The sequence below is a fragment of the Ascidiella aspersa genome, chromosome 7 (assembly GCF_963924565.1).
Source record: "Ascidiella aspersa chromosome 7, kaAscAspe10.2, whole genome shotgun sequence".
NCBI lineage: Eukaryota > Metazoa > Chordata > Ascidiacea > Phlebobranchia > Ascidiidae > Ascidiella > Ascidiella aspersa.
In genome coordinates, this window is record NC_139453.1 from 27271397 (window position 1) to 27324164 (window position 52768).

General features: G+C 35.5%; 2 protein-coding genes across 4 annotated transcripts; one reads left to right on the top strand and one right to left on the bottom strand.

Annotated features, from left to right (window-relative positions):
• Positions 1-1312: 1312 nt before the first annotated feature.
• Positions 1313-10885, bottom strand: LOC146138759 (protein NLRC3-like). The gene is made up of 10 exons (XM_083394671.1): positions 9466-10885; positions 9287-9346; positions 7983-8009; positions 7543-7602; positions 6733-6798; positions 5855-5911; positions 5458-5581; positions 3370-5114; positions 1890-2048; positions 1313-1468 (listed from the first exon to the last, which is right to left on the bottom strand). The coding sequence occupies exons 1-10, from the start codon at positions 9517-9519 to the stop codon at positions 1439-1441; spliced, it is 2382 nt and encodes a 793-aa protein (XP_083250797.1). The 5' UTR covers positions 9520-10885; the 3' UTR covers positions 1313-1438.
• A 3078-nt stretch (positions 10886-13963) lies between these two features.
• Positions 13964-52160, top strand: LOC146138760 (moesin-like). Of its 3 annotated transcripts, none has more exons than XM_083394823.1 (15): positions 13964-14077; positions 32228-32311; positions 33896-33991; positions 34256-34360; positions 36423-36592; positions 37508-37628; positions 38482-38591; positions 39748-39844; positions 41496-41659; positions 43014-43144; positions 43361-43485; positions 45597-45725; positions 47386-47517; positions 49395-49517; positions 51138-52160. In XM_083394823.1, exons 1-15 carry the CDS (start codon positions 14066-14068, stop codon positions 51303-51305), a joined length of 1767 nt encoding a protein of 588 aa, XP_083250949.1. In that variant the 5' UTR covers positions 13964-14065; the 3' UTR covers positions 51306-52160. The 3 variants fall into 3 exon arrangements, with proteins under 3 accessions (XP_083250949.1, XP_083250950.1, XP_083250948.1); XM_083394824.1 differs by lacking the exon at positions 13964-14077 and adding an exon at positions 31316-31380; XM_083394822.1 differs by lacking the exon at positions 13964-14077 and having other exon boundaries at positions 47386-47499.
• The last annotated feature ends 608 nt before the right edge of the window (positions 52161-52768 follow it).

Genomic DNA, 52768 nt, shown 5'->3' on the forward strand with positions numbered 1-52768 from the left:
TGTATTATTTTTTTAATTGTAAATTGATCTTGCTATGTGAAAAATTGTCTGGAAAAGAACAAGACTACCATTTTTTAACTTTAGATACCAATAACTTCATTCGAATTTATGTGATTTTAAACTGACCTTGGTAATGTTGCGTAGCTCATGTTTACTTACAGTGTAAATATGTATTAGAAACCTTAAAAACTTTATATAGCAATCACCTCATGTTGTTCATTAAGGTCAGCCTTGGCTCTTTCTTGAATTGAGCAAAAATGAAGAATGATCTTTTCAACTTTATGGCCGCATTTCATTAAAGCAGCAACTCCAGCAAGCCCAACAGAATTTTCAGATAAGACAAGACATTCCATCTAAAAACAGATGTTATAGTTTTAAAGGAATACCCATCAAAACAAGGGAGTGTTTAATGTCCCTAAAACTCACAAATGCTTTTGGAACCTTTTTTTATAACAGTCTTGTAAGGCAGTTTCGGCAAATAGCAAATGTTAAAACCTTACCTTGGTATCGATTTGCAGGAGTCCGGATGATATACTTTGTACTCCAATGTCAGTAATGTTACACATCATAACCTTAAGGTCTCTTATTTTGGTCATGCAATTTTCAAGAGTAGAAATTCCTTCATCTTCAATTGGATTACCTGACAAGTCCAAACACTTGATCTAAAAAAAAAAATACAATCAGTAACAACATTGCAACTAAAATAAATCCTGAAAACAACTTTTAATGCCATTATGTGCACAACCTTATCAATATTTGAATACATATATTTTATTTTCCATAAGGCTGTGGAAAAAACATACAATAACAGCAACATTTTAACACCACTGCTCCTGACGGGAATAAATTTACTTTAAACCAGGGGTTCTTAAACTGGGGTCCATGGACCTCTTGGGGGTCCGTAAATTCGTTTTAGGAGGTCCATGAAGGCCTAATTGAAATATTAGTGTAAATTTAAAAAGTAATCATTTTTTCAAAGAAAGCAGTTTAATTAAAAACAAAACGGTTTAGCACTGAATGCATTTAGACTCCATTTCACTTTCACATTTTTTATACCAAAATCAACAGATTTATGAAGTTCATTTGTATTGTTACAGCAATTTATGACGTCATTTTTTGAAAAATTTTGCCTATCGTGGTCTACGCGAAGTTAAAAACAATTTTAGGGGTCCGCGGTGAAAAAAGTTTAAGAACTCCTGCTTTAAACTGTTTTTCCTTTGATGTTTTTTTAACTACACTTTACTTATACCCAAAAACGCCATCTAAAATCAATTCGTTGTTGAAATATGCTTAAAATTAACAATACCGGGTGCAACAAGGTTTGCAATCCTTGGGCAAGTACTTTCATGCCATTCGATGTGATACCACAATCTTCCAGACAAAGCATGTTGACATTTCTTAAACCAGCAACCAGGTGGATTAATCCTGCATCAAAGATTTAGTTTCCACCTAGATGGAGAACTTCCATCTAAATCGCAAAAGTAAAAAATGTTTACCTTGTATTTCAAATAATGTATACTCAACAATGTTTTTAAAATACCCAGCAAATTTTTTCAAACAGAGGCAGTTTTGAATGACTGTTTGTCTTTTTTTACACCAAAAATATCAACTAAGAATTTTTTTAACATTTTTAATGTTAAAAAACAATTTGTGTAACATTCGTTAAAACAATGATCTTTAAAAGTGTCTAATAATGCTAAATCACACTTATATTTTTTTAATATTTAAACGGCACACTTATATACATAATATATTTGCATTTTGAACCGAAAGAGAGGCCTTACTGATTCAGTTGAACTTGGTTAAAGTATAGATAGTGCCCTTATCTAGAATGTAAATATTTTTTATCTAGGATGTAAATATTAAAACCACAGTGCAGGTGTTTTTACTTGAGAGTGAAGTTCATGAAGTTTGCCAGCAAGGTGGTCTAAACCATACGTGATACCGCATCTGTTAACACTCAGCTGCTTTACATTGTGCAACATGTTGGACAGGAACTCAGCAGCTCTTTCTCCAATTCTACAGCCAGACAGATCCAAAGTTTGCACCTTTTAAAGCAAACAAATAAAGTTTTTTTTTTAGGGGTTAGCATAGGTTGGTAAAGTCAAATGTTTTAAAATTTGTACAATTTTACATTTGAAGCGATTGCAATGAATGATTCAAAGTCCTTAAACTGTAGTAAACTTTGATACAATTAGAAGCCAAAATATAGCTTACATGACAGTGACTGGCCCACAGCACCTTTTTGTGGCCACCACAGCCTTCATTAGATCCCTTATTATTTAACCATTATAGGACAAATATTTTGTAGAAAATTTAGACAGATTTATTTTTGACTTGAGAAAAAAGTCAAAATGTTGTTAAATACTGTTGAACAAAGGAAACTAAACTGTTTAAATTGTTTACTTTAAATTTCAACCAAACTGTTACTCAACAGTTTTCAAACTAAACAAAAATATATATATATTACATTTCGATGGTGGTTAAGTGGCTAATGATGCAGTCCTTCAGACAATGCATTGCTTAAATTAATGTATTCCCAATATGTCAAAATATAGGATTTTTATTTTTGTTTATTCTTTAACCTAATTATATTGTACTTTTTTTTTTTAAGAGATCATTGGAATTTTTTACTTTACATTCTGTTACACAAATGATACAAAAATCATTGGTTGTTATTATCATTAAATTTAGTCTACTGCAGCTATGTCTATTATTGCATAATATCTGGCATTTATGTGCTGAAATAAGTTATGATTTTGACTTATAAAAGTGAAGCAAATGTAGCATTTAGCCTACTTTTACGTCACTATAGACGTGACCATTGTCCACTGATGTGTGACCGCCGCGCCTAGCGAATTACCTTTTTCCGCATTTGACAATTCATTCTACTGTATGCATCGTACTGAAAACGTCTTACTGATTAGCGGCTTGAATCACCGCTCTGTTTATCGCTGTATTTCTGAGATTTGTGAATATACTCTAAGAGCAAAGACAATCCACTCATTAGATAGTTGCTCTTAGAGTATATTCACAAATGCTAAATGCTACAGCAAAACAAAATGTAAAAAGCGCTGGAAAAAAAAGCTTGTGATAATTGTATCATTTGTAGTGTGTTTATATTTTGCTTGTTTGTTATGTACCATAAAAAAAACATTACCATTTGCAATTGCTTTAATAAAGCTATATATATTGTTCAGTCCAGGGATTGTCACTAAATTTGTTTCTTACAAAAACAATGTGACTTGTGTCTTTATTTTATATTTTCTAATTTGGCCATATAAACAGTTGCATGAACCATGATTATATTAAAGTTTACCAGTGGTGGTAATCATTAACAAAAAATTGTTTAACATTGGAACTACTCACCTTTATTCCTGATGCAATGTGCTGTGTCAGCCTCCGAAAAGAATCATCATGAAAGGCTGGTTGCATGTAATGGCATACATTCAAGTAAATCCTGATCGGTGGATTTTCTTGCTGACAAAAACCCTTCAGTAGATAACAAAGACCTGATATCATACTGGGTGTAATTAAACCACCAATCTCAACTTTAATCTCAGATGAATTGTTGCTAATTCTAATTTTTGAAACAATGTCAGACAGCATAGATTCATCATTTGTTTCTTTCAGTAAGTTACAGTAATGAAAAAGGTCTTTAGGATGATAAAGAGAATTGTTAATGCGCGCCGCTAGGAACCCTTTAATAAAACTCTTTTTTTTGCCCCACTGACCTGTAGAAGTAGAAGCAAAACTTTGAAGTTGCTGGAAAACATTTCGATTACACAAGCCACACAAAAACTTTAGAAACAGATCAGAATATTGCTGCATCCCATTAAACTGACTCTTAAACGCATCCAATGACATGGATGTCATTACATGAACAGCTGCAAAAAACTCCTGCCAAATAAGATGTGAAAAGAAAATTTTGTTCTTGCCTTCAAGAATGGTTAATCGCAAATCGTTGTTTGTGGTTAGAGAAATAGAAAGCAAGGCATTGATCGTGATTTCACTTACACCAGCATTTGTTATATCCCTTCTTTTAAATATACATTGTGATCGACCTAGGTTTTCATAAGCAAATTCTGTTAGTAAATCCAGCTCAGTTACCTTGTTTCGGAGATGTTCAGTAGAAAAATCAAGAAAGGTGGAAGACAAAATAGCTGTAAAAGGAATACTTACTGACTGCCCTTTTTTCAATTTGCAAAAGTGTGCAAGTGCCATGATGCAATAAATCGGCACATACCAGTAAAGGGAAAGCTCAGGATTATCTTCAAATATTGACTCCAATTCTCTGTACTTTTCTCTGCATATTTCTTTGGCAATATAATCCTGAGAAACTTGGCTTAATCCTTTCATTTTTACCAAAAAGTTGGGTGTGTGTGGTAAATGCTTTTGAAAGCCCAAGTTTGGCCTTGAAGTGATGAGTTTCTTTGCCAATGTTAGTAGATTTCCATTCATAAGGTTACATAGCAAATCCCATGTTGTGGAACTTTCACATAATGAAGCCTTTTGATATTTCATTTGACTTCGCTGATGTAAAGCTTCATCAAATCCGTCAATGACAATCATCACATTGGGGTCATCGTTGATTAATCTGATCAAAGCAGCATCAGATTCCTTTGTGTGGTTCCAGTCCGGGAGAATGCTGTGAAGTAGAAACTGCAAAAGAGTGCAACTTTCAGAGAATGTAAGTTCTCTTACAAAGATAAGAAAGAGAAAAGAAACAGGAAAAGATTTAAAGACATTTTGGACATATGTCTTTATAAACGTGGTTTTTCCAATGCCAGCTTCACCTATAACACCAACAATGCGGCCATGCTTACGTGTGTAACTTTCTTTTGACTCATCTTTTGCATAACTTGCTTCTTGTTCTGCATTTTCTTGTGCTGCTGCAAAAAGACCTTCAGCAAATATGTTATCCTCTTTAGGGCTAGTGTAAATTGATGCCAACTTTTCTTTGCTGTAGAGTTTCCTTTCCCCATCAAAGGTACTTAGATTATTCTCTTCTGCCCTAACTTTTACAAAGCAATTTTCTTCAGTCATGAGGGCTGTTTGATGCATACCTGATTTTTCAATGGCAACTCTGCGTAGCTCAGCTTTCAACTTTTTTCCTAAACAAATTTTAAAAAGCATTAATTTTCCACAAGTTTAAATCTTGGTAAAAAAATATCAAGATAATTAGACATAGCCATAAAATATTTTAGCAAATATACCTCGCGGAAAAAATAGTTATTAGTTTGTGGTGTCTTACCATAAGTAATGGCGGTATATTTATATATTTACATTAAAAAATTAAACAACAAGTTATTTGTACCAATGATGGTTCAACTGAAATAGATCTCTAGTGACATTAACACAAATGCTGACTCAGTGAAAGTGAAAAACAACAAATATCACATTAGATAATTATACAGACAAAACTCAAAAGCCTTATCCTAATCAAATTACATTTACCCAAAGTTTCAAGCTCTATTTCTGTCTGTTGTTCACTTGTATGGTGCACCCGTTCACTGTACACATGAGCAGTCTGAGCATTGATATGGGTAACCATATTGGGGGCATGAGAAGAATTAGCAACCTATGTTGAATGTAAAACACAATTTAACATAATTCATTGGAAACAGTTTAGAAAATTTGTCAGTTATTCTTATAATTTATAAGTATTTATCAAGCTATTATCTGGCAATCAAGAAGCGGTTACATTTACTTGAGTGTTAGTGCAACTTTCAATCAAGCAACAGTTCTTCCATAATTTGGTGTATTGTCTTATAAAATATGCATTGTTTCTGATAGGTAATGAGGAAGCATTAGTATTATTTAAATATAAATGTATTTATTGAAAAAAAATTACCGCATTCTCTTCGTAAGGAGGTGGATTTCCATTTTCAGTGTCCAGAACTTGTTTTGGCTAAAAAACATTAATTTCTATCGGTAAAAAACTTTTTGAATCATGAGCAACATCAAGTTGATCAGATTTTCTCACTTAAGTGTGGTAGTTATTTGTGCAAATAATTAAGCGGGGTAATTATTTGTGGAAAAATTTACAACTAATCTAGGGAGTATTTTAATATTAACCAGGGCTGGGGAGCCACCGTAAAATACCATTAGCTCCGGCTCCAGCTCCGGAGCCATCAGGCAATTATTAAATGGCTCCGGCTCCAGCTCCGGAGTCGTAAAACTCAATCCTTTGGCTCCGGCTCCAGCTCCGGAGCCATCAAAGACACACCCAATGACTCCGGCTTCAGCTCCGGTGCCACCAGCCACATATTCAATGGCAAGTTTTAAAAATTACGTTGGAGATGGTACAAAATATAATTTCTTAGCTTTAGAACCACAAATTGAAAAATGGCCCCAGCTCCACAAAAATAATAAAATTGCTCCGGCTCCGGCTCCACAAAAATAATAAAAATGGCTCCGGCTCCAGCTCCAAAAAAATAATAACAATGGCTCCGGCTCTGGCTCCAGAGAAAATATTTAGCTCCGGGCTCCGGGCTCCAGCTCCGGCTCCCCAGCCCTGATATTAACAGAACAATTTTGACTATTTGTTTGGTTTTGACACTCTTTCAAGCTTGTCCCTAACTGCCAATTTTATTTATTCAAAAATTATTTATGTTTATATCTTAAACAAAATAAAAAAATATGTTGCAGTCATAAGTGGTAGCATCAAAAATAAAAACAATCTATTCACATATCTTAAAATATAAATAACAATGTTGTTTAGGTTCATACAGTAGTTTGATCATCCATTGTTTCATTTTTTGTCTGTTGCTGAGCAGCGCCATGGTGCTCATCCACCTAAAAATGATAAAATAATCATATTATATATACTCTTTACATTTATATATGCTTTACAGAAATTTTTCTAGCTCACACAAGTTTTGTCACAATGAAAATCAATCCTACTCAGTTAAACCTAATACATAAACATTTGTGTACAAACACTGTGATCTAGCCTTTATGAAGTCGTTGTTTAACAACAATAGAAGATTCAAACTCACAGCCTTAGTTATACTGTGACCGATGCTCTAACAACTAATTTACACAGACTTATAACTAGTATAACTATTTTTCATATATTCACACCATTACTGATTTACAAACTTTGTTAATTTATTTAATATATGTCACATTTCACTCCACTGCATTTCTTTATATATAAAATTCTCCCGTCCTTCACAGAGTCTCTTATTGTAAATTTCTCATTACATAATATTTTTTAAAATATTTTATCTGTTAATATATTTTAACAATCTTGGAAAATGGCTGCAACATTATTACTAATAAAAACAACAATTAAAAAAAAAATTAAAAACCCAATTTAAAAACATAGCAATGGTGCATTGTAAAGCAAAGTTCAACATAAGTTACAACTATTTTAAAATATGTAGATCAGTAGCCAGTATAACGCAATTTCATAACTTAAGAATAAAAAAGTGTAGTGAAGCAATAATAAAAGTGTAGTGAAACGATATCCTTAAAAACGAACAGCATTACATACTTATCTAAAATCAGGACAACAAATAGATGAACATTACATACCTGACCAGAACTTAGTGTTACTCTTGGATCTGCCTGATCTGATGATCCCACTTGCTTTGGCTAAAGAAGAAAAATCACCACGTTAGCTAATAATTTATATTTTTTTATCTGTTATTTTTTATCTAATAAATTAATGAGAAAATACAAAAATCAAAGCTGACAAAAATTTTTGAAATTTTTGTAAAAGAATAGTACGTATTTGAAAATCGTTTATCTTATACAAACCCCAGGAATTGCATATGAGGTAATTAACAGTCAATTAGTTTTATAATAAGTTTGTATTTCATTTCAAAAGGATTCGTTAAGAATACTAAAAATTGTTTTCACTTGGTCGGAAAATATGCTAAAACATATACAATGCAGCGAGCAGGGATTGCTAAAATTGATATATAGACATAAAATGAGAAGCCTTTACTAACTCATCACACTAATAAACTTACCGTAGTATTGCTATCGGCTTCCGCATTCTGAAAACAAAAGGATAAAATAAAAAGGCAAGCACTTAAGTCAACTTACCCATATTTCAGTTGGAAAGCTTTAAAATTACCCAAAATCTAAAGAATTAAGCCACAAAAAACTTGTAGCGCAATGTGCCATATTCTGTTATAATATTATTTATTGTAGGATAATAATGTCAGGCAAACATAAAGTTGTTTATTTAAAATAGCAGGTGTTTGTATTGTCTCTTATTGTAAATTTCTCATTACATAATATTTTTTAAGATATTTTATCTGTTTATATATTTTAACAATCTTGGAAAATGGCTGCAACATTATTACTAATAAAAACAACAATTAAAAAAAAAATTAAAAACCCAATTTAAAAACATAGCAATGGTGCATTGTAAAGCAAAGTTCAACATAAGTTACAACTATTTTAAAATATGTAGATCAGTAGCCAGTATAACGCAATTTCATAACTTAAGAATAAAAAAATGTAGTGAAACAATAATAAAAGTGTAGTAAAACGATATCCTTAAAAACGAACAGCATTACATACTTATATAAAATCAGGACAACAAATAGATGAACATTACATACCTGACCAGAACTTTGCGTTACTCTTGGATCTGCCTGATCTGATGATCCCACTTGTTTTGGCTAAAGAAGAAAATCACCACGTTAGCTAATAATTTATATTTTTTTATCTGTTATTTTTTATCTAATAAATTAATGAGAAAATACAAAAATCAAAGCTGACAAAAATTTTGAAATTTTTGTAAAAGAATAGTACGTATTTGTTCACCAAAAATATACAAACCCCAGGAATTGCATATGAGGTAACTAACAGTCAATTAGGTTTATTTTAAGTTTATATTTCATTTCAAAAGTATTCGTTAAGAATACTAAAAATTGTTTTCACTTGGTGAGAAAATATGCTAAAACATATACCATGCAGTAAGCAGGGATTGCTATAATTGATATATAGACATAAAATGAGAAGCCTTTTCTAACTCATCACACTAATAAACTTACCGTAGTATTGCTATCGGCTTCTGCATTCTGAAAACAAAATAAAATAAAAAGGCAAGTATATAAGTCAACTTAATTGGAAAATCTTTAAAATTACCCAAAATCAAAAGAAAGCCACAAAAAACTTGTAGCGCAATGTGCCATATTCTATTATAATATTATTTATTATAGGATAATAATGTCAGGCGAACATAAAGTTGTTTATTTCAAATAACAGGCGTTTGTATTTAAAGCAAAGCAGCCAAAATTTTGATAAATATACAGTTACCTACCTCAATAGGACGGAGTGTTTCATTTGTATTTGCATGAACTCCTGATGTAATTTGCTTTGGCTGGCAACAAAAATATTGAAGACTTTAAACAACATTGACACATAAAATAAATTTGGTACATTGTACAATTTTTCAAATGTTTCAGCTACAGAAGTTATTTAGACAATGTTTATACTTACACTTGTTTCAGATGAATTGAGATATTGTTCATTGAATTTAGCTTTTTCGCTCATGCTGATAACTTTTCATCAATTTTATACTATTTTACTATGTACATAGACTTCCTGGCAAAAACTTGGGTTAAGAAAGCCTCAGTTTGGGAGTAAATTAGGTGTCTGAACAAACCTCCCTTATTGTAATTTAACCTTAATTTTCTAATTTAAAAATTAGTTGGATGAGCAATAATTTATTCTATGTTGGGATATAGAACTATACTTTGACAACTAGATTTATTCAGGCTTTTTTAAATTAGACTGGAATTAGAATGAGAATATTTCAGTTTTTCAAAACTAGATTAGAATTAGAATTAGATCATTTTGAGTTTTCCCAAATTAGTTTAGAATTAGAATTACTGAATTCTTAAATAAACTAAGTTTAACTAGAATTTGAACAAGAATTACATTTAATTATCACGATCAATTTAGTTCAAATGGCAGTTTATTTTAATCAGCAGGTAAATTGCCAATATTTCTGTGGTATAGTTTTATAGGTTTTGGCTTTTAAGCGCCAAAATTCACCAAAACAAGTCCTTTCGACCAAAAGTTTTAATTTGAATTCTTTGGTTTTGACTGAGAGACTAAATATGCCGTTGGACAAAGTAGCACTTTTAGTAAAATCTGAATTAGATTAGAACTAGAATTAGAGCATGCAGGCAATTCACAAATTACATTAGAATTAATCGTATTTAGCTCTAATTGATTGAAGTAGAAAACTTAAATTATCTAGTTGTCCAAGTCTGAATAGAACAAACTGTTCATAGATAACCTTACAAGTTACAACATTCCAATTTAAGGCAGATATTATTCATTCTTTTGCATCCCGTTTTTTTACCCTTTGTGATCTATACTTTGGAAGCAAGTGACATAACCTAATCACAAACATTTCTAATGATAAATCTGCACCCAAAAGTAAAAAACAAAGACATCAAAACAGTCCACAAAACTAGGTCTAGGAGCTGATCAGTCCGCCAATGCTTGAATGGCTTTAACCATGAGTTGTTAAACCAAGTAACGTTAGACTTTACCAAAGCATAAAAGTCTAATATATTTTAAAGTTAGGCCACTTCAGTTCAGATAACCAAAGAAAAACAAATATTTGTTAAATAAAACGTAGTTTTTTCAGATATATTAATAATGGGCTGCTTGTTTTTTAATACGTCACAAAATTTAGATTAAATAATTTAGATTTAAATAGCTGGTATTCAATAATTATGCTCTACATTTATTGACCGACATTTTTCAGGTTTATTGCGACTAATATGGCATGCAAACAGGAACTTTCTAAACCAATTTAAAAATAAATTTAGTCGAAACGGAACAGGAACTTCTAAATTGTTCCGAACCGAAACCGGAACTAAACGGCTGTCGAAAAAATCCTTGATTCTGAACTGAACGTGAAACGGAAAAGTCAAACGGTTAGACTACCTGTTTTCAAATGGTACATTCGCTTGGTATTTGCATGACGTCATCTGTCAAAATAAAACTTTTGTCATTCCCTAGGGAAATCCCCTATTGCGAGACCTACTTTACCCAAAGTCTCTATAGAAATTATTTCTACGGACTTTACTTTTACCCAAACAGATATATAATCGCTTTGTTTTTAGCTAATTATAGGTGAAATGAGATAAAGATTTCAACAACTCTAAAATTAAACAAATCAAATACTAATAAAAAAAAAGATAAAGTCTTAACTTAACCAAGCATTGTTGAAAGTAAACAAGTTTAATTTTTTCCAATAATTTTCTTAAAAAAACAAATCCAAATAATTCGCCCCTATTTGACATATGAAAATGTTAAATAAAAAATCACCACACATAAATAGAAATTACCACACATTGTTATAGTGGCCCAAAGAGTTTTTATTGATTGATTTATTTTTTTTTTATTAAAAACTCTTTGTAGTGGCCCTTTCTTAGCGAATTTGCTAAAATATTACGTCATGATCAATAAATTAATCGGCGGGAGTGCCTCGGCCACGCAGTGTCGCGGCGGAGTCAGCGAGGAGAAATATTCTCCAAGTGGGGAGAGCCGCGGCTGCGGCAAATGATTCTCCACGGGCTTTAGGTCATCGCATTTATAAGGCCGTCTAAATTTAGTCGAGCATTCCGCATCTACAGTGACGTAACCGCCGCGAACGCTCGGGCGGCGCCTGTGGCCTTATTCGTGAACCTAAAGGCCGACGATAGCAAAGCGAAAGAGGGGCGGGTAGTAAAAACGCCTCTATCGTAAATCGTGCGGCGAAAACGGCAGCCAGTCCCGTTCGAGGTTGTGATTTATCGCTCTACTTGTGACGCACTTTTTGTGTTTTAGCACATGTAGCCCAACTATTAGTCGGCGACGAGGATTTGCCTTCATAAGCGTGGTACCCTCACGGCTTAACCAGCTTTACCTTATTGTACTGATTGGTTTTGACGATGAGATAGCGGCTTAGGCTTACCGAAGAGATGCGTGTTTAATAAGTTACTGCAATGGAGCTGGTACATCTGTTCTCTGGCATTAAGTTCATGTTGTTAGTGTCAGCAATGCATGTTTGCTATTTAATTGCTGTTTTCGTTAGCACACATCAAAAACCTGTAACATGTTTTGTTGAAAATGCTTCTGTTATGTGTTATCAAATGTTACAAAGTTTAGACTTACTTCATTTACATAGACTCAACCATTGCAAAGGGGGTTTTGCCTTGGTCTGTTCAATGGTCTATACATGCTTAAAATACCCTAGATTTGTAAAGTAAACTAATTTTTTATCAGTCAATCATATGCCGAAAAGACAATAAATGCAGTTCTCGCAAGTTCTGAAATTCAATTTAGTAAAATAAAGGAATGATTTCTCTATAAATATAGTGCTGCTGGTCCCTAACCCAAATATTGCGAGTTGCTTAATAATTATTTCAAAACGCTAATATAGGGTTCCAGAACAGCGCCGTGTTTAAACTCAATTTAGTAAAAATAAACGTGTGATTTCTGTTCAAATATGTATAAATTTTAAATATGGGTTATTCTTTAGTATTATAATTGAGTAACAAATCCGATAGGTCTGACTGAGTATGCAAGTGTAATCTTTTTTTATTATAATTATATTTTTTTTAAATGGTTGGTCTGCATTAATAGTATGAAAACATATTTATAATACAGAATAATGTTTGCAGTCCCAATTTCATTTCAGTGCCTTCCTGCCAAAGATCTTTGGCGTGGGATTGCTCGATCAAACCATGCCAGTGATATCATGTGGCATAAACTATTGCCTGCCTTTTGAGTTTACAATAAAAAAATTATCGTTTTCGTACATATTGACATATTTGGCCTGGGAAAAAATGTGGTGCAAATCTTTAGTAGCCACAAATTATGGAATGCAGCCGGGCTTGCCTTGGCTGTAAAAAACATTGCGGATTGCAGTTTTATTTATGTGTGATGTTGCTTAACTTGTTTTCTTATTGAATTTACAATGGAAAAGGTCGTTTTTTGTATTTCGCCCTATTTTGCCCTAAATATTTTTGGAACAAATCTTTAGTGGCCACAACTTATGTAATGTAATTGGGCTTGCCTTGGCTGTAGAAAATGTTATACGAATGGCAGTTTTAGTTATTTGTGATGTTGTTGTATAACTTTTTTAATAAGCATGATTGTATTTAGATGAAAGGTAAAACAACATGTTTTCTTTATAAATTGGGAGACAATATGCCATTCTAATTTATTAAACACAAAACAAGAGGTTTGGTTCACCACATAAAAACATTTGGTTTATTAAACAACTTGTTTATTATGAAACCTCTACACTTGGTTAATAGATAACATTATATATCAATTGTTTTGACTCCCTGAAAAGCGACATAATTAAATGGACATGGTTGACTCAATTTTCTTTGTACTATTGTTTATTAAAATCAGGAAACCAATAACTATGTGTTAATTGTTTGTAAGTAGCACAATTCCTTGATAAACAATGGTTTTCATTTTGTTGTAAGGACAATATATATACCAGACTGTTCAATCTCCCGAAGCCGGTTGCTGGTTTTGTTATCACAAGCCGTCATTTGGGACTGTGCAGATAGAATAAACATGCATTCTATGAATCACCACTTCATATGTAGGCGTTGTTTCCTATGCACATACTTCCTTCTAACCTATCTGGGAAATAGAGTTTGCTCAATTAAGGTGTGCCCATTGTGAAGTTTCCATTTGGTTTGGCAATTCCAGTTTCTGACCATTCTATTTGGTTGAGTTGGTGAACAGAACAGTACCTTTTAATAATAGAATTAAAAAGTTCAGTTTGAAATAATTGTAGAAAAGGCTTTAGGTTAAATTTTTTGGGCAGATAGTTCAGGGTTGTCATCATGAAGTTTAGTTTTTACTTTTTGTTTAATTGTTGCAAAGCTTTGTATGTTCAAGTGTGTTTTTAAGTTCGAAAAGCTGTGCATATTTTATTTACGCCCCCAAAAATATTTTGCTTAACAATAATATTTTTTTATCAAACTTATTTTAGCAGGAAGGCAAAGATCTGATTAGATATATAATTGTTTCGCAATCTCACTTCATTTTGATTTGGATCAAAACAGAAAGAAAGATGCCTAAAGCGGTAAGTTATTGTAAATTATAAGAAATAAAGTTAAATTAGTTTGCCAGTAATAATATTTATATTGATTTCGTATCGAGAAACAAACTAAGGCTAGCAGGATGCAAATGTTAAATTAAATATTGAAATCTCAAAGGTTTTAAAATGGTGTTAGACTTAAATTAGGATCCTAACAAATAATTCATTTTTTCGGCTGAGTTTGAGATTATGAGGATAAAAAAATATTATATGGGTTAGCGTGATCCATAAATTTTTTAGGGTTGTTTATATGAATATTCTTTTATCATTCAGGTGTGAAGACATTATATTTATATTGCTTATTTTTTATGCAAAATATGTGGCAAATGTACTCTTTTAGTAAACAAAATGTTTGTCAACCAAAGTCAAAGAGCTAAAGTTATTTGCATGGTTGACTTTGATTGGTTATACAATGACACACCAGAAAACTCGATTTGAGTTATAATGTAACCGGTGACATCATGTTTAATTTTTTATGACCAAACTTGCAACATTGGCTTGTCATTTAACACTAATAACTTCTGATGGCCCACAACAAAATATGGTTGGACCACACTGACATAGTTCATAAAATAGACATTTATACAAAGTCATGGATTACCACTTTTGATAACTGTGCCGGGTGGTAACATATTGTTTGCAATGCCAATTGCCATTTTTACTTTTTGAAAGAACATTGAATGGTATATGGACAGTTATTTTTACAAACCCACTTTATTACAATTCTATTATATTTTAAAGAATTACGCAATGTAGAAAAGTTTAATTTTATATTGCAGGTTGTAAAACTATGTTCGGTAAATTACACAAATAGAAATAATTCAATTTGTATATGGATCAGAATTAAAACATGAAAAAACAGTTAGTATTTCCCACATTATTTTATGATCGGAAATAGAATATAGAATTATCTTGTTCAACTCTTTAAAAATCTGTTCGTTGAACGAACCATTTAGAAAGTGAGTCAATTCAGGAGTTAATAATTAATGATTCAATCTAGAGTGTTTGCAGTTCTAGTGTTCCCACCCTAATGCAAACAACCCGCCTGCATTCCTGTCTCAACTCAAAGGGTGCACTGACTTACGCAAGCCCTTTACAATTATCGAAAACTGCTGTAAAGTCATGTCGGTTCGCTTGCTTTAACTTAACCAAATTACCTTTTAAAAAAATATTTCTCGGAAATTTAGTAATTATTGAAAAACTGTTTGATATAGCTGGTTTGAGAAAAAATGGTAACTACAAACTGACTATTTCATGTTGCTATTTTAATTATGGAATTGTGTCTTTTTACAACTGGCATATTTTGCCTAAGATATGAGTTATTATCCCAGTGTAGCTGAACTTTGTGAATTTCAATCTCTATTTTTACTCTTTTAGTTGTATTGTCAATACAGAGATTCTAAAAGTTCCCCTGATTTTAAAGTATTCATGAATGTGTTTAATTGATATATATACCGCTATCAATGGCTAATGGCTATTCTGACATTACACATATGATATTATGGAAGGGTCACACTCACACCACTCATCAAAGGTTGATACCTTTGCTATAGTGTGTGTAGAACATCGTGTGACTTCAAGCAGGTATTTGGTATAAGTTTGTGACAATTGAGGGATCTTTGCTCAGTTTGAGGCTGTACAACGTGGTTCATGACCAAAACAATGCTGCTATAGCCTCTACAATGTAACTAAGGTATGCGCCGTCGAAAAACGCACATCCCGCCAATGTACCAGTTCACAGAATGATTTCCGCGAAGCGCTTTTCGAGTTTGCCTACGTCACGTCACGGATCGCTGACTGTCACGGTTCAGCGCGCAGACAAGTTGCTTCCGAAAGGTGCCTTGCATTGTGTTGATGATAATGATGAGGATTATACGATTGAATTGGGGCGCTTTTTCTGAATCGGGCGGCGTCTCTTCAGTGGTAGCTTAAGAACCGCCTTTTTGAGAGCTCTCTCGACTGTAATCTGTCAATTGTCGACGGTTACGCGCGCCAACACATCCGGCGTTTGTTTGATGTTTCGAGAACCCAATTTTTCTGCTTTGCCGGAGAAGCATCGTTGCGTATAAACGCGAGAGCTGAAACACTCTTGTGAGAAATTCCCTATCACGGCGATCTTGACTTTGTTTCTAGTATTCGTTGTATTGCTTTACAGACTTAAACCCGAATTTTACTTAGTTTTAGATCAACTTTAATAGTTATTGCAAGACCGACGCCACTTTAAGTCGTAAGCAGCCATATATTATTGTCGAAATTACAATATAAATTGCAAAATCGACAAGGTAAGAAGCTTTGCGTGTAATTTAAACCAGGCCTGCGCAAATCAAAATCGTACACTGGCCGCAACAAGCTAAACTTTTTCTCTGGACCACTCACTAACGCTGGTGGAACCATAAGTACGGCGCAATCCAGTGATCAACAAACTATAGATACGTGACATAATTCCTTGATTAAGATCAACTACAGAAAATCAAATGTTTTCGAAGGCGATCCAACATTAAATGTTAATGAAATTTTAAATTAAACGGCAATTTATTGAGGCCCACATGGTTTGGTTGCATAATCATTTATATTTCTTTCGTTTAACAATTATCAAGTTAAAAAAATTCAACACAAAATTCTATATCCAACCAACGATCGTCAACCCTTACAGCCATCCGATCCTTGCTAAAAAAGTTTGGCTACCTATGATGTAATCGTATAAGATATATCGCCCAGTTGGAAAAAATAACCAACTTCCTGTGTCCAAGTTTACCTTCGAAGCGGCGCACTTCCAACATGAGTTTGTCGACAACATGCAAAACATAAGTCCGCACACATTAACATTAAAGCGAAACATGTTTTTACATCGCGCGTCTCAATAAAAGCTATAGCACAGGTCGTATGTTGTGCAAGACTCACGTAAACGAAAGAACTTTGCGGCTGGATGAGTCAACACCAATCCTAGGCAGGCAAACCGCCGAACACGGCCTTTCGTCAGCCGCTAAGTTTCCTACAAGCTCGCAGCGGTATTGCTGACGTCATACATGCGTCATCGACAAACGCGGCCAGAAAATGGGACGAGCCCGTTTCGTAAAAGAACTGTGTTGATTTCGAACGTCCTATTCTCATAACCGACGCCGGATTTAAAAGTTGACGCCGGATTTAAAGCGAAAATATGTGGCCTGACCACTGTGTCAGGTTTTCGAGTAAGTGAATTGATGAGATCCGCTTGACTCAACGTTAGAGGCCAGTGGTTCTCAACCGTGTGGCATTTATAACGCTCAAGGGTGCCGAGAGATATTTCAAATTCTTTAGGACTCCAATTTTTGCTCTAATGGTAAGCTTCTTGATACATTTTTTTGTGTGCGATTAAGTACAAAAAATTAAAAAGTTTACTTCAACCTTGTTGCAAAGTTATTGTGCTGTTTCAATCTCGTTTATTGTAACGTTACACTTAACCACTCAGCAAAAATACGAGCAAGGGTGCCTCGAACTATTATAATTTCTGTAGGGCGCCGCAAGCCAAAAAAGGTTGCGAAACACTGTTATATAGGCATCGTGGATCTTTTTCGACAGAAAAAGCCTCTAAATTTCTTATTTTACAAGACGTTGGGGCAATTCACTTATCAAATCGCCAGGTTTTGTGAAATCAACGCGTACGATCACAATGTAACACTGAATATGTGATCGACCTTAATTCCTGATCAGTAACAGCAGAATATTCTAGCAAAGCTTGTTTATTCAGATAATATACTGACAATGCTTTTGATGGGGAAATAGCTTTAAATAGTGTCTGACCTGAATCGCTACATTTGCTGGAGTATTTAAGTAAGACTTGCAAATTAACCAATCAAACAATCCCGATTTCCTTATTAGGTTATACGTTTAAAAGGCAACTGCCTAGAAAATCTTTCTATACAAAGTCTTTCCTATCAAAACGCGTATTTTTGTTCTAAATTTTAAAAGCAAATTTAGTAGAGAGCCTAATTTTCACTGGTCATCAAATAAAAAAGCATTATTGTTGAAACATAGCCTTTGCTTTTAAGGTTTATGTCAACTACCGGTAGGTTAAACTTTTCGTGGCACAAGATTGAGACGAACATTTGCCCTTTAACGCACTTGCGTAACTATGCGAGAGTCGGGCTACATAAACAAGGGCGCTGTTGCTTTAACTTGTGCGCTAAGTTTAGAGCCTTTAACTAAACAACACCAGTTCCCAGTCGTCAAGAAAAATCATGGACAACTGCACACAACAACATAGATTTCTTTTTCAATAAACAAAATGTGATCGACAGACTTTGTTGCTTAAAATTGACCGGTCTGCACTAAAAATATTACAGTCTTTTGTATCAGCGCCCACATGGGCACAATAAAAATTCGTAGGAAAACTTAATGTGGTTACTGGTTATATGCCGCTTTATTAAAAATAATAAATAATTTGTTAGCGGTGCCTGTTTGGCCCAAGGTCGTGAGTTCGAACCTCACCACAGGCTAGTTGTTTTGTAGTCTGACCTTGTTTGCACGAATCCTTAACTTGATCAACTGATTTCGGTAAGTCCTTTTGAAGGCACCCGGTGTAGTATAATATATCTGCCGTTATCGGTTCTCAGTACGACTTTTGAAGGGCCTCCTCGCAGTTACATACTCGTGTATGAATTTTATAGTAACTGTAAGCGGTTTGGTTTGGAAGTTTGGCATTCGCGGAGCAAGCGAAACTTAAATCTGGAAGTCCTAACAAAGGCATCGCAACCCTTTCTTCCCATGCTGTTCACACATTGATGTCGTTAAACAGTTGGCCGGATAACCAATTGTTTCAAGTGCTTTTGAGACACGGCTTCTGCGAATTGTCGTTTGTCGCTTCACATTTTTCGAGCGCCTAAGTTTGACACTTCACTGAAGTAAACATTTGAACGGAATGCGCCATACGTATCGCAAAATATTTGTTGAAAAATCACGAGCTACCTCACAACTTCGTTTACATACGTCCTTCGTATTGCATTTCATGCTTAAATGATTGATTTTAAGTTATGTAACAAAAACGTAACATGAAACACAATAGAAATTTGAAGGCTGTGATATTTGCGGAAACGTAGTAAAAAGCCTCGCTTTTCAATGATAATCTTGTATTTTCTGTTAAAACCAAAAAAGCATACTTTATAAAAAAAAATATTTTTTGTTTAAAGCAACCACGGCTTATAATATAAACTTTTGGGGCGTGGTATTTGTTATGAAACCTTCAAATGTACTCACAAAAAGTCGTTCCGTGGTCACAATATAAAGACTGCAAAATTGTGGTGCTTGGCCGTGCGCTAATTTTTGAAAACCTTTTACTTGTAGTTCATTCAGAAGTAGTGAAAAACAGCGACTGTTAAAATGTAGTTGCTTGGAACGCGTCGTAAAAAAACGAAAGGTTGCCCCCGAAAACCATCTTTTAGTACTCGTTAAGACAAAAAAGTACAGGCGTGTAACTCGCGTCTGAAAATTTATTAATCTTGTAAATTTTGTAGAATTATTAGAAGGGTAAAATAAATTGCATTGTTTTTTGGACAAGCTTTCGCACAACCGTGCTTCATCAGGTCAAAGAAGACATGTTTTTTTCAATTAGTTATTTAAAAAAACAAGATTGCCATATTGTTGTCAGGTGTGAAACTCGTACTTTTCACAAAACCTTAATTTTTCTCCAAGGCGAGCATCCTTTCAGCCGTCGGCGCAACCTTGCAACTGTATACGATAACCAATTGCAACCAGGTGACAAAAATAAACGCAGACCGCTCGTCGTCTTTTCCCAACGCCGCCGACAGTCAGACTAATTCCGAACGATCTGCCATTTGTTCCCTTGTGACTCGAGGGTTGTGTGCGCGAGTCAATCGAGTCCTCTGCTGGCTTTCCCATCAAAGTGTAGCCGGGCCAGTGTTGCCCACGGGAATACACCTCTTCGCTTCGGTATTGTTTCCTGTCTGCATCGCGTCATGCTCCGGCGACCCCGTGCGATGATTGGTCGAGCCTAATAAACTCGGTGCAGCCTTGTAATCTTTACCTTGGGATGCTTCGTCTGCGCAAACGTGCCAACGATGCCGGTAAAACTGGAATGCAAAGGACACATAATTGCTGTTTTACCTCGGGTTTCAACTGAATCGTGTTTTGCATTAAAGTTGTTCACTTTTGGCGTTATAGGAAGGCATAGAGTGGACCACTAGTCGATTTTTAAAGGGTAGTTCGTCTTAATGAAATCTTTGATGCCTTAATTTATATTTGTAAGTTATGCTTGTAAAACATACGCCTTGTTAGTGCTGTAATTGCAATAATGGTTAGGATAAACACTAGTTTTACGAAATATCGATGGATTTTCTGCAAAAGTGAGTGTTTTAGATTCTAAACAACTAGGCAGCCTCAAGCAGAAAACCAACGTCTTAAAAGCAACCGTGAAACACGCTTGTACCCAGTAGAGCAAAACCCTTTTTTGCCAACGGACTTGGTATGTAGGGCACCCACAGAACCCAATAAACCTTAACGGCATTCTTGTTGGTTTCGTTGTTATGGGTTTAGTGATCAACTAAATACCTGGTGATGGCGTCGACCGCTTCAAATGCTTTATTGGTGATAAATACCTGCCTAATTTGAACTTTTACTACAATGTCGTTAAACGTGATGTTAAGCGTTCGCTTTCAGTATAATTTTCGAGCTTTTGCTTTTTTATTGCTAGTTTTGGAAAATTGGATTTCAAGCTGGTTAAAACATTTAGATCTGCCAGCAATAAATAAAGTATCGTAAAAAAACAAACATATATCGTAAAAAAGCAATTTGCAGCTCTAAAAATAATGTTTGTAAAAAAAGAATGCTTTTCATATGTTCACAGTCGGTATTACTGTTGAGCTATCACACTTGTAACTGTAGAATACTTGCAATTTTATTCATATACTGATACCCGACATTTTGTCGGAGATCATATCATTACTTTTCCAAATCAATCAAAAGAGAGGGAATTTAAAAGTTCAAAAGTATTTTTCGGGGCTATTATGTCAATTTGCGTAGTGTTAAGATGTTTTTTTACTTTATTTTGTTAACCTAGTAAATTTTTAAGTAATTTACATCTCAAGCATTAATTACCACCTTGGATCGCAAAATTTCGCTGATATTTGTATATTAATTAGATTTCGGATCGGCACCGATACCACCCTAGTATCGAACGACTACCGATACTACCACTTGGTATCAGGTATCGGCTCCGATCCAAACCCATCAGACAACCCTACTTGTAACTTTCAACAAAGACAATCGGCTTTTAAAAAAAATGCATGACACCCAAAATAGTTCCCCGTGTTTTTCCAACACAATTCCTAGCACGCCAGAAACAGGAAAACCCCTTAAAATTTGCCTTAAATGCTTTGAAGCCCGAAATTCCTAAACAACCGCCAGGCAAATTCCGTGCCTGGCTTATATCAAGCCTTTGTTCCGCACTTGACCGAGGAATGCCTTGGACACCGATAATAAAACTCGCTCGCGGGTGCACGCTCTTAGGGAAATCCCCTTAACCGCAACACACATGGGCGCCGCGCCCTTTTTTGTGAAGCGACGAAAAACCGAGTGCCTTCGAATAAAGGGTTTAGGTTGTATATGAGAGAATAGCCGAATAGATTTAACATTTTGTGGCTTTTTGACTCAACCGCTGCCTTTTTATCTCTTTGTAGTCCAACCTTAAAATTTATATCAGGTTTGCCAAGCCTTGTGAACTAGTAACCAATGCTGCCCAACCGGCGACGCGTGAAACGTTTTTAACTTTTTTGCAAAATTTTACTGTTAGTCTTGGTATTTTTTTTTTCGCAAATACCATTTACTTTTAATTTTTGCAAGTCACAACCGATTTATTTTTTTTATTTTGCCGATTACAGAAGTTTTTTCTCAACGACTAATATAGGACCTTCTCATAAACTTTGGAGCATAATGGTTGGAGGTTGTAGTAAGACGTTATACGAATATCAAAGCCCATACAGAAGTAGGTATCATTTTGGACGTTTCGAATAACTCTTTATTCAATAGCTACGTTGAAAATGAATAAAGAGTTATTCGAAACGTCCAAAATGATACCTACTTCTTTATGGGCTTTGATATTCTTATTACGTCTTCTCAAAAACTAATTTGCGGGTTTTTTTTTTAACACGCGAAAGCAAGAGAATTACAATTGATTTCTTTTTCTTCTTTTTCCACAAACGCGACTTCTACATCCTATTACCCACATCCTTTTATTGTTTTTAAGAATATCAAAGCCCATACAAAAGAAGACCTAGCATCATGTGATGTTGAAAATGAATAGAGATATTCAAAACGTTTAAAATGCCATCGACTTCTGTATGGGCTTTGGTATTCTTACAAGCTCTTATCACAATTTTAAACCATTATCCTCCACAAAGTATATATTTTTTTGATTTACCAATTGGATTTCACGGGTGCTTCCCCCACGTCGATAGTCGTACGCTGATGACGTGTATGTTGTTACGTAATATCGATCTGAACCCGTCTGACCCTCATTGGCCGGGTTATGATTAATGATCTTGTTATTATAACACCTGCTCAAATCATCGCGGTTTAACTAAGGGTGGTTGCACCTTGTTGTTGTAAAATAACTGTTTTATGGCATTAAACCCGTTGCTATACTATTCCGGTTGTTCGTTAATTTGTGTCGAATATAAAGTCATACGGTGGCGTTAATGCATCCCCCGAATTAGCTCGTGTGTACGATTATATTGGTTTGCCAGTTAAAATTTTTTTTTTAAATTTTAGGGCTTGATAAATCGGTATTGTGTCGGTTTTGGCTTTTACAAAAAAAAAACTATTTCTTTTTTTTTAAATGGAAACTATGGCTATAAAAAACTTTTTCAAATTTTATTAAAAAAGTGACATTTTGCACTGCAATATGCTCGTTTAAAATAATCTCATTTGAACTAAAAAAAGAGTGGTATTTCCTCTTTATCGGCCTTATGTTTCGCTACTATAAATTTGTCGTTTGCCTTTCGATTTCAAAGAAGCCCCGCGACATTCGACGCATACAGTTTCACAGAGTGTAAAAAAGCGCTCGGCTGCGCCATTAACCAAACAAACCGCAAATCGTAGAACTTAAAATAAAGGTTATGTTCGTTAAAAAAAACTATATTGCACTTTTAAACATTCGAAATTACGCGTAAAAATACCGATTGCGTCTCTTATGACCAAGTCACTCGTAGACCCCTAACGTACACCGCGATACACTCAAAAGTAACACGTTGTAAAATTAAAATACGACACTACTGTGCTGTGACCACACAAGTTAGAGACTTGCTAGCTAAAAAGCCAGCTAGGCCATTTAGAACCGGCGCTAAGCCTTAATAAATACACACGCGGGCCCGAATTTATTTGCAATGAATAATGCATGCTACTGCTTGATAGGGACCGCAGGCCTTGCATGTGAATCGACACTGGCGCCTTGGCAAATTCGCGAGCACTCGCTAATGGGCTCAGGCACTGCAAGGACAAATAACCAAGGATCGATAATACGTAGCCGCTTGTGCACGAAGAATAACGCACAGTTGTACTTGATTATATTCTAAGACGTCGTTACATTAAAACCGAATCGAAGCGGTTCTGCTGACTGTTGGCGTGTTAACATTTGCGAGATTTTGATGGGTGTAAGGCTATGTTTTCTGCATTAAAACTGGATCGAACAGCGTTGTTGTTAGCGTGTGTGTTAAAATTCGCGAGATTTTGATGGGTGTTTAGCTATGTTTTCTGGGTTAATAATGTCGTGGTTAGGCACAGTGTGCTTGCTGAATAACGCACAGTTGCACTTGATTATATTCTAAGACGTCGTTACATTAAAACCGGTTCAAACAGCGGTTCTGTAGGCCTGTTAAAATTAGCCAGATTTTGATTGGTGTAACACTATGTTTTCTGGCTTTGATAGTATCATTGTTAGGCACGGGTGGTTGGAAAGCTCGTTCAGCGTTCAAAATAGACGATTGAACCCGCATCGACGTTTTGCAACGTCACATTTCTTTTACAGGCGTTACGGCGCTGCGACGGACGTTTTCCGATAAATTTATCGCCGAACACGCGAATGGAACATATTATTAAAAGCGTAAACATGCGCTTTGGTGATGGTTGATTTTTGGACATTGGCGTATTAACAGACATTATTAGTCTGCCAAACAGACGAATGGATACTGCTTTGAAGACAGGCTGGTGTTAGGAGGCTTTGTTTTAAGGTTTTGCCATCAATTGAGTAAAGAACCTCGTTGAGCGAAATTCAGATTTATTTTATTTTTGTAAACGTAAAAAAAGTGTTGGAAATCACAGAGAATTACCTTTTGGTGTTATTCAATCAAACTGTCCCAAAAAACTAGTGTTATGGTCTTGGTTATTTAAACTCTCCGAAAATGTGTATTCCATTTGTCTCAGTACTGGGTAGATCCTTATTAAAAAGGTTCAAACCGGGTGGCACAGCTCTTTAGAAGTAACTAGTAACTAGTTTCATGAGAAAATAGAGAAACAAGTTTGCCAGTTATGTTTTACTATTGAACACTCTAAATATAACTGCCTGTAGTCGAGACTTCAATTAAGGAACTATGATAGGACTGTTAAATGGCCGTGCTTATTATTAGAAACAGATTAGCGAATTATTCGATTGATAATATTGTTCAGGTTTGTTAAAACTGCACAGCTAAAGACGCTTTTAGGAACCCTATCAAAATGTATTAGGTTAAAATAGTGAAATCAGGATTCGTCTAAATCAAGAACGATTAAGATTCCACCTACTGACTGATTTTTAGTAAACTGCGAGCGCAGAACATTAGTTAAAATGCAATGTTAACGCTTATAAAATCAGTTCAGGCAGATCCATATATTCCAAAAGTTTTCTAAATAGCTGTCAGCTACATCAAATTGCCACCCGAGATACTTTCGTGTTAAACAAAATCTTTACCGACGCAATTACGGAGGGCTTATGCAGTTGCGTGTGCGCGACCACCCGAATAATGTGCTTTTAATCGAATTTCACACTTCCCAAGAAAGCGGATTGCCCGCCTTATCAAATTTGTCCCGTCGCATGTAGGGAGCCTTGAGTTCTCAGCGAAAGCGTTCCGCAGCAAGACCATGACTGCGAGTTGCTTTAATTTAATGTAGTTAGAGATTATTGAGCAAAGCTGGAGGTTATTTTGTGCAGTGTAGAGAAAACCAGGGAAATTCAATAGCTTTGTTTTATACAAGCTGTCGTAAAATTTAGCTGTCAGTCAAAATCTCGTAGGAACCCATTTTTCATACACTTTTGAAGGCTTTTTTTGGCAATCTTTCCCATTTGTATATGAATGTATTTCGGGTCATTGGACGTCGATCTGTTCACTTTTTATCATTTAAATCCGTTTATGTTAGCTTACGTTAGCCAGTACATTTTGCAGTTGTTTAAAAGGTCAGTGGTTTCCATTTCTTGGCCTAACCCCTTTAAACCTATTTTGGTTTAAGGACCGTTTTTTAAATATAACAATGATAGTATTGCTATAAATAATTCTGTATAAAATGTATCATAAAATACTCCTTTTCTTTTTAATGAAACGAAAGAGTCCTGTGTAGTGGCAGTGCCTTTATCCACTTAAATATAGTTTTCGTAGTCTTAAAAATGGCCTGTTGGGCCCACTGTTTAAGAACCTCTATAGTCTGTCTATCCAGTTGAGACAGGTTCAAAATTCTACGGGTAAGCGCCACTCTAGTTACATCATCCTTTCCGCCCGTGTGAGTTAATATCGCCAATATGCGACGCTGGCTATTTGCTCACCAACTATTCGTTAACACGACGATTCCAGACGGGCGGTGACCCCACTGTAACCACGCAACAACTCCGATACAAATCAATCCCGGGTCGCCCTTGATTTGGTGGACGCCCTTGATTTGCCCTTTGCCTTACTCGGCGTGGTGCCTCTGTGGAGAAACGCCGTTCGTGTGAATTCGGGCGGAGTTTGGCCTACTTTCCAGCTATTTTAGGCCTTTGCGCTTTCGCCGTTTTGATGGATTTTGAAGCGGCGTTTTTAATTCGTTTATCTTGTTGGCGATTTGCGCTGTTGATCAATTACATTATCGCCGTTGAGTTTTAACCCAGCGTGTAGTAAACCCAGTGCTTCTCAAACGTTCTAATTCGGCATATTATACTTTTCTTTCTTGGAATAATGGAGGACTTTTGTCATTTTTTTAAACAACTTACGTTTAATTTCACGGTGCGAGACTGGTATTAACTTTTAAGTTTTAACGTTTAACTTTTTATCTGACACTCTGACTTATGTATTTTGAACCCACCGGTTTTTAAAACTAAAAAGTAAGATCAGGGAACCGGTCTTACCATTTTTCCCAATGGGTACATTACTCCTAAACTACTTACCGCACACAAGCTTACAAATCATTTCTGATAATCATTCGAGTATGTTCCACGACTATTTATTCAGTAGTCAATGAACTTAAAATATGTTGCATCGACCCATTAAACTCCGGTGTCCTAGGACCCAGTTTAAGAACCAATGGTTAAACCTTACAAAGTCGATTGCTTGTCTATTGAGATTGTAGATTTATACGGTTCACGCACAAAAAAGCGACATTCGTTCCCAATAAGCCTCACGACTTTGACCCAAATTTAAGTCTTGTAACTGGCCGTCGCTTGGGAGAAATTGACTTTGATACAGAAGTACAAAGTTGTTCAGTGTCTATCAACGTTTCAAAACCACACTTTCGATGGTGAACGCAATTAACAGCTTTGTAATCGCTCTTGATATTTCGCTGTTTGGTTCCCAAGGCTGACTAGTAGAATTGGTAATCTAAGTATTGACGTAAATCGTTTGTAGCCTGTTACGTCACAATGTTCGGTGTGACGAAATACAGGGTGGATCCCCGCCGATACCAGCGCAAAGTTTACAGGAAAATACAAAAACAGGTAAAAATGCATTTCTCACAAGGCTGTGTGTCTCAGTTCACTTATGTTCAATAATCATTTTAATAAAGCCGTTGTATTTTAGAACTTTGTGAATGTCTGTATTTTTCTAATTCTAAATGGGGTAATTAGGTGGGACTATATATCAGGCAAACGATGTAGCACGGTTCTGCAAAAGCTTGTCAGGATTTTAATATAATTTTTCTTTATATAGTGCCACCTAATTACCCATCAAATATACATGATACACAATGCTGAACCTGCCGATTTTCCTTGTCAATTTTAATTTCAAATAGAGTTCGTAACCATCGAAAAGAAATAACAACCGCACAATTTTAAATTAAATATTTCATTTTAATTGCTATAAAAGTGCAAACCATTGTTCAGTTCTTTAAGAATTATACGTTTTCTGTGAATTCTTCTATCTTAAGGATGGCAATACAAAACAAGCTTACACAAATTCAATGTGGTTATCGCGTATTTTTGGCGGCTAGCAATATGGCCAGAAAACTCGCTTACGTTGCTACACCAGTTGTTCATGGTGATGGCGGTCCTGGGCTATTAATCGCCGTCGAAAACAATCACGTTTTGTACGGAACTAAACGTACGCACGCGTCCGTAATCGTGCCTGATACGCAATTTCGTGACCAATTTCGTCTATTGCCATATTTGGTAGCGGCGAACTAAAAAAAGCGTATTAACAATGTTTTATTTACATGGAAATGACTGGCGTATTGAAATACAATATGATCCAAACAAACTCACAAAGGTTGTAAAAAAGATCTAGAACAACTTTATTTAACACAAGCAGAATACTATATTTTTTACAACCTTTGTGGTTTTGTTTGGATCATATGATATGGAAAAAAGATCAACAACTAGAAATGTCGGAGCAGGCTTAGATCCCGATATTAACAAAAATAATAATAGCAATATTATCATTATTACTTCATCAACTGAATACAATATAGTGGAAATTTTGAAACAAAATTTAACCCCAGAAAAAAGTTTGCTTTTGGCTTTTTTCTCTTCAAAGTTTTTTTAGATTAAAAAAATCTCGCTGAATGCATATGGTGAAAAACTAGGGTCGTCCGATAATATCTTATCGGAGCCGATACCGATGCCAAGTGGTAGCATATGTATTTGTCGATATAGGAACTTTGGTCGTGATTTTGCGATCCAGCGAAGTGATTAGCTATTGAACCTGGGTAGTGCGCAAGTTTGCAGCAGAATGTTTTTTCGTGTTCATTTAGAATTTTCCTGTTCCTGTTATGTATTCTTCCGTGTTTTAATACTGATGGGGCTCTTAGAGGAGTGACAAATCTCCACGAACTGATTTTTGGCCTATAAGTTGTAGTGGGAATATCAAAGCCCATACAGAAGTAGGTACCATTTTTTTTATTTGCAACAAAGTGTGAGATACTCGAAACTTTTAAAACGCTACCTAAACTTCTGTGTTGTCTTTTGTATCCTTACTACGTCTTACTGCAACCTCCAGCCATTGTGCTTCGATTTTTACGTAGTTCGATCTTCCAAGAGTTTTCTTACGACCATTCTGATTTTCAGAGACACCACACCTTGAAAAGAATCGTAAAATATGCGCAAATATTGAATCGGAATCGTAACGTAATGCTGCGGCTCTCTGGCAAATATTGAGTCGTCATTAAATGGCACAAAGCAATACGCTGTCTTCTACGGAAGCTCAAACAACGGTTGAACCCGCTCATTCAATACAAACACATGAATCTGGCCAGGCCTACACTGTGGTCATTTCAACCTTAAAATAAAACCTCGTAATCACATTTCGACGTAGCCGATTTGTTTATTTAAACCGGTGGTTCTCAGACATTTCACACGGCTGGTCACTTTGCTTCCTTTAAAAAGGAATGAAAGACCTTATGAATATAAAAGCAAGAAAAACGTAATCACTGTAAATTAATACTTTATGTCCGCAAGCTGTGAAATGATTTATTGTCTATAAGGTGTGCTCCTGGTATTAAAATTTGCTTGTTAATAGCATATAATGTACCCTTTAAAATCCCTCAAAAATCCCTTAGAACTGTCCCACAGATTCGAGTTTTAAACTGCTAGTCTTGTGGTTCAAGGTTGTTCCTTCCCAAATCCGGTAACGTTATATACTTTTCTATTTTGCGTGTGTATGTATTAAGCGTGGATGGGAAGAAAAATAAAAACTTGAAACTTGAAACTTAATAAAGGCCGAATAGCCCCATACATAAAATTATCCGGTTAGATTCGAGTGAACTTAGATCACATTCATTTTAAAGATTTTTCCATAAGCAAAGCAATGCCAGAACAACCAGCTTGCTGTGAGATTCGAACTCCAGACCTTGACGTTTACGTTTCACCGCCGTCGCGCCTGATGAGCTCAGTAGGTTGAGCGACAGTTTCTAAGTTTAAATCTCACCGCAGGCTGTTTTTCTAGGCTTGAATTTTTCGAATTCCTTGTAGGCCTGATTTTTGTCAATCTATTTTCCTTTGCCCTAAAGCACCCGGTGTGCTATTACTAGTAATTGGTCTTCCGTTATCGTTGGTCAGTACAATATCAATAGAGCCACATTAGAGATTGCACAAACAAACCAAAAAATATCTAGCCAGAGAATAATAATGCGCACATTTAAGCGTATATGGGACAGGTGGTTGAAAGACATTGCACTTGTTCGCGCTTTTTAACTGTTTCTAGTAGTGATGTTCGCGTTTTTTTTGGATTGTGATAACCGCTATTTTGCCAAAAACCATAGGACGATTAATATGTTACTAATTACGTTAGGGGGCTGTCAAATAAACAAAATAACAAAAAAATAAACGTGCTTCATACTACGGCTTAACCATATCTACTAGGGTTTATCTGAAAGTAGCTGCATTACGTTGTGTTATTTCATTAACTTGTTTTGATAAAAAAAAAAACTCGATAAGGTTGATATTTGAAAAATTGGAAAATTAACGACGCCGCTTCCTTTTATTGTGTATTGGCTGCGATCCGACAAAAATCACCCTTTTTTCCACCAATCCCATGCTTTTTCTGAGGCGTCCTGGCTGTTAGCAAACCGTGGCCCCTTGTCTCCCATTATGACATCACAGTCGTATTTCTCAGGGACAATGACCGCGCGCGCTGGCGTCGTTGCGTGGTCTGCGCCCTGCGTCAACACGCCTCTCCAACGCGACGCAATTTGCCAAGGGCGTCGGCGCGTTTATTATGCGACTGTTACGTCACAAACTGGACTGCTAAGCGCGTCTTAGCAGCGAGCGAGCGGTCGCGCCCCAGTGAGCACGCGCGATGCCTTTAATCAGCATTGGCCCTCCACGCGCTTCACTGACCACGACTGCACAAGTGGTTCCGCATGACTGCTTCCACTCGCGTCACTTGATGCCTTTCGAAAAGAAAAATTTAAATCGCGATTAGCATCCCAAGCTTGTTTGGGTCTTTGTCGCCATGGAATTCGGATATACACTAGTGTTGGCCCTTAATGCGGAATTATGGAAGGGTGACGTGTAAAGGGACACTTCAGTTTTGATTCCAGCTTTTGTCAATCCGGATTATAGGTCTTTTGGTTGAATAACTTTTAATTGCTGTCATCATCCCTGTCAGACCACATCCCATCTAGGCGGGAACTTTATTGCTCATATGGAGCATCACAATTATTTAACACACACTTAGACCTATGACCATAACTTTTAGAATTTTTGCTAATTGGTCACACTCATATAAGGCTTCATCCTATTTCTGACTAAACTTAGTTGTACATATGGACAATCACAATGTAAAAAACACAACTTTTAAACACTCACCTTTTATAAACCTTTATAAAGGTTTGTTTTAGCTTAAAATAAATGCCTGGAATGCTCAGAACACGAGAGACAAATAAACGAGACCAAACTTTCTCTGACCTCTTGGATTTCATTTTGTATGGCAGCTATCGATTTCACAAACATTTAAAAATGTTTTTCTAATTTGAAATAATAAAAGAATGCTCAGAACACGAGAGAAAAACAAACAAAACTAAACTTTCTCTGTCCACTCGGATTTCATTTTGTATGGCAGCTATCAATTACACCTGACATCAAACAAAGATCTCAATTCCTACATCATTTGTTAGCTGAGCCATGTGCCATGTTGTGTTGTATTGTGAAAGAGAACCTTATAGCCTGGGTTTTGATGTTCTTTTTCCTCTTTCACCTTTGTCTTGCCAAATAAGGCTGTGCGGGATTTAAAGGCCATAGAAAACCTACAATTATCCTCAATCATTGACGCAATTTAATCCACCCGACCAGGCCAAGCCTAAATATCTGCTGAGTTCTGTCAGTTCAGTTGTCACTAGGCATTGGTTGGGACTCTGGAGAGATGGCAAAGGTTAAATATTGATGTTTTTTGCTCTAATGTTTTGTTGGCATTTCTGGATGTTGTATGTTCAACTCTTTTTTTTTTAATACAAGTTAATTTAGGGATTGAACTGTGTTTTTAGAATTTAGGACCCAAAGATTAGATGCATAGATTTCTTAAGTCATGAAGCTTAGCTTCTTTAACTTACATTTTTGCACAAAAATGACTTTTAAGAGGTAGATTTCTGGTTTGCAGCCACAGTTATTATTGTACTTGCATCATAAAATGTAAGGTAGAATTACCAGTTCCCAGGGGTCAGTTCTTGACCTTTTAACTCATTAAGTCAGCTGCCCATGATTGCAAATCTCTATTTTTAAAGTGTTAATAGACACATTGGTTGTACTGAAGGGAATGATTTAGAAAACAAGATTTTAGGTTTTCTAAACTCCAGTTATTTATATTTTCAACCTTTAAACTAAGGTTTAAAGCGATACGATAACAACCACCTATAGTTTATAAATTACTGTTTTTTTTGCCCACATTAAAAAAAATGTTTTTTTTAACCTCATATAAAATATATTTTTTACTCTTTTAGCACCACAAAAATTGCCAATATAGTACCACATAAGTATTATTCCAAAGTTTTAAGTTTTGTTAACTCCATTTATTTATATTTTCAACTTTTAAATGTTAGGTTTGAAGGGATGCGGTAACAACCACTTGTAGTTTATAAATTACTGTTTTTTTTCATGTCAACATTAAAAGAAAATGGCTTCTTTAACCCAATGTGAAATATGTTTTTTAATATCGCAACAAATGTCAATAAAGTACAAAATACAAGATATTGCGGTTGGGTTAATTTGCATTTATTTTACAGATAAATGTTCGTGTTACGACGATGGACGCCGAGCTGGAGTTCGCGATCCAGCCGAGCACCACCGGAAAGCAACTCTTCGACCAGGTTTGTGACAAGAAAATAATCTGATTAAAAACGATTTTGGACCTTAGTCAAATTTTGTTTCCAACCTTTAAAGTACTTTTTGTGGTGTGAAATTGATGATGCCACCAAAATAAGGTCATTAATTTGAACCTCACTGTAGTCTAGTTGTTTTTCTAGCTTGCCTTGCATCATTGGTCGACATAATTAGTGAGTCTATGATGTTTTTCGCTGTACTAATGATACATAAGCTGTAATTGTTGGTCAAAAAGCAGATTCAGAAGGGCTAGATCACAGTTGTTGAACTCACATATGTGTGAGTATCTTATACCACCAGAACTATTTTTTAGTTTTTAGAAACCCGATTGCTTTCTTTTAGTGCAGCAAGAAATATTTGTGTTAACAAAATACTGTCCTGCAACAAAAGTCTATAAAATGGAAATGTTTGCATGTTGGTTAATGCATTTATAAAACTAGAAAAAGTAGTAATTGTAAAGGTTATTTCAAGTGCATATGTATTTTTAAAAGTCTGCCTTATATAAAATATGCTTTAACCAAGCCTAAATTTTAAGACTAATTTGCAGCTCTTATTTTATACAATACCGGCTTTTTAAATTTGATGCTCATTTGGTAATTTTAAACATCCATCTGTAAAGTTGCAGATAGATCTTTTAGGAGACAATTCATATTCATAATAAACAAGGGCTTTTAATTATAGAATAGAAGTCTAATTATTTAAAGCTTAATATTTTGTGGATTATGTCTCTTTGTAGCTTACCATGTTTTACCACCAAAGATGATAAAGCAATTGTTAAAATGTTTGCATAATAGAAATAGATTTCTTGAAAGTTATTTTATTTATTAAAAAACTTAAACAGTTTCATATTTGTTCATTCAATTCAAGTCGCACTTAATAGTTCGTTTTTTGAGAAAAATTTAGCCTGATTTCCAGCATGAAATGAATCGAACAATCAGTCCTATGTCAGACGTCCTTTAAAGTTGAGAGCAACGACTTGCCACTCTGGCTCTGTCTTGCTTGGATTTTCAATGGCACTTAAACAAGAAGCGGTCACACAGAACGAAGTTCCCGGCAGCTTTTGTTTTGTTTATTGTCCTTAACCCTAACTCTGTGTTAGGCTTTATTTGTTCATCGCTGAACGGTGTACCACTCCACTCCATGCCTTGGTGACTTAGGCCCTATGTTATAGGTGTTTGTTTTTTACAAGACTCCAAAAAGAAGTAGCTGTTTTGTCTCAAGCATATGCTTCGAATAGGGTTTTGATTCAAAAGGGTGTTTTTCAATTGTTTGAGGTCAGATTGTTGAAAAACTTAACATTGAATCGGTATTTACTGATCTCATATTTTATACCCTTCCCTTGTAAAGTATGAAACATTATCCTTATATTTTTAATTAAAAGTTTTTATAAGGTTACAATTATTTATTTGCTATTCTGTTTGTTTTTTAACAAACTGCTGAACGTTATTTGTGTTTCTTGTGAAAACACACTTGTCTCCTAAGAAAAACAATGGAATATAAAATTAATGTTTTTATGACTGAATTTTTTAGGCGTGATTTGAAACAAACCATGTTAATGTTTTTCTTTCTAGGTTGTAAAAACAATCGGTCTTCGCGAAATTTGGTTTTTTGGTCTTCAATACATCGACACCAAAAGTTTTCCGACCTGGCTTAAATTGAACAAAAAGGTAAAAAATTGTTTGCACTAATGTTTAAGAGTTGAGTTTGTTCGAAACATTCAAAATATTTTTTGTCTACATTTGTTAAGCTATTGGATTTCTTTGCTTTATTTAAGTTATTTACGCTTTGGGTTACCTGAATAAGGCAATGACTTATATTAAGTTAATGAGTTATATTACTATTCTTGTTAAAAGGTATTTGTCACAACTTACAAGACACTTTTGCGTCACAGAAAGCTTCCACCACCTTAAAAAAACTATATATTTTATTAGGTTGGCGCACAAGACGTCCGTAAAGAATCTCCCCTTCAGTTCAAATTTCGTGCAAAGTTCTTTCCCGAAGATGTTGCAGAGGAATTGATCCAAGATATCACACAGGTGACTGTTTTTACCCACAGGTTTACCCAACCAAAAGCAATCAATTGCCAATGCTTTAAAATCTTTCAAGGAATTGGTCTCACAAATGTCAAAAATTCTTCACTATAGCACAAATGTCAAAAAATCTTCACTACAGCACAAATGTCAAAAATTCTTCACTATTGCACAAATGTCAAAAATTTTTTCACACTATAAATTCTTTCACCACATGCATGAAATTCATATTTGGAAGCTTAAACCCATGTTACTTTCTTAACCCACGGGTTGAATCTAAAATATAGGATCCCTCTTCGATTTGATGGGGTCCTCGACTTCCCACAGTTAGAATGATTTGTTTTGGTTCTCAACCAGAGTTCATAAATGTTTGAGAAATTTACTGAAGCTATGCAAAGACATGGCTTAATAATTAAATTTGCACTTATTAATGCTTTTTTGTGTTTTGCCCATTTTGAGCCTCCAAAAAGTTCTGCGAAACAAATGAGGTTGACTTTGTTGTTCTACTGAACTTTTGTAAAAAAAAAAAAAAAGGTTTAAAAACACTGTTTTACATTAAAATAATGGACCTATCTAACTATAGAGGTTTTTTAGCTAGTTATTCAATTGTTTGGCCTTCCTAATATATTTACATTGACTTAATTTTTCAATAGTCCATTCTGTAATAAAATACCAAATTTTTTTCACTTTTTTCTTCTTTGTTAAAAATCGGGCATACTTGGCATTTTGATCTTATAATCTCTACCTAACCCAGACTGTAGCTATGGCCAAAAGAGGTATATGTTTTGCCTTATTGGCAGGGTATTTGACAAAAAAATTAAATTCTATGTGTAACAATTTGCCACCAAAGAGCAGTACCAGTGTTTTTTCAAGGTCTTCCAAGGCTAGTAATCTCATTTCAATAGCCACTGGCCTGATGTCACTACCTTATAAGCCCATGTGGATTCTGTGATTTTCTATCTGTGTGTACACACCGATGATGTGCAACTTGTGTGCTTTGTGTGCAAAGCATGTCCCCGCACCGATAGTGCCGGCTCCTGATTAAACTTTAACTTTTCGTTGCAAGTTTGCCTATTGAATTTTGAAAATGCCATTACAACGCCCTGCGAAAGGCTTGACATTTACAACGCTGTACAATTGCAAGAACAATTTAACCTTAGTATTTTTGTTGGAATTTAGTTTTTTAGGATTTGAATCTCTGTACAGTGCTCTTTAACTTTTTTTGGACCTGTTTACCAAATTAACTTTGCATTTCCCACACTCCCACATATAGCAATGCACAAGAAGTAATATTAATATGTTGTTTGATAAATTGATATATTTCATCTTTCTTCAGGCCACCAATAACTGAGCTATTTTACATAGGTCAGGAATCAGGATGTCCTATACCTCGCTACATCTAATATTTTAAATATTCTAAAAAAATCCCAAATAGGTAAAAATATATAAAAAACATTTTCTCCAGACACAATGCATATCTTTACATATATAATTTTTACGTACCCGCACAAGCACAACCTGGACCCTTCAGTAGAAACGCAAGTGAGTTTTCAAAATATTTTACAATGGTATAGCTGAAAAATATATGATTTTAACCAAACTGTCTGATTGAATTTCAACAAAGCTTCATAATCTTTCAATCGACCCTTCAGTAGAAACGCAATTTGTGAGTTTTCAAAATATTTTACATAGGTATGGCTGAAAAATATATAATTTTAACCAAACTGTCTGATTGAATTTCAACAAAGCTTTTTAAGCTTTCAATGGAAGTACTTTGAATATTATTCAATGAATTAAAAAAGCATAATTTGTTTTTTCTACATTTTGTTATGTTGCCAATTGGCCAACAACCCTTTTTTCAGAATTGTAAACCACATTCGATTTAATAAAGGTAACCAAAAAATGAAAATAAAACAATGTAAAATATATTTTTTCAACAATGCATTTCAATACAAAATGAGAAGGTGGTATTTAAAGCATTATAATGAAATTCAAAATGACCAAAAAGATGTATTGTTAATATGGTTGAGTTTCAGTAAACTTTGAACGTTCTTCTTTTTTCTTACAGCGTCTTTTTTTCCTGCAAGTCAAGGACAGCATTTTGTCTGACGAGACCTACTGCCCACCAGAAACTTCTGTACTGCTGGCATCTTATGCTGTCCAAGCAAAATACGGAGCCTACGACCCGGACAGACACAAGGAGGGTTACCTGGCCAATGACCGATTACTACCAGAGCGGTAAAATACTATTTTTACAGCTGATCAGATGGTTTAAGTACAACTTTACGTTTCTTTATCTAAGTCCCAGTTTCCCAGTCTAAGCTACTTTGCTTGATATGAAGTGGACTGCTATATCCCAGAAATATATTTCTCTTGGAAAACATTGTAACAATATTTAATTATTACTCAAATATAGTACAAAAATAAACGAAAGATACTACAGAAAAAGGATTCCTGCACTTCAAAAGATAGCAAAAAATCTAAAATATGTGCACCATAAAAAAGTAATCATGTTTAATTTGACATTTACATTGTTTTCAAATTATATCAAAAATTGTTAAGCGATCACTTTTAGCTCTATAAGACCTAGAAATTTTTTTTTAAAGGTCTTTAAATGTCTTGAAATTTTTTACAAAATTGTGTGGCTACCCTGCATACCCAAAAGCAGTTAAACCACAGCCTTGCGTTGCTCTTTTTCTGTGAATATATTTTTCATTTATAAATATATTTTTGGGTTATGTTTTTCTTAACATTTATGTACACTGTTGGTTTTTGAAATATATCCAAAAAACGTCCAGCGATCCAATTTTAGTCTATATGAAAACAGCAAATTTTCTTTGAAAAATCTTTGTATTTCAATTTTTTAATAGTGTGGCAACCCGACATACTAAAAGTGCAGTTGAACACATCGTTGCTTTGTTCTCATTCAGTGAATATATTTTTGATTTATAATTATATTTTGGATTATGTTTATCTTGACATTTATACTCTTTTGTTTTTTAAATTATATCGAAAAAACGTTGAGCAATCACCATTAGAAATATAAAAAACTACAGATTTTCTTTAAAAAGTCTTCAATTTTTTTTTTTTTAATTGTGTGGTAACCCAATACACAAGAGCAGTTGAACACAGCATTGTGTTGCTTTCTTTCAGGGTCCACGAGCAGCACAACATGTCCAAGCAACAATGGGAAGAACGCATTCAGACATGGCACGCTGAGCACGGGGGAATGCCAAAGGAAGATGCAATGATAGAATACCTTAAAATCGCCCAGGTGTGTCACAGTTGACAGAATTTTAGCTTATGTGTCTGTGTATAAAGTTAAACAATATTGTTAATCAACGTAAGCAAGTGGAATCCTGCATTCGGCCTTCAAACAAACTAAGCGGAGACTTCTGACTTAACAATTTAAATTTTAACCCAACAAGCAATACTTTTCCCATGTTGCTGTTTAGGATAGGAAAGATACATTTATTTACAGTCAATACCTTAAACAGCCTTTTTTTAATAATAGGAAATAGCCAGTGTCAGTTTTCTTCCCTTCTTTAAAATCTCGCTGGTTTTACAAAATCTATGTTGCTTTTCATCATTATTTTTTTACTTTTTTGGTGGTTCTCAAACTTTGCTGCCTGGAGGCATTTTACTTTTACCATGTATCACTTAGTTACAGAAACAAACTATTGCTTAAACTTTTTCCTAAAATAAAACTAAACAAAATAGGTATACAAAACTTGTTTCAAAAGCTAGCAAGATATTTTCCTCATAATAGGTACATTATTGCATAAAAACAAACTTTGCAACTGCTGCACTAATGCCAACATTTCTCATCTTATTAAGAAACAATGCAGTGCAGAAACTTTTAAGATATTGCACAAGTTGTTTTGACATTAAGCTAGTTACAAAAAAATAAATTTTACTCTGATCCGAGCACTATAGATTTTTCCACTTGACTTAAGATACTAATAATGCTGTCATAGGAGTAAAATGCGTTTTTTTTAAATTGAATGATTTTCGATTTTTTCGTTGTTATAAGTTTGATCTTGATGTGGAACCAAAATCATTTGTTTTTCAACATTCCAAATTGGAGATTTTTTTATACCATGGTGCTAAAAATATTTTTTGTTTAGGATCTTGAAATGTATGGTGTGAACTACTTCAAAATCACAAATAAAAAGAAGACACCCCTGTTCCTGGGGGTTGATGCTCTTGGCCTAAACGTGTACGAAGAGAAAGATAAGTAAGTTGTTTTTTCTGATTAGTCTCTATTCACTTTAATTTGGCTCAAAGGCTTGATTGTCACCACCATATGAATTTCATTTAGGGTATTTTAAAGTTTTTTTTTTTAATTTGTTTTAGCTAGATTGATTTAAAACTTGTTTTCTACAAGAAGTTTTTTTTTGATTGGTACTGCTTTGGTTTATAGCTGTTGATTTTAACTGGTTTTGCTATTGTTTATTACAAGATCTACGTCAAGTACAAAATCAGTCTGTAGCTAAGAGCCTTATTATTAGAAAATGTTATTTTTAGCACAATTATACCTCTGTTTGTTACTTAACTTTTACAGGTTTAATAGCTCCAATCTAATCATATTCTGCACAGGGCCATAGACAAATTCCTATGCTGATGTTTTAACTAACTGTAACAAATTTCTTTAAACTTAAGTTGGACACATGGTAGTAATAAAAACCTTTTTTCCAGCTACAAAAAATCTGAGGTTTAAATTTGATGAATAAGGTTATTTCAGTATGCATTTGTTTCCTTGATTTGTTACAAAAAAAAATATTTGCTGTTTACCCGCAATGTTTTTTTTTAGAAAATAGCTTTGTTTAAAAGCAACCAGGAGATGTTCACATTCAGACATTTTTTCTTAGTAAATATAGCTGCATATAAAACAAAAATGATAAATGTATTTCGGCTGATTTAACCAACTTCCTTGAAAATGACTTCTATTGTCAGCCACACCAACGCCATCTTTTTTCCTTGTTTTTTAATTCAATGGTTTTGAAACGTTATTCAGATAATTTCTATCCGATAAATGTATTGTCCTGCCAATCACAAAACTGCCATTCTTTCACATGCAAACCTTTTGTGTTATGACTAACTAGCTACACACAACCTTAAATCTATCACTACACTAGTTTTGAAAATTAAGCTTTGCATTTAAATGATGTTAAGTTAAAAGAATCTTCAACATTTGGCATTAGTGCAATGCTGTTATCAACACACTTCGCTTATATAATCAAAAAACAGCTCCTATGGTAATTTTAATTTCTTTACCAACGTTTCGGCAACCTATGCAAGCCGCCTTCCCTTATTTTTGTCATATGTATTGCATTTTACTAAGATAAAGTTTTACTGCAAAATCTAAATAACTTTTTTTTCTTTTTTTTCAGGCTTACTCCAAAAATTGGCTTTCCATGGAGTGAAATCCGCAACATCTCTTTCAACGATAGAAAATTCGTCATTAAACCAATCGATAAAAAAGCTCCGGTAAGTTTACAATCTTGTTCTTTTGATAAAAATGGTTGCTTTTGTCTTTTTTTCCAATTTTTGTTGTATAACCCATAGAACCCATAGAGATAAAAAAAAAATATTTTAACTTCTCATTAGCTTTATTTTTTTTGCCAAAATTAATATGGCACCTTAAAAAAAGCAAATTTAATTTTTTTGCTAAAAGTGATAAGGTACCAATTAAACGAATCCCAATATCAAAGTCCCGGCAGCGTATAGGTCGTTTCAAGTTTGCTCTATCACAAATTTTCAACTTTCATGCTTTGACCTACAGCTGCAGACATATTGAACCCCAGAGTGCTCATTATGATGCATTTGGGTAATGAAAATTCCCAGGGCAAATTAAGCATTGCAGACTCCCAACGCCAGTTCTTTGCACAAATGTTCACGCCTTAACAGAGACATCTAGTGTCTAACACGTCTTGGCTGAATCTGCTTAAAAATAGCGGTTTACTAGTTTTGATCACCATCTAAGAAATAGCTGAATGTTAATAATAACACAAATTTGGTTCCATTTTAATTCTTTTTGTGGGGGTAATCCTATTTATTAAAGTGGGGGGGGGGTAATACTATTTATTTAAGTGTAAAGCAAACTGAATATGTAAAAAGAAGATATCTCCTCGCCCTAAAGCACGTCAATCACGACAATGACTTCGAATGTTAGCAATATACTTTCGACTTTGTTGTCTCATTTAAAATCAGTCATTTATAAGTTCTAGTTTTTAATAGAGAAATATATTTCGCCAATCCGGCATCATCAGTCGCTTAATTCGAATGAATCTCATTCTAGAACTTATAAATGACTGATTTTGATTCGGACAACAAAGTCGAAAGTATATCAAAATGTAAAGCTACGGTATTTCTATCAGGTTACCTTGTTTTAAAACGCTACACATTATTTGAGCTTTGAAACAACTTTTGCGGCAATAATTGTTTCCATTAAATTGTCCATTTAAAAGTTTTTTGTTTCAATGTTTTACCACAGTTTTGTTTCAATATTTTACCAAGGAAAAACTACTATATTTTAAAACCGGCATACATATATTTTTTTTAAAGATTAATTTATTTCTTAATCAAAATGTGTAGATACTGTAATTTACAATATACCAATTTTTCTTAATATATATTTAACACAAAAAGGAGAAAAAATTTAAAGGAATGAATTAATTAAAAATAAATATGAAGATTGGGTCAATCTTAAACCTAGTTTTTGTCTAGCCAAGTATTTTCGAATTTATCCATCATTTAAAACTTTATCACGCCAGAAATAGCATAAAAGAAATAGTCCATGAACACTCAATGATATAACATTTGAGATAGGACCCCTAATATTATTATATATATTCTCCATATTTACTTCTTCCTAGCAATTTCAATTTTGACAACTCGTTTTGTTACTCTAAAAAAGTGGCAGGAATCTAGACCAGCGCCGGCTATTCTATATATGTACATATAATATTATGTTTTTTTAATAATAAACTATCGAGTTATCCCAGTTTTGCATTCCGACGCTAACTGTACTGCATCGTTGATCGACTGATTCCGTTAGTCTGCGATGGCTTTCGGTGTACTGTTGATACGTAAGCCGTTAACGTTGGTCGAAAAAAACAACAATGGATTCGTTTCGCAGGATTTCGTCTTCTACGTCGACCGGTTGCGCATCAACAAGCGTATCCTGGCGCTTTGCATGGGCAACCACGAGCTTTATATGCGACGAAGGAAGCCCGACACCATTGAAGTGCAGCAGATGAAGGCTCAGGCCAGGGAAGAAAGGCATCAGAAGCAGCAGGAAAGGTGGGAACCGGTTCGCGCGATCCTTGTGTTGCTGAACTGAATATGTGATATTCGGAATCACCTCGAACCTTGTTAGATAAATGTCGACCCTAATTCCTGATCAGTAACAGCAGGATACTTTCGCTAGGCTAGCAATTCAGGTCAGACGCTATTTAAAGATCGTAATACTTCGCCAGCAAAAGGCATCGTCAGTATATCTTATTGAAATAAAATCTACTTTTACTATGCCTTTGTTGGCGATATATATATAATATACATATCTTTGAAGATTTTTTAATAGTGTCTGACCTGACTTGCTAGCTTTGCTAGAGTATCCGCTATTTCCTATCCCTGTATTGACAACAGTAAGTTTCTGGCCACCCCAAGTTTTTTTTGTTACCTAATAATGGATCCTTGATTTCTGCTAACTAGCGATGTTCGATACTGATGCCCGATATCCTGGACTAAAAGTATCGCCCGCGATCCGATCCGATTTCAAATTCTCTTGACTTTGACTTAAACTATGGTCTTTAAAGTCCTCAATTTAAAGTAGAAAGTGTCAATGCCTTTTAGTTGCCCCTAAAGCGATTTTCCTTCAAATTTTAATAACCTTTACCCTATAACCCCTTAGACAGGAACAGAAAATAAAACTGTTACAAACTACGGGCCGCCGGGTCAATTAATCCAGCCCCATATTTTAATGTAGATGAATTACAGTTAAATTTTTAAGGGCCACTGCAGTTGTTACAGTTATCAGGCCCGCGATGGCCAGGCCTTACAGTTATCCTGCCCGCGATGGCCAGGAGCCCAGGACACAAATTTGTCAGGCCGCGATGGTCAGGACTCAAAGTTATCAGGCCCGCGATGGTCAGGCCTGACAGTTGTCCGACCCGATGGTCAGGCCTTACAGTTATCAGGCCCGATGGTCAGGCCTGACAGTTGTCCGACCCGATGGTCAGGCCTGACAGTTGTCCGACCCGATGGTCAGGCCTGACAGTTGTCCGACCCGATGGTCAGGCCTGACAGTTGTCCGACCCGATGGTCAGGCCTGACAGTTGTCCGACCCGATGGTCAGGCCTTACAGTTATCAGGCCCGCAATGTTCAGGCCCTACCGTTTACAAGACCGCGATGATACTTTTCTGGCCTTACAGTATTTGAGGTGCAAATCCCAGGACCAGTTCTCTGACCCACAGCCAGGCCTCACAATTATTTGGCCCGCTACGATCTGGCCTTATAGTTATCCGGCAAAGTTTGTTAAGCCCTGCTCTACAATCTTCAAGCCAGGTGTTTCCGCCGTAGAGTCATAACTTTTACAACTCTCATGTAGCGTTTTCGCTTTTTTTCATTAACTTTATTCTTTTGTGTTTCGTCCAGGCAAGCACTGGACCGAGAAAAATCCAAGCTGGCCAAGATGGAAAAAGATAAATTGGCAGCGGAGAGGGAGACAGCCGAGCTGCTCGCAAAGATGGAACAATACAAGCTGGACAACCTCAAGTACAAACAAGGTGGGTAGTGTTTTGGCCTTGTGCGCTTTCCTGGACAGAAGTGCGTTACAAGTGGAGTTTGACCGATTTCACTTTTTGTGTCCGATACCCGATTTGTATAGATTTTGCAAACCGATACCCCATACCGATTGTAACGGAAAAAAACTCTCAAGTATCGTACATTTCCTTTGTATGCTGCCTAACCGGCAAGGTCTTGAATTAATTGTTTTTCACCAGATCTTGAAGACGAGCAGAGAAAAGCGAAAAAGCTCGAAGATGATAAGAAGAAAGCTGAAGAAGAACAGAGGAAAATCGAAGATCTACGGAAACAAGCTGAAGAAGAGGCCCGTCTACTTCAACAGGTAGGTCACTGCGGTTCATGGAGTTACGATGGACTTAGGGGGTCAGTCATGTTTGGGTTTCGGGTTACCTCAACAGGGGTGAAAAGAGAATCATTTTTTTACCGGAAATGAAAGACAATAATTTTCTTACTGGAAACTTTATTAACGAAATGCATAAACATTTTCAGAGATGACGACACACAGTTACCGAAAACATGTAATCTAAGGAAACCGGGGTTTATTAGTCTCTATGTAATGCACAAATATGCAACTTAAATCCTGATTTAAATATATTTAAGGAGATGCGGGGAAGCTTAGTCAAAAGAGACATAGCCTGGTAAAATAATTTATCCCGGAACGCTCTTCCGGGGGGCCGCTTAGGTTTACTTCCACCACTGGGGTTACTATTATTAGGTTTCAGTCATGTGTGTGTGGTGAGCTAAAATGCCATTAGCCGTCATACTAATTAACCAATTACCGTTTCTAATTCACAAACACCGCCACCTACAGTGCTACAGTGACTTACCAACCAACACGGCAACATACTGTCCAAATAATCAACCAACTAACCAGTAGCCAACACAGCAACACAGCAACACACCGTCCAAATTATCAGAGAAACACATCAACATACCAGCTAAATTGCCAAGCAACTCACCAACAGAGCCCTTACAGTACACCTTACCAACCAACTAACAAACACGGCTATGTACTGTCTAAATCGCCAACCAACTAACCAACTTCAAACACCAAACGTTTTGACCAACCATTCAAACAAACAGCATACATTTGAATCAATAACAAAACAACCAACCTTTTAAACGACCTGCAAACATTTGAATCAATCGTAAAAACAACCAACCTTTAAAACAACCAACATACATTTAAATTAATCAACAAAACAACCAACCTTGTAAACAACCAACCAAACTCGCCAACGAACCGAACCCACCAACGTACTGTTCAACCAACCTACTGACCAACCAACCTACCAACCAGACTTGGACAACTAGATTTATTTTAGGTTTTTAAAATTAGATTAGAATTAAAATTAGAGCATTTCAGTTTTTCCAAATTAGATCAGAATTAGAATTAGATCATTTGGAGTTTTATCAAATTAGATTAGAATGAGAATTACCGAATTCTTAAATAGAATTAGAATTACCGAAAAACGAATTTGAACTATAATTTAAACTAAAATTACGTTTTATTATTCACAATCACTTACATTTAAATCGAAAAGTATTTTAATAGGAATGTGATGCATGTCAATTATGTGTGTGCTAATTTTTAAGCATTTTAGCATAGCATATGATTTTTGGTCCGTGAAAATTACGTTTCAACTAAAGAGTTTGAATTCAAATTCTTTGTTTTGACTAAGAGACTAAAAATGTCGTTGGACAAAGTAGGATTTTCGGTAAAATCCGAATTAGATTAGAACTAGAATTAGCCGCATTTTGCTCTAATTCATTGAATTAGAAAACTAGAATTATCTAGTTGTCCAAGTCTGCTACCAACCCAACAAACAGCCAACTGACTAAACTATTCATCAACTAACTAACCCACTCAACCTATAGGTCGCGACCCAAACTTATGGCCGTTTAAATTGGTTGTGTCGCTGACTGCAGTCCTTTACATGGTTAGCTTTTTTGAGATCGATTCAGAGAAATATATTTTTCAAATTTGAGAAAGCTGTCGGTGAAAGACGAAGACATGGTTCTTAATAATCATGTTCGAGTTTATTTGTGCTATTCGTGTTATGTTTTGGCCGCTTTTTAAGAGTTCAGTGAATATAATTGGGACGCTGAAGTTTCGCTGTTATACTTATGTTTAGTATCATTGTCTTTAAACCCACCACAAGTACAATGTAGAACATCTAATTATGTGTCCTAAAAAATATATTTTGGACAAATATTGTTTTTGTCGGAATAATTTTTTTTTTCTTCAGTCAATTTTTTGTGCCACATTATTAACGGAAGGGAAAACAGAGTTACACCATGGAATTCACAGCTGTTAGAGTATCTTACAAAGTTGTCTCTCCTGTAAAAAAAATTGTGCCCCTAAATCAAGGGGGCAAAATTATCATTTATTTTGTTAGTTTGGTTTTAATTGTCGTTTAAATTCGTTTGCAGCAAGCGGCCGAGAGCGAAGAAGCCAAAAGTCGAATGGAGATGGAAGTTGCCGCCAAACTGGCAGAGATCGACCGACTCAAGGAAATCGAGTTGAAAAAGTCGCAGGAGAGCGAGGAATGGCGCTTGAAGGTAATTCACTTGATGGTTTTCGTTTAATCGCAATTACACACGAACCACTAGTGCACAAAAAAGGAAAAAATCTACCGGTCGCAAATCTAACGACTTCGTACACCTGATGCTTCTGAAGAGGCTTGCCAATCGGGCTTTTCTAAGGCCAGGCTAGAAAAACAACTAGCTTGTGGTTATTAGGCAAACCACTAGTGCACAAAAAGAGGCCGCAAAACTACCGACAAACAACGTAAATTTATCAGACTTCGTACACCTGGTGCCTCTGGAAAGGCTTACTAATCGGGATTCTCTAAGGCCAGGCTAGAAAAACAACTAGCTTGTGGTTATTAGACTAGAATGAATATCAAAGCCCGTAGAGAGGTTGGTAGCATTGTGCGAACGTTTCAAATAATTTATCGGATAAAATTGATGCGTTAAAGGGATTTTGTTTTCACTTGTTAGCACGAACTTACTTAGCGTTAAGTAAAGTTTTCCCAGGTTGGTATTTTACTATTTTTTGATCAATTAACTTACAAGGTGAACTTCCAGAGGATTACCACAAAGTCTTTGGATCTTTAAAGGTCCTTAAACGCCTTTGAATTGATTTCCTTATTGAAAAATTTGAGAGACCCTATGGTTTTACAAAATGCTACCCTATGGTTTTACAAAATGCCTTGAATATACGTAGTAAGAATATCAAAGCCCATACAGAAGTAGGTAGCATTTTGAACGTTTCGAATAACTGTTTGTTCATTTTCAACATCAAAATGCAACCTACTTCTGTATGGGCTTTGATATTCTTATTACGTCTTACTACAACCTCGAACTATTATGCCCCAAAGCCTTGGATATAGTCTTTTAATTTGATTTATGTGCATTGTCCAGCTTAAGTTATATGTTTAGAAAGCACTGTGGGAAAATAAATTTTTATCAATTATAAAGGGAGTTCTTCTGACAAATATGTATTCAGTGCCGACGTTTCGATTTTCTATACGGGTAATCTTCTTCCGGGCAATAAACTTGTAACTCTACAGAAAGGTACAGTGCGTCAAAAGACGAAAAACAAAGTGGCAAAACGAGGCGAATAAAGGAAACAAGGCGCGAATAACGGGAGATAATCGCCGCTACTGCACAAAAAATGATAGGAAGTTGCAAGAAATGTGTCTTGCTTAACGTTCATAGTACTATCATGATTGTGTATCGCCCAGGATTCTAGAAAGGCACGGCGGTGATAATCTCCTTCTCGATCTCAATATACCTTTCTGTAAAGTTACAAGTTAATTGCCCTGAAGAAGATTATCCCCGTATAGGTAATTAAAATGTCGGCACTGAATACATATTTGTCAGAAGAACTCCCTTTATAATTGCTACAATCCCTGGTGGCAACAGTGTAGTCAACAATTTTTATGTTTGTTTTTGTATTGACCGTGCCATTTATTTAGGAGCATAATGGTTGTAGGTTCCAGTAAGACGTACTTTGATACTTCCTACAATAGACTTTGATTTTCGAAAAAATATCTATATTAAAAAAACGCCAAGCGTTTCATTATTTGTTGGCTTTGTAAGTCTTTTATTGCGTTTAAAAAAATTCTAAAATTTTGTGGCAACCCTGCACAACCCAGCAGCAATACTAATGGACATCACTAATAAAAAACGTTTTTTTGTTTTTTTTTGTTTTCAGGCTGAAGAGTCGGAAAGGGCGATCAGCGAAAAAGAGAAGGAGCTGCTGGAACTCCATCAGAAACAAGCAGAAGAGCCCATCGTTGTTCCAGAGGCGGTTGAACACGAGAACATGGCCAACTCAATGAACAGCGTAAGTCAATCAAAACGCTCATCGATCGTGAGCGTTTTAAAAACGTTGGTGTTTTGTTTAATATTTTTTAGTCTAAAGGCAATAAGATGTTAAAATTAAAATGTCTCCCTTTTTTATTAAATGTTTAGGTGTACACTCTATTATAAGCGTTTTAAAAACGTTTTATTTAAATTTATTTATAAAGTATTTTGTTTAATAGTGTTTGGTCTAAAGCAGGGGTTCTTAAACTTTTTTTTACCGCTGACCCCTAATTTTTTTTTGCTTTTTTTTTATTGTGAATTGGAGTCTTAAATACAGTCAGTGCAAAACCGTTTTATTTTTAATTAAACTGTTTTATTTAAAAAAAGATTACTTCTTAAGTATACACTAATATTTCAATTAAGCCTTTATGGACCCCAGTTTAAGGACCCCTGGTCAAAAGGCAATAAGATGTTAAAAATTAAAATGTCTCAAGCTTTTTGAGCACTTTTTTCATTAAATGTTTTAGATATACATTTTAGAATGTTATATTTTTTTGTATTAGCTAACCCTTTCAGAATTTTATCTTTTAACCAGAGGTATTTGATATCAACGTATTTTCGTTATGCCAATAGCTCCTCATAGCATTTTTGGGGGTCCTTTTACATTAGCAAACGTAGGTAATTATCATAACTTGTGGTTAAACAGGTTGACTGTGTCAATTGCTTGGTAGGCATTTGAACTATAACCTTGGCTTTTTTTTAGAAAGACAAGCAACAACTGTAACACGTAACTACCGAGTTAATTCAGATAGGATTTAAAAAAAGGCATCTTGTTTGGGAAATAAAGGCTTTGAATATGCATTTGCAACCAAATATGTTAAACTGCTTTGTATTACTTTCCTACTATGCTGAATGACGTCCGTATTAAAACTATTACCCATTTTTTTTTCAATAAAAAAATGTTGTCGATGAAAGATTTGAACGCGACTGTAAACGCCAACGCATATAGGTCGGTTTGTTTTCTTCTATGCCGTCAGAAAACAACATTAAATGCGCCATTGTTTTCGTCCGTGACGTCATAAAGAGGCTTCGGGCGACCTTCCGTTCTCACAGCTCGTCGACCACGCGTTACTTCCCTGAACGTGGCAAGTTGAACGCGATGACCGTGATTACTGTGACATGGCCTCACATGTTCGTGATGCATTCATCACACGCCGTGAAATGCACCTACGTCGTTGTAATACAGCGCCTGGCCGTTAGGACTCATCAGGGTACTTGAACCGTTTTAGCAGCCTTTATCATAAGAAGAATTTTGGTAACTCTTTAAAAATTACTAGTTATGCCATACAACCAATTACTTAATAAACCACAGGATCTCGAATTTTATTAGAATTTTAATTTTTTTTGAGGGGTAGATACTAACTTTTGCTTTACAGCGGCCATACTAATCGTTTGTTGCTAATTACCCCAAGCTAAAAAGAACCCGCATCAAGTAAAGTAGCCTTTTTTGTTATTTGATAATAAATCATAATTGCGAACAATAAGATGTTACGGATGGACGACCTTAAACTAGATCCAAACCTGGTTTTTAGGCTCACAGATTCAAAATTGCTTCTTGGCCTTTTTGCTCAATTTTGAGGCTACTGTTTTGCCTGGTAGGCATTCCTTGCTGGATTTGGAGACTACTGTTCGATTTGGAGGCTTCTATTTAGCCTTTCAAGTAAGCATTCCTTGCTTGATTTGGAGGCTACTGTCTGAAGGTACTTCTACGAGCAATGCGCATTGTCTTATGCGGAATCGAACCACGTGCCTCAGTTTCCCGGCCTAGAAACCTTAGTCACCGGCTTGTTAACTAAGCTTCCTCGGCCATTTTCAAACGCAAACAAGCGTAACAATCGGCCTCTTGTTCGCTCACAGATGCAAATGGACGACGATTCGGACAAGAAGGATTTCCTCCATGACGCAGGAGAGCGTGATCGAAGCGAGGAAGATCGGCAAACCGCATCCGAGAAGAATAAGAAGCTACAGAATCAACTCGAGGTAATGAGTCCTCTTCGTTTTTTTGCCTTAATTTTTATTGGGGCTATTCGCCCGACTCGCTTGGTTTAAGTTAAGCATACACACATTAGTGATTGTGCATATGTTCGTCCGGCGTTCATAGAATTCTTATAACATTACATCGTATTTAGGGCAGGGCAGGCTAAGCGTAATTACGCGTGCTGTCAAGACACCTATTAGTGTTTTTAAGTTAAAAAATGTAAAGTACAGTTTTTTGACTTCGGTTCAGTCCACATTTTCGGTGTATTAGTTACTTCTAATTTTAGTAAACATAGCCCATACGATCAACGAGTAAATAGCAAACCATTTTCACTGAATCTAATGAAATGACTTTTAACCAACAAATTTATCTACTTGGGAGTTACTCGCATCAACCATTTAGCGTTTGACAATTGCGCCAAAACAAACCACTCAACTAACGTCGCTTTCAAGAACAAGATTACTGTAGGAGCATAATGGTTAGAGATTGTGGTAAGACGTTGTAAGAATATCAAAGCCCATACCAAGGTAGGTAGCATTTCGAACGTTTCGTATAACTCTATTTATTTTCAAACTGATACCTACTTCTGTATGGGCTTTGATAAGGTTACTGTAATTTTGTAAAATAACCCACTGGGAGAATTGCGCCAACGCCAAGTTGTGGAACCGATGACTAACGCCAAGTTGAGACATTTTTGTCCAAAGCCTCAATAGTTGAATCGTTGAAAATCGCTCTTTAATTTTTTTGCAATTTCTTGAAATGGAATATTTGTTTATTTGCATTCAACTCGTGTTCGTCTTTCCGGTAAAAAAACTTAGAAAAAAAATATGTATACTTTTCACTTTGTTTGATAAAACACCTCAACTCGAGTAGTTTTCTGTAGTCGAGGCTTGATTTTTTAAAGATGATGTCATAAAGGTTTGCCAAAACGTGACGTTTCATAGTTACATTTTAAACGTTACACCATAAAGAATAAGCCTTAAGAAGACCAAATAAGTCGTTTATTCTGTGTCGATTCGCGCGAAGCGACGCTTTTGGGCTGTAAAGATTTCATCAAAATAAGATGAGACATTCTAAATCAGGGGTGCTACAAGCGGCACGCGTGACAAATGCCAAATGTGGCACGCGACCGAATAAAAGTCCCTCTAAATTAATTAATTTGCTATTCAGCCAATTGTAAAAAAATACCTAATTTTTTATTCAGTAAATTGCCATCGTTTATTCACAATATAAAACAATCGCGGCAATCACGACAACTAACAATTACTTCTAATACTATAACATTATATTGTAGTGGAAACGGACATTAAGATGCAGTAATGCGCACTGCTAACTACACGTTTTTATTATTTGTAAAAAAATCGCTTTTATTGTTAGAAAGAATTAATTACTAAACTTTGGCACGTGAAGTGGTTATAGGATCAAAATTGGCACGCCGGCATGTTTGAGTTGGAAACCCCTGTTCTAAATACTTAATTCGGATTATTTACGTAATTGAATAGTAAAAAATAACAACAGTTTTCTCCCCTTTGATCCGCCCTGGTAACCACCAGCCCAGCCTTACAGTATTCGATTCTCTTTACCGGCTGCTGTTTATATTCTAATATGCGCTTTCATAACAGGATCTGAAGAAGCAGCTTGGCGACCTGCGCAACAGCGAGGTATCGCCAACCGCTATGGACGTTCTGCACAGCGAGAACGTAAAGGCAGGGAGAGACAAGTACAAGACCCTGAAGCAGATCCGCTCGGGCAACACCCGCCATCGTATCGACGAGTTCGAATGCATGTAATTTCCTTTTGAAAGGTCCCCAGCTGACTCCCGACCGCTCGCTGTCTCCCCGCCCCTGCCCCGCCCCCTTTTTCGATTTATTGCACCGCCACAACGATAAAACATGATTGTTTTTTCCTGTTTGTTTGCTACGATGTCATCATGATGATTTTTCGAGAGCCCGAGCGATTTTTTGGAGGTCATCCAGCTTCTGAAAAGAGAGGAGCGAAAAAAAACACCCCCCCCCAAAAAAAAAATCGTAAAATTTATTTTTAAGACGTGGTTTCGCCTGAAGAAAAAAATCTATTTTCTCTCGTTTTTCTTTTGTTTTTCTGTATCGCTAAATTTTCTCTGTAATTTTATGTAAAAAAACGGAATATCGCGTTTGTCTTCGTTTGTTCTTTTTGCTAAACATATTCTGTATTTTCTTTTTCGGCTCGCCTGGTGTACCCTAAGAACCCTCAATGAGACACCGAAACAACTTTAATAACAATTGATCGCGTAACAATTAATTTCATTTCTATGACGCAACAACACCAACAACAACAATAATCGCGCCTCATTTTTAATTTCTCATATTCGTTTGTTTTCTATTATCACGTCGCAATTGCAATTGTTCCCGAACGCCCAATCATGTTCCAAGCTACTAACATTAACTCCCGAACAGCAACGGCAAAGGATGGACGCAACGTATTTTCGACGGAGCCCGAGAATGTATGACGTCTTCACGCTTTGTTGGTGACGTCACTGCGACGTCATCAACGCGTGGGCGGCGTCGCGGTTGCTGCGCATCAAGTGTTAGTTATTTAGAAGTAGAATCACTGTAGTAGAATATGTACATTTTGCAGACCCGAGAAAATAAATGTATACTCAACAATCAATCGGTGTCCGGTCATATTTGACGACTATAGGGAAGTATGAAGTAAAAAAAATTGTTCTTCTGGTCAATATTATGCCTGGCAGCAACAGTATATTAAAGAATTATCATCAAAGACGTCGCTTGACGACAGTTTTGTATTAAAATCACTGCATTCAAATTACCCCACTTTTCGATAAAATGACTTCACTTACCTGAAGGCTTTTGGGAAAATGATTTCACTTGGAATTAAGCGTTTTTATTAACCTTCTTTTTTATAAAATTGAGCTATTTATTTAATTTTTTGCACGTAAAAGGCTCCGAGTTTTAGAAATAGACTATTTATTTCGGTTATATTTAAGGAAATGATTTTATGTTTTATACCTGTTTTTATAAACATACTTGAAATCATCTGGCACGAAAGCAAGAATCTTTCTTTTCCATTTTATTGTCTGCGCAAGATTCCTTACTTCCTAAAGTGTCTCAGCTTTGATCTAGATTGCGTATAAAAATCGTCCGCTAGATGGAGGTAGTGCAACAGACTGTTGTAAGAAAAAATCGTGAGGGCAATGCTGTTTACCACCCGGTCCGAAAACCTTTCAAAATTAAAACAATATTCGACTTCTGCT

Coding starts and splice junctions, on each gene's coding strand:
- LOC146138759 (XM_083394671.1), bottom strand. CDS start 9,519: ATGAGCGAAAAAGCTAAATTCAATGAACAATATCTCAATTCATCTGAA. Junction 9,347..9,465: donor TCAATTCATCTGAAACAAGT/GTAAGTATAAAC, acceptor TTTTGTTGCCAG/CCAAAGCAAATTACATCAGG. Junction 1,469..1,889: donor TTCATGAACTTCACTCTCAA/GTAAAAACACCT, acceptor TTTGCGATTTAG/ATGGAAGTTCTCCATCTAGG.
- LOC146138760 (XM_083394823.1), top strand. Junction 33,992..34,255: donor GGCTTAAATTGAACAAAAAG/GTAAAAAATTGT, acceptor ATATTTTATTAG/GTTGGCGCACAAGACGTCCG. Junction 38,592..39,747: donor GTGTACGAAGAGAAAGATAA/GTAAGTTGTTTT, acceptor CTTTTTTTTCAG/GCTTACTCCAAAAATTGGCT.